The 72089-nt window shown below is 46.6% G+C and overlaps 1 protein-coding gene across 2 annotated transcripts; it reads right to left on the bottom strand.

The window, feature by feature from the left end:
- Nucleotides 1-28249: 28249 nt before the first annotated feature.
- LOC135527658 (monocarboxylate transporter 1-like) lies at nt 28250-71408 on the bottom strand. 2 transcript variants are annotated; one of them, XM_064956140.1, is made up of 5 exons: nt 71309-71408; nt 34400-34770; nt 29881-30024; nt 29003-29800; nt 28250-28789 (listed from the first exon to the last, which is right to left on the bottom strand). In XM_064956140.1, the coding sequence occupies exons 2-5, from the start codon at nt 34614-34616 to the stop codon at nt 28458-28460; spliced, it is 1491 nt and encodes a 496-aa protein (XP_064812212.1). In that variant the 5' UTR covers nt 34617-34770; nt 71309-71408; the 3' UTR covers nt 28250-28457. The 2 variants fall into 2 exon arrangements, with proteins under 2 accessions (XP_064812212.1, XP_064812213.1); XM_064956141.1 differs by lacking the exon at nt 71309-71408 and adding an exon at nt 65181-65319.
- Between the last annotated feature and the right edge of the window lie 681 nt (nt 71409-72089).

Raw genomic sequence — 72089 nt, 5'->3', positions numbered from 1 at the left:
ACCTCCGAGGCCTAGATACACTCCCTGCCTCGAGCACCCCAAATACAACCCTGCTATAGTACACCCACTGTACAGGAGGTTGGTGGCACCTTAATTGGGGAGAACAGGGTTGTTGTAAGACTGGAGCAGAATAGGTGGAATTGTATCAAACACATGGTTTCCAGGTGTTTGATGCCGTTACAGTTATGAGCCGTTCTCCCCTCAGCAGCCTCATGTGACGCACTGATACGGAAATACCAGCCCACCATCATCATCATCATCGCACACACTCACACATTTTGTATAATTTGACCACAATCTAAGTGAGTTGGTGAAATATGTTGCTCTCTCTCCCCCTACTCCACTCTCTTCTCCCTCCTCCCCTCCACTCAATTCAATTCAAGGGGCTTTATTGGCATGGGAAAAACATGTTAACATTGCCAAAGCAAGTTAAGTAGATAATATACAAAAGTGAAATAAACAATAAAAATGAACAGTAAACATTACACTCACAGAAGTTACAAAATACATTACAAATGTCATATTTTTTATTTATTTAACCTTTAACTTGGCAAGTCAGTTAAGAAAAAAATATTATTTACAATGACGGCCAAGGAACAGTGAGTGGGCTAACTGCCTTGCTCAGGGACTGATTTTTACCTTGTCAGCGCAGGGCTTCGATCAAGCAACCTTTCGGTTACTGGCCCAATGGTCTAACCACTAGGCTACCGGCGGCAGGTATATATATATATATTAATAGTAGTAGTAGTTCAAGTAAAAAAGTGAAAATAAATAAACATGGGTTGTATTTACAATGAAGTTTGTTCTTCACTGGTTGCCCTTTTCTTGTGGCAACAGGTCACAAATCTTGCTTGGAGGAAAAAGGGGGAGGCTTGCAAGCCGAAGAACCCCATCCCAACTGTGAAGCACAGGGGTGGCAGCATCATGTTGTGGGGGTGCTTTGCTGCACGAGGGACTGGTGCACTTCACAAAATAGATGGCATCATGAGGTAGGAAAATTATGTGGATATATTAAAGCAACATCTCAAGACATCAGTCAGGAAGTTAAAGCTTGGTTGCAAATGAGTCTTCCAAATGGACAATGACCCCAAGCATACTTCCAAAGTTGTGGCAAAATGGCTTAAGGGCAACAAAGTCAAGGTATTGGAATGGCCATCACAAAGCCCTGACCTCAATCCTATAGAACATTTGTGGGCAGAACTGAAAAAGCATCTGCGAGAAAGGAGGCCTACAAACCTGACTCAGTTACACCAGCTCTGTCAGGAGGACTGGGCCAAAATTCACCCAACTTGTTGTGGGAAGCTTGTGGATGGCTACCTGAAACGTTTGACCCAAGTTAAACAATTTAAAAAGCAATGCTTCCAAATACTAATTGAGTGCGTGTAAAATTCTGACCCACTGGGAATGTGATGAAAGAAATAAAAGCTGAAATAACTATTATTATTCTGACATTTCACAGTCTTAAAATTAAACTATTTAAAAAATGGTCTAATACATTCAATCAATCTAGAGGAACATTTAGGGGCTTTAACCCAGAACTGTGGTTCTAACCTTAACCCAGAACTGTAGTTAAAGCCGCTAATCGTTCCTCTATAACCAATAAAGACGCACTTTACAAAGCTAAACTCTTTCTATTACTGACATTTTTATCAACAGTGATGCATTTACACTAACCGCTCCCTCCTGATGAAAAGGTGTAACATCAGAAACATTCATCAGCATTTCAGCATGGTGCTCCCCTCACCCAGGGAAGAGCAAGACGCCACTGCAACTCAGTATTGTTAGAGCCCCCAGGGTAGACCACATCCCCCTCCAGCTCTAGTGACGACGCATTAGATAGATATGCCCCATCTCTACCAACATTCAATCCAGAATTACTCATAGCCAACTGTTCATTGTGGTACAGACATCTACCCATGTTTTGGAATTTGCTGTAATCATAGTCAGTGAATCTGAAGTAGTAGACTCTTTAAAAGTTAGACCTGTTCCAAAATGGATCCATGGTTTTCCACCCGGTCAGATATGCATAAATTGCAGAAACCAGTTCTGAATGGACCCGAGGACGATCCGACCCTTTCTGAAAAGACCCGTGGAAAAACAGACCCGTGCAAGTTTGGGATAAGAGAGACCCATTCAGATCTGAAAGTAGAAAGAGCAAAGAAACCTCTGACCAGGCGCTGCCACCACTATCAACATACAAGCGATATTGGTCAAATGACCCAAAGTTACATGTCCTTAAAAACTGCCGATAACAAAATAACCCAAAAATATATTTAGGTTACTAATGTCAGCTCATCTGATGTTGTAATGTTAGCTAGCTAATGTTAGCTGTCTGACTTTAATAGCAGCTAAATTTCACATCATAAACTCAATTATTTGATCATTTAAAGTTGGCTAATGAAGCTCTACATTTCTCTGCCCAGCTAACCGAGAATACGATCCAGCTAACCAGATACTTAAAGTTCTTGGCCCACCACTTTCTCACGTCACCTCTCCGTTACCACTCAGGGGACGCACTGCTGTAACCTCCTCACCAAACGTTACCGTTCAGGGGACGCGCTGCTGTAACCTCTCCGTTACCGTTCAGGGGACGTGCTGCTGTAACCTCCTCAACTAACGTTACCGTTCAGGGGACGTGCTGCTGTAACCTCCTCACCTAACGTTACCTCTCCGTTACCGTTCAGGGGACGCGCTGCTGTAACCTCCTCACCTCTCCGTTACCGTTCAGGGGACGCGCTGCTGTAACCTCACCTAACGTTACCGTTCAGGGGACGCGCTGCTGTAACCTCCTCACCTCTCCGTTACCGTTCAGGGGACGCGCTGCTGTAACCTCCTCACCTAACGTTACCGTTCAGGGGACGTGCTGCTGTAACCTCCTCACCTCTCCGTTACCGTTCAGGGGACGCGCTGCTGTAACCTCCTCACCTAACGTTACCGTTCAGGGGACGTGCTGCTGTAACCTCCTCACCTAACGTTACCGTTCAGGGGACGCGCTGCTGTAACCTCCTCACCTAACGTTACCGTTCAGGGGACACGCTGCTGTAACCTCCTCATCTCTCCGTTACCGTTCAGGGGACGTGCTGCTGTAACCTCCTCACCTAACGTTACCGTTCAGGGGACGCGCTGCTGTAACCTCCTCACCTAACGTTACCGTTCAGGGGACGCGCTGCTGTAACCTCCTCACCTCTCCGTTACCGTTCAGGGGACGTGCTGCTGTAACCTCCTCACCTAACGTTACCTCTCCGTTACCGTTCAGGGGACGCGCTGCTGTAACCTCCTCACCTAACGTTACCGTTCAGGGGACGCGCTGCTGTAACCTCCTCACCTAACGTTACCTCTCCGTTACCGTTCAGGGGACGCGCTGCTGTAACCTCCTCACCTAACGTTACCGTTCAGGGACGTGCTGCTGTAACCTCCTCACCTAACGTTACCTCTCCGTTACCGTTCAGGGGACGCGCTGCTGTAACCTCCTCACCTAACGTTACCGTTCAGGGGACGCGCTGCTGTAACCTCCTCACCTAACGTTACCTCTCCGTTACCGTTCAGGGGACGCGCTGCTGTAACCTCCTCACCTAACGTTACCTCTCCGTTACCGTTCAGGGGACGTGCTGCTGTAACCTCCTCACCTAACGTTACCTCTCCGTTACCGTTCAGGGGACGCGCTGCTGTAACCTCCTCACCTAACGTTACCGTTCAGGGGACGCGCTGCTGTAACCTCACCTAACGTTACCGTTCAGGGGACGCGCTGCTGTAACCTCCTCACCTAACGTTACCGTTCAGGGGACGTGCTGCTGTAACCTCCTCACCTCTCCGTTACCGTTTCTGGGGACGCGCTGCTGTAACCTCCTCACCTAACGTTACCGTTCAGGGGACGCGCTGCTGTAACCTCCTCACCTAACGTTACCGTTCAGGGGACGTGCTGCTGTAACCTCCTCACCTCTCCGTTACCGTTCAGGGGACGCGCTGCTGTAACCTCCTCACCTAACGTTACCGTTCAGGGGACGCGCTGCTGTAACCTCCTCACCTAACGTTACCGTTCAGGGGACGCGCTGCTGTAACCTCCTCACCTAACGTTACCGTTCAGGGGACGCGCTGTTGTAACCTCCTCACCTAACGTTACCGTTTAGGGGACGTGCTGCTGTAACCTCCTCACCTAACGTTACCGTTCAGGGGACGCGCTGCTGTAACCTCCTCACCTAACGTTACCGTTCAGGGGACGCGCTGCTGTAACCTCCTCACCTCTCCGTTACCGTTCAGGGGACGCGCTGCTGTAACCTCCTCACCTAACGTTACCGTTCAGGGGACGCGCTACTGTAACCTCCTCACCTAACGTTACCGTTTAGGGGACGTGCTGCTGTAACCTCCTCACCTAACGTTACCGTTCAGGGGACTCGCTGCTGTAACCTCCTCACCTAACGTTACCGTTTAGGGGACGCGCTGCTGTAACCTCCTCACCTAACGTTACAGTTCAGGGGACGCGCTGCTGTAACCTCCTCACCTCTCCGTTACCGTTCAGGGGACGCGCTGCTGTAACCTCCTCACCTAACGTTACCATTCAGGGGACGCGCTGCTGTAACCTCCTCACCTAACGTTACCGTTCAGGGGACGCGCTGCTGTAACCTCCTCACCTAACGTTACCGTTCAGGGGACGCGCTGTTGTAACCTCCTCACCTAACGTTACCGTTTAGGGGACGTGCTGCTGTAACCTCCTCACCTAACGTTACCGTTCAGGGGACGCGCTGCTGTAACCTCCTCACCTAACGTTACCGTTCAGGGGACGCGCTGCTGTAACCTCCTCACCTCTCCGTTACCGTTCAGGGGACGCGCTGCTGTAACCTCCTCACCTAACGTTACCGTTCAGGGGACGCGCTACTGTAACCTCCTCACCTAACGTTACCGTTTAGGGGACGTGCTGCTGTAACCTCCTCACCTAACGTTACCGTTCAGGGGACGCGCTGCTGTAACCTCCTCACCTAACGTTACCGTTCAGGGGACGCGGTGCTGTAACCTCCTCACCTCTCCGTTACCGTTCAGGGGACGTGCTGCTGTAACCTCCTCACCTAACGTTACCGTTCAGGGGACGCGCTGCTGTAACCTCCTCACCTCTCCGTTACCGTTCAGGGGACGCGCTGCTGTAACCTCCTCACCTAACGTTACCGTTCAGGGGACGTGCTGCTGTAACCTCCTCACCTAACGTTACCGTTCAGGGGACGCGCTGCTGTAACCTCCTCACCTAACGTTACTGTTCAGGGGACGCGCTGCTGTAACCTCCTCACCTAACGTTACCGTTCAGGGGACGTGCTGCTGTAACCTCCTCACCTAACGTTACCGTTCAGGGGACGCGCTGCTGTAACCTCCTCACCTAACGTTACCTCTCCTTTACCGTTCAGGGTACGTGCTGCTGTAACCTCCTCACCTAACGTTACCTCTCCGTTACCGTTCAGGGGACGCGCTGCTGTAACCTCCTCACCTAACGTTACCGTTCAGGGGACGTGCTGCTGTAACCTCCTCACCTAACGTTACCTCTCCGTTACCGTTCAGGGGACGCGCTGCTGTAACCTCCTCACCTAACGTTACCTCTCCGTTACCGTTCAGGGGACGCGCTGCTGTAACCTCCTCACCTAACGTTACCTCTCCGTTACCGTTCAGGGGACGCGCTGCTGTAACCTCCTCACCTAACGTTACCGTTCAGGGGACGTGCTGCTGTAACCTCCTCACCTAACGGCACCTCTCCGTTACCGTTCAGGGGACGCGCTGCTGTAACCTCACCTAACGGCACCGTTCAGGGGACGTGCTGCTGTAACCTCCTCACCTAACGTTACCTCTCCGTTACCGTTCAGGGGACGTGCTGCTGTAACCTCCTCACCTAACGTTACCGTTCAGGGGACGCGCTGCTGTAACCTCCTCACCTAACGTTACCTCTCCGTTACCGTTCAGGGGACGCGCTGCTGTAACCTCCTCACCTAACGTTACCGTTCAGGGGACGTGCTGCTGTAACCTCCTCACCTAACGTTACCTCTCCGTTACCGTTCAGGGGACGCGCTGCTGTAACCTCCTCACCTAACGTTACCTCTCCGTTACCGTTCAGGGGACGCGCTGCTGTAACCTCCTCACCTAACGGCACCTCTCCGTTACCGTTCAGGGACGTGCTGATGTAACCTCCTCACCTAACGTTACCGTTCAGGGGACGTGCTGCTGTAACCTCACCTAACGGCACCTCTCCGTTACCGTTCAGGGGACGCGCTGCTGTAACCTCACCTAACGGCACCGTTCAGGGGACGTGCTGCTGTAACCTCCTCACCTAACGTTACCTCTCCGTTACCGTTCAGGGGACGTGCTGCTGTAACCTCCTCACCTAACGTTACCGTTCAGGGGACGCGCTGCTGTAACCTCCTCACCTAACGTTACCTCTCCGTTACCGTTCAGGGGACGCGCTGCTGTAACCTCCTCACCTAACGTTACCTCTCAGTTACCGTTCAGGGGACGCGCTGCTGTAACCTCCTCACCTAACGTTACCTCTCCGTTACCGTTCAGGGGACGCGCTGCTGTAACCTCCTCACCTAACGTTACCGTTCAGGGGACGTGCTGCTGTAACCTCCTCACCTAACGTTACCTCTCCGTTACCATTCAGGGGACGCGCTGCTGCAACCTCCTCGCCTAACGGCACCTCTCCGTTACCGTTCAGGGGACGTGCTGCTGTAACCTCCTCACCTAACGTTACCGTTCAGGGGACGCGCTGCTGTAACCTCCTCACCTAACGTTACCGTTCAGGGGACGCGCTGCTGTATCTCCTCACCAAACGTTACCGTTCAGGGGACGCGCTGCTGTAACCTCCTCATCTCTCCGTTACCGTTCAGGGGACGTGCTGCTGTAACCTCCTCACCTAACGTTACCGTTCAGGGGACGCGCTGCTGTAACCTCCTCACCTAACGTTACCGTTCAGGGGACGTGCTGCTGTAACCTCCTCACCTAACGTTACCGTTCAGGGGACGCGCTGCTGTAACCTCCTCACCTAACGTTACCTCTCCGTTACCGTTCAGGGGACGCGCTGCTGTAACCTCCTCACCTAACGTTACCGTTCAGAGGACGTGCTGCTGTAACCTCCTCACCTAACGTTACCGTTCAGGGGACGCGCTGCTGTAACCTCCTCACCTAACGTTACCGTTTAGGGGACGTGCTGCTGTAACCTCCTCACCTAACGTTACCGTTCAGGGGACGCGCTGCTGTAACCTCCTCACCTAACGTTACCTCTCCGTTACCGTTCAGGGGACGCGCTGCTGTAACCTCCTCACCTAACGTTACCGTTCAGGGGACGCGCTGCTGTAACCTCCTCACCTAACGTTACCGTTCAGGGGACGCGCTGCTGTAACCTCCTCACCTAACGTTACCGTTCAGGGGACGCGCTGCTGTAACCTCCTCACCTAACGTTACCGTTCAGGGGACGTGCTGCTGTAGCCTCCTCACCTAACGTTACCGTTCAGGGGACGCGCTGCTGTAACCTCCTCACCTAACGTTACCACTCCGTTACCGTTCAGGGGACGTGCTGCTGTAACCTCCTCACCTAACGTTACCGTTCAGGGGACGCGCTGCTGTAACCTCCTCACCTAACGTTACCGTTCATGGGACGCGCTGCTGTAACCTCACCTAACGTTACCGTTCAGGGACGTGCTGCTGTAACCTCCTCACCTAACGTTACCACTCCGTTACCGTTCAGGGGACGCGCTGCTGTAACCTCCTCACCTAACGTTACCGTTCAGGGGACGTGCTGCTGTAACCTCCTCACCTAACGTTACCTCTCCGTTACCGTTCAGGGGACGCGCTGCTGTAACCTCCTCACCTAACGTTACCGTTCAGGGGACGCGCTGCTGTAACCTCCTCACCTAACGTTACCTCTCCGTTACCGTTCAAGGGACGTGCTGCTGTAACCTCCTCACCTAACGTTACCTCTCCGTTACCATTCAGGGGACGTGCTGCTGTAACCTCCTCACCTCTCCGTTACCGTTCAGGGGACGCGCTGCTGTAACCTCACCTAACGTTACCGTTCAGGGGACGCGCTGCTGTAACCTCCTCACCTAACGTTACCGTTCAGGGGACGTGCTGCTGTAACCTCCTCACCTCTCCGTTACCGTTCAGGGGACGCGCTGCTGTAACCTCCTCACCTAACGTTACCGTTCAGGGTACGTGCTGCTGTAACCTCCTCACCTAACGTTATCGTTCAGGGACGTGCTGCTGTAACCTCCTCACCTCTCCGTTACCGTTCAGGGACGCGCTGCTGTAACCTCCTCACCTAACGTTACCGTTCAGGGGACGCGCTGCTGTAACCTCCTCACCTAACGTTACCGTTCAGGGGACGCGCTGCTGTAACCTCCTCACCTAACGTTACCGTTCAGGGGACGCGCTGCTGTAACCTCCTCACCTAACGTTACCGTTCAGGGACGTGCTGCTGTAGCCTCCTCACCTAACGTTACCGTTCAGGGGACACGCTGCTGTAACCTCCTCACCTAACGTTACCACTCCGTTACCGTTCAGGGACGTGCTGCTGTAACCTCCTCACCTAACGTTACCGTTCAGGGGACGCGCTGCTGTAACCTCCTCACCTAACGTTACCGTTCATGGGACGCGCTGCTGTAACCTCACCTAACGTTACCGTTCAGGGGACGCGCTGCTGTAACCTCCTCACCTAACGTTACCACTCCGTTACCGTTCAGGGGACGCGCTGCTGTAACCTCCTCACCTAACGTTACCGTTCAGGGGACGTGCTGCTGTAACCTCCTCACCTAACGTTACCTCTCCGTTACCGTTCAGGGGACGCGCTGCTGTAACCTCCTCACCTAACGTTACCGTTCAGGGGACGCGCTGCTGTAACCTCCTCACCTAACGTTACCTCTCCGTTACCGTTCAAGGGACGTGCTGCTGTAACCTCCTCACCTAACGTTACCTCTCCGTTACCATTCAGGGGACGTGCTGCTGTAACCTCCTCACCTCTCCGTTACCGTTCAGGGGACGCGCTGCTGTAACCTCACCTAACGTTATCGTTCAGGGGACGCGCTGCTGTAACCTCCTCACCTCTCCGTTACCGTTCAGGGGACGCGCTGCTGTAACCTCCTCACCTAACGTTACCGTTCAGGGGACGCGCTGCTGTAACCTCCTCACCTAACGTTACCGTTTAGGGGACGTGCTGCTGTAACCTCCTCACCTAACGTTACCGTTCAGGGGACGCGCTGCTGTAACCTCCTCACCTAACGTTACCTCTCCGTTACCGTTCAGGGTACGCGCTGCTGTAACCTCCTCACCTAACGTTACCGTTCAGGGGACGCGCTGCTGTAACCTCCTCACCTAACGTTACCGTTCAGGGGACGCGCTGCTGTAACCTCCTCACCTAACGTTACCGTTCAGGGGACGCGCTGCTGTAACCTCCTCACCTAACGTTACCGTTCAGGTGACGTGCTGCTGTAGCCTCCTCACCTAACGTTACCGTTCAGGGGACGCGCTGCTGTAACCTCCTCACCTAACGTTACCACTCCGTTACCGTTCAGGGACGTGCTGCTGTAACCTCCTCACCTAACGTTACCGTTCAGGGGACGCGCTGCTGTAACCTCCTCACCTAACGTTACCGTTCATGGGACGCGCTGCTGTAACCTCACCTAACGTTACCGTTCAGGGACGCGCTGCTGTAACCTCCTCACCTAACGTTACCACTCCGTTACCGTTCAGGGGACATGCTGCTGTAACCTCCTCACCTAACGTTACCGTTCAGGGGACGCGCTGCTGTAACCTCCTCACCTAACGTTACCGTTCAGGGGACGCGCTGCTGTAACCTCCTCACCTAACGTTACCTCTCCGTTACCGTTCAGGGGACGCGCTGCTGTAACCTCCTCACCTAACGTTACCGTTCAGGGGACGCGCTGCTGTAACCTCCTCACCTAACGTTACCGTTCAGGGGACGCGCTGCTGTAACCTCCTCACCTAACGTTACCGTTCAGGGGACGCGCTGCTGTAACCTCCTCACCTAACGTTACTTTCATGGGACGCGCTGCTGTAACCTCACCTAACGTTACCGTTCAGGGGACGCGCTGCTGTAACCTCCTCACCTAACGTTACCTCTCCGTTACCGTTCAGGGGACGTGCTGCTGTAACCTCCTCACCTAACGTTACCTCTCCGTTACCGTTCAGGGGACGCGCTGCTGTAACCTCCTTACCTAACGTTACCGTTCAGGGACGCGCTGCTGTAACCTCCTCACCTAACGTTACCTCTCCGTTACCGTTCAAGGGACGTGCTGCTGTAACCTCCTCACCTAACGTTACCTCTCCGTTACCATTCAGGGACGTGCTGCTGTAACCTCCTCACCTCTCCGTTACCGTTCAGGGGACGCGCTGCTGTAACCTCACCTAACGTTACCGTTCAGGGGACGCGCTGCTGTAACCTCCTCACCTAACGTTACCGTTCAGGGGACGTGCTGCTGTAACCTCCTCACCTCTCCGTTACCGTTCAGGGGACGCGCTGCTGTAACCTCCTCACCTAACGTTACCGTTCATGGGACGCGCTGCTGTAACCTCACCTAACGTTACCGTTCATGGGACGCGCTGCTGTAACCTCCTCACCTAACGTTACCACTCCGTTACCGTTCAGGGGACGCGCTGCTGTAACCTCCTCACCTAACGTTACCGTTCAGGGGACGTGCTGCTGTAACCTCCTCACCTAACGTTACCGTTCAGGGGACGTGCTGCTGTAACCTCCTCACCTCTCCGTTACCGTTCAGGGGACGCGCTGCTGTAACCTCCTCACCTAACGTTACCGTTCAGGGGACGCGCTGCTGTAACCTCCTCACCTAACGTTACCGTTCAGGGGACGTGCTGCTGTAACCTCCTCACCTAACGTTATCGTTCAGGGGACGCGCTGCTGTAACCTCCTCACCTCTCCGTTACCGTTCAGGGGACGCGCTGCTGTAACCTCCTCACCTAACGTTACCGTTCAGGGGACGCGCTGCTGTAACCTCCTCACCTAACGTTACCGTTTAGGGGACGTGCTGCTGTAACCTCCTCACCTAACGTTACCGTTCAGGGGACGCGCTGCTGTAACCTCCTCACCTAACGTTACCTCTCCGTTACCGTTCAGGGTACGCGCTGCTGCTGTAACCTCCTCACCTAACGTTACCGTTCAGGGGACGCGCTGCTGTAACCTCCTCACCTAACGTTACCGTTCAGGGGACGCGCTGCTGTAACCTCCTCACCTAACGTTACCGTTCAGGGGACGCGCTGCTGTAACCTCCTCACCTAACGTTACCGTTCAGGTGACGTGCTGCTGTAGCCTCCTCACCTAACGTTACCGTTCAGGGGACGCGCTGCTGTAACCTCCTCACCTAACGTTACCACTCCGTTACCGTTCAGGGGATGTGCTGCTGTAACCTCCTCACCTAACGTTACCGTTCAGGGGACGCGCTGCTGTAACCTCCTCACCTAACGTTACCGTTCATGGGACGCGCTGCTGTAACCTCACCTAACGTTACCGTTCAGGGGACGCGCTGCTGTAACCTCCTCACCTAACGTTACCACTCCGTTACCGTTCAGGGGACGTGCTGCTGTAACCTCCTCACCTAACGTTACCGTTCAGGGGACGCGCTGCTGTAACCTCCTCACCTAACGTTACCGTTCAGGGGACGCGCTGCTGTAACCTCCTCACCTAACGTTACCTCTCCGTTACCGTTCAGGGGACGCGCTGCTGTAACCTCCTCACCTAACGTTACCGTTCAGGGGACGCGCTGCTGTAACCTCCTCACCTAACGTTACCGTTCAGGGGACGCGCTGCTGTAACCTCCTCACCTAACGTTACCGTTCAGGGGACGCGCTGCTGTAACCTCCTCACCTAACGTTACTTTCATGGGACGCGCTGCTGTAACCTCACCTAACGTTACCGTTCAGGGGACGCGCTGCTGTAACCTCCTCACCTAACGTTACCTCTCCGTTACCGTTCAGGGGACGTGCTGCTGTAACCTCCTCACCTAACGTTACCTCTCCGTTACCGTTCAGGGGACGCGCTGCTGTAACCTCCTTACCTAACGTTACCGTTCAGGGGACGCGCTGCTGTAACCTCCTCACCTAACGTTACCTCTCCGTTACCGTTCAAGGGACGTGCTGCTGTAACCTCCTCACCTAACGTTACCTCTCCGTTACCATTCAGGGACGTGCTGCTGTAACCTCCTCACCTCTCCGTTACCGTTCAGGGGACGCGCTGCTGTAACCTCACCTAACGTTACCGTTCAGGGGACGCGCTGCTGTAACCTCCTCACCTAACGTTACCGTTCAGGGGACGTGCTGCTGTAACCTCCTCACCTCTCCGTTACCGTTCAGGGGACGCGCTGCTGTAACCTCCTCACCTAACGTTACCGTTCAGGGGACGCGCTGCTGTAACCTCCTCACCTAACGTTACCGTTCAGGGGACGTGCTGCTGTAACCTCCTCACCTAACGTTATCGTTCAGGGGACGCGCTGCTGTAACCTCCTCACCTAACGTTACCGTTCAGGGACGCGCTGCTGTAACCTCCTCACCTAACGTTACCGTTCAGGGGACGCGCTGCTGTAACCTCCTCACCTAACGTTACCGTTCAGGGGACGTGCTGCTGTAGCCTCCTCACCTAACGTTACCGTTCAGGGGACGCGCTGCTGTAACCTCCTCACCTAACGTTACCACTCCGTTACCGTTCAGGGGACGTGCTGCTGTAACCTCCTCACCTAACGTTACCGTTCAGGGGACGCGCTGCTGTAACCTCCTCACCTAACGTTACCGTTCATGGGACGCGCTGCTGTAACCTCACCTAACGTTACCGTTCAGGGGACGCGCTGCTGTAACCTCCTCACCTAACGTTACCACTCCGTTACCGTTCAGGGACGTGCTGCTGTAACCTCCTCACCTAACGTTACCGTTCAGGGGACGCGCTGCTGTAACCTCCTCACCTAACGTTACCGTTCAGGGGACGCGCTGCTGTAACCTCCTCACCTAACGTTACCTCTCCGTTACCGTTCAGGGGACGCGCTGCTGTAACCTCCTCACCTAACGTTACCGTTCAGGGGACGCGCTGCTGTAACCTCCTCACCTAACGTTACCGTTCAGGGGACGCGCTGCTGTAACCTCCTCACCTAACGTTACCGTTCAGGGGACGCGCTGCTGTAACCTCCTCACCTAACGTTACTTTCATGGGACGCGCTGCTGTAACCTCACCTAACGTTACCGTTCAGGGGACGCGCTGCTGTAACCTCCTCACCTAACGTTACCTCTCCGTTACCGTTCAGGGGACGTGCTGCTGTAACCTCCTCACCTAACGTTACCTCTCCGTTACCGTTCAGGGGACGCGCTGCTGTAAACTCCTTACCTAACGTTACCGTTCAGGGGACGCGCTGCTGTAACCTCCTCACCTAACGTTACCTCTCCGTTACCGTTCAGGGGACGTGCTGCTGTAACCTCCTCACCTAACGTTACCTCTCCGTTACCGTTCAGGGGACGCGCTGCTGTAACCTCCTCACCTAACGTTACCTCTCCGTTACCGTTCAGGGGACGCGCTGCTGTAACCTCCTCACCTAACGTTACCGTTCAGGGGACGTGCTGCTGTAACCTCCTCACCTAACGGCACCTCTCCATTACCATTCAGGGGACGCGCTGCTGTAACCTCACCTAACGGCACCGTTCAGGGGACGTGCTGCTGTAACCTCCTCACCTAACGTTACCTCTCCGTTACCGTTCAGGGGACGCGCTGCTGTAACCTCCTCACCTAACGTTACCGTTCAGGGGACGTGCTGCTGTAACCTCACCTAACGGCACTACTCCGTTACCGTTCAGGGGACGCGCTGCTGTAACCTCACCTAACGGCACCGTTCAGGGGACGTGCTGCTGTAACCTCCTCACCTAACGTTACCTCTCCGTTACCGTTCAGGGGACGTGCTGCTGTAACCTCCTCACCTAACGTTACCTCTCCGTTACCGTTCAGGGGACGTGCTGCTGTAACCTCCTCACCTAACGTTACCTCTCCGTTACCGTTCAGGGACGTGCTGCTGTAACCTCCTCACCTAACGTTACCGTTCAGGGGACGTGCTGCTGTAACCTCCTCACCTCTCCGTTACCGTTCAGGGGACGCGCTGCTGTAACCTCCTCACCTAACGTTACCGTTCAGGGGACGCGCTGCTGTAACCTCCTCACCTAACGTTACCGTTCAGGGGACGTGCTGATGTAACCTCCTCACCTAACGTTACCGTTCAGGGGACGTGCTGCTGTAACCTCCTCACCTCTCCGTTACCGTTCAGGGGACGCGCTGCTGTAACCTCCTCACCTAACGTTACCGTTCAGGGGACGCGCTGCTGTAACCTCCTCACCTAACGTTACCGTTCAGGGGACGCGCTGCTGTAACCTCCTCACCTAACGTTACCTCTCCGTTACCGTTCAGGGGACTCGCTGCTGTAACCTCCTCACCTAACGTTACCGTTCAGGGACGCGCTGCTGTAACCTCCTCACCTAACGTTACCGTTCAGGGACGCGCTGCTGTAACCTCCTCACCTAACGTTACCGTTCAGGGGACGCGCTGCTGTAACCTCCTCACCTAACGTTACCACTCCGTTACCGTTCAGGGGACGTGCTGCTGTAACCTCCTCACCTAACGTTACCGTTCAGGGGACGCGCTGCTGTAACCTCCTCACCTAACGTTACCGTTCATGGGACGCGCTGCTGTAACCTCACCTAACGTTACCGTTCAGGGGACGCGCTGCTGTAACCTCCTCACCTAACGTTACCGTTCAGCGGACGCGCTGCTGTAACCTCCTCACCTAACGTTACCGTTCAGGGGACGCGCTGCTGTAACCTCCTCACCTAACGTTACCTCTCCGTTACCGTTCAGGGGACGCGCTGCTGTAACCTCCTCACCTAACGTTACCGTTCAGGGGACGCGCTGCTGTAACCTCCTCACCTAACGTTACCGTTCAGGGGACGCGCTGCTGTAACCTCCTCACCTAACGTTACCGTTCAGGGGACGCGCTGCTGTAACCTCCTCACCTAACTTTACTTTCATGGGACGCGCTGCTGTAACCTCACCTAACGTTACCGTTCAGGGGACGCGCTGCTGTAACCTCCTCACCTAACGTTACCTCTCCGTTACCGTTCAGGGGACGTGCTGCTGTAACCTCCTCACCTAACGTTACCGTTCAGGGGACGCGCTGCTGTAACCTCCTCACCTAACGTTACCTCTCCGTTACCGTTCAGGGGACGTGCTGCTGTAACCTCCTCACCTAACGTTACCTCTCCGTTACCGTTCAGGGGACGCGCTGCTGTAACCTCCTCACCTAACGTTACCTCTCCGTTACCGTTCAGGGGACGCGCTGCTGTAACCTCCTCACCTAACGGCACCTCTCCGTTACCGTTCAGGGGACGCGCTGCTGTAACCTCACCTAACGGCACCGTTCAGGGGACGTGCTGCTGTAACCTCCTCACCTAACGTTACCTCTCCGTTACCGTTCAGGGTACGTGCTGCTGTAACCTCCTCACCTAACGTTACCGTTCAGGGGACGTGCTGCTGTAACCTCACCTAACGGCACTACTCCGTTACCGTTCAGGGGACGCGCTGCTGTAACCTCACCTAACGGCACCGTTCAGGGGACGTGCTGCTGTAACCTCCTCACCTAACGTTACCTCTCCGTTACCGTTCAGGGACGTGCTGCTGTAACCTCCTCACCTCACGTTCCCGTTCAGGGGACGTGCTGCTGTAACCTCCTCACCTAACGTTACCTCTCCGTTACCGTTCAGGGACGTGCTGCTGTAACCTCCTCACCTAACGTTACCGTTCAGGGGACGCGCTGCTGTAACCTCCTCACCTAACGTTACCGTTCAGGGGACGTGCTGCTGTAACCTCCTCACCTAACGTTACCTCTCCGTTACCGTTCAGGGGACGTGCTGCTGTAACCTCCTCACCTAACGTTACCTCTCCGTTACCGTTCAGGGGACGCGCTGCTGTAACCTCCTCACCTAACGTTACCTCTCCGTTACCGTTCAGGGGACGCGCTGCTGTAACCTCCTCACCTAACGGCACCTCTCCGTTACCGTTCAGGGGACGTGCTGCTGTAACCTCCTCACCTAACGTTACCGTTCAGGGGACGTGCTGCTGTAACCTCACCTAACGGCACCTCTCCGTTACCGTTCAGGGGACGCGCTGCTGTAACCTCACCTAACGGCACCGTTCAGGGGACGTGCTGCTGTAACCTCCTCACCTAACGTTACCTCTCCGTTACCGTTCAGGGGACGTGCTGCTGTAACCTCCTCACCTAACGTTACCTCTCCGTTACCGTTCAGGGGACGTGCTGCTGTAACCTCCTCACCTAACGTTACCTCTCCGTTACCGTTCAGGGGACGTGCTGCTGTAACCTCCTCACCTAACGTTACCGTTCAGGGGACGTGCTGCTGTAACCTCCTCACCTCTCCGTTACCGTTCAGGGGACGCGCTGCTGTAACCTCCTCACCTAACGTTACCGTTCAGGGGACGCGCTGCTGTAACCTCCTCACCTAACGTTACCGTTCAGGGGACGTGCTGATGTAACCTCCTCACCTAACGTTACCGTTCAGGGGACGTGCTGCTGTAACCTCCTCACCTCTCCGTTACCGTTCAGGGGACGCGCTGCTGTAACCTCCTCACCTAACGTTACCGTTCAGGGGACGCGCTGCTGTAACCTCCTCACCTAACGTTACCGTTTAGGGGACGTGCTGCTGTAACCTCCTCACCTAACGTTACCGTTCAGGGGACGCGCTGCTGTAACCTCCTCACCTAACGTTACCTCTCCGTTACCGTTCAGGGGACGCGCTGCTGTAACCTCCTCACCTAACGTTACCGTTCAGGGGACGCGCTGCTGTAACCTCCTCACCTAACGTTACCGTTCAGGGGACGCGCTGCTGTAACCTCCTCACCTAACGTTACCGTTCAGGGGACGCGCTGCTGTAACCTCCTCACCTAACGTTACCACTCCGTTACCGTTCAGGGGACGTGCTGCTGTAACCTCCTCACCTAACGTTACCGTTCAGGGGACGCGCTGCTGTAACCTCCTCACCTAACGTTACCGTTCATGGGACGCGCTGCTGTAACCTCACCTAACGTTACCGTTCAGGGACGCGCTGCTGTAACCTCCTCACCTAACGTTACCGTTCAGCGGACGCGCTGCTGTAACCTCCTCACCTAACGTTACCGTTCAGGGGACGCGCTGCTGTAACCTCCTCACCTAACGTTACCTCTCCGTTACCGTTCAGGGGACGCGCTGCTGTAACCTCCTCACCTAACGTTACCGTTCAGGGACGCGCTGCTGTAACCTCCTCACCTAACGTTACCGTTCAGGGGACGCGCTGCTGTAACCTCCTCACCTAACGTTACCGTTCAGGGGACGCGCTGCTGTAACCTCCTCACCTAACTTTACTTTCATGGGACGCACTGCTGTAACCTCACCTAACGTTACCGTTCAGGGGACGCGCTGCTGTAACCTCCTCACCTAACGTTACCTCTCCGTTACCGTTCAGGGGACGTGCTGCTGTAACCTCCTCACCTAACGTTACCGTTCAGGGGACGCGCTGCTGTAACCCCCCTCCCTAAACGTTACCCCCCGTTACCGGTCAAGGGGACGTGCTGCTGTAACCTCCTCACCTAACGTTACCTCTCCGTTACCGTTCAGGGGACGCGCTGCTGTAACCTCCTCACCTAACGTTACCTCTCCGTTACCGTTCAGGGGACGCGCTGCTGTAACCTCCTCACCTAACGGCACCTCTCCGTTACCGTTCAGGGACGCGCTGCTGTAACCTCACCTAACGGCACCGTTCAGGGACGTGCTGCTGTAACCTCCTCACCTAACGTTACCTCTCCGTTACCGTTCAGGGGACGTGCTGCTGTAACCTCCTCACCTAACGTTACCGTTCAGGGGACGTGCTGCTGTAACCTCACCTAACGGCACTACTCCGTTACCGTTCAGGGGACGCGCTGCTGTAACCTCACCTAACGGCACCGTTCAGGGGACGTGCTGCTGTAACCTCCTCACCTAACGTTACCTCTCCGTTACCGTTCAGGGGACGTGCTGCTGTAACCTCCTCACCTAACGTTACCGTTCAGGGGACGTGCTGCTGTAACCTCCTCACCTAACGTTACCTCTCCGTTACCGTTCAGGGGACGTGCTGCTGTAACCTCCTCACCTAACGTTACCGTTCAGGGGACGCGCTGCTGTAACCTCCTCACCTAACGTTACCGTTCAGGGGACGTGCTGCTGTAACCTCCTCACCTAACGTTACCTCTCCGTTACCGTTCAGGGGACGCGCTGCTGTAACCTCCTCACCTAACGGCACCTCTCCGTTACCGTTCAGGGGACGTGCTGCTGTAACCTCCTCACCTAACGTTACCTCTCCGTTACCGTTCAGGGGACGTGCTGCTGTAACCTCCTCACCTAACGTTACCGTTCAGGGGACGTGCTGCTGTAACCTCACCTAACGGCACTACTCCGTTACCGTTCAGGGGACGCGCTGCTGTAACCTCACCTAACGGCACCGTTCAGGGGACGTGCTGCTGTAACCTCCTCACCTAACGTTACCTCTCCGTTACCGTTCAGGGGACGTGCTGCTGTAACCTCCTCACCTAACGTTACCGTTCAGGGGACGTGCTGCTGTAACCTCCTCACCTAACGTTACCTCTCCGTTACCGTTCAGGGGACGTGCTGCTGTAACCTCCTCACCTAACGTTACCGTTCAGGGGACGCGCTGCTGTAACCTCCTCACCTAACGTTACCGTTCAGGGGACGTGCTGCTGTAACCTCCTCACCTAACGTTACCTCTCCGTTACCGTTCAGGGGACGCGCTGCTGTAACCTCCTCACCTAACGTTACCGTTCAGGGGACGTGCTGCTGTAACCTCCTCACCTAACGTTACCTCTCCGTTACCGTTCAGGGGACGCGCTGCTGTAACCTCCTCACCTAACGGCACCTCTCCGTTACCGTTCAGGGGACGTGCTGCTGTAACCTCCTCACCTAACGTTACCGTTCAGGGGACGTGCTGCTGTAACCTCACCTAACGGCACCTCTCCGTTACCGTTCAGGGGACGCGCTGCTGTAACCTCACCTAACGGCACCGTTCAGGGGACGTGCTGCTGTAACCTCCTCACCTAACGTTACCTCTCCGTTACCGTTCAGGGGACGTGCTGCTGTAACCTCCTCACCTAACGTTACCTCTCCGTTACCGTTCAGGGGACGTGCTGCTGTAACCTCCTCACCTAACGTTACCGTTCAGGGGACGCGCTGCTGTAACCTCCTCACCTAACGTTACCGTTTAGGGGACGCGCTGCTGTAACCTCCTCACCTAACGTTACCGTTCAGGGGACGCGCTGCTGTAACCTCCTCACCTAACGTTACCTCTCCGTTACCGTTCAGGGGACGCGCTGCTGTAACCTCCTCACCTAACGCTACCTCTCCGTTACCGTTCAGGGGACGCGCTGCTGTAACCTCACCTAACGTTACCCTTCAGGGGACGTGCTGCTGTAACCTCCTCACCTAACGTTACCTCTCCGTTACCATTCAGGGGACGCGCTGCTGTAACCTCCTCACCTAACGGCACCTCTCCGTTACCGTTCAGGGGACGTGCTGCTGTAACCTCCTCACCTAACGTTACCGTTCAGGGGACGCGCTGCTGTAACCTCCTCACCTAACGTTACCGTTCAGGGGACGCGCTGCTGTATCTCCTCACCAAACGTTACCGTTCAGGGGACGCGCTGCTGTAACCTCCTCACCTAACGTTACCGTTCAGGGGACGTGCTGCTGTAACCTCCTCACCTAACGGCACCTCTCCGTTACCGTTCAGGGGACGCGCTGCTGTAACCTCACCTAACGTTACCGTTCAGGGGACGTGCTGCTGTAACCTCCTCACCTAACGGCACCTCTCCGTTACCGTTCAGGGGACGCGCTGCTCTGCCTTTCCAGAGCGGCCTGATGCTGTAACTAGTCAGTTGGTCGTCTCTTCTCTCTGCAGTCGGGTGCTGCATTCTGGCTGAGCCTTGGATACAGCAGCCGGTATATTGGCTGAGCCTTGGATTCAGCAGCCGGTATATTGGCTGAGCCTTGGATACAGCAGCCGGTATATTGGCTGAGCCTTGGACACAGCAGCCGGTATATTGGCTGAGCCTTGGACACAGCAGCCGGTATATTGGCTGAGCCTTGGATACAGCAGCCGGTATATTGGCTGAGCCTTGGATACAGCAGCCGGTATATTGGCTGAGCCTTGGATACAGCAGCCGGTATATTGGCTGAGCCTTGGATACAGCAGCCGGTATATTGGCTGAGCCTTGGACACAGCAGCCGGTATATTGGCTGAGCCTTGGACACAGCAGCCGGTATATTTGCTGAGCCTTGGATACAGCAGCCGGTATATTGGCTGAGCCTTGGATACAGCAGCCGGTATATTGGCTGAGCCTTGGATACAGCAGCCAGTATATTGGCTGAGCCTTGGATACAGCAGCCGGTATATTGGCTGAGCCTTGGATACAGCAGAGTATTGCCCCAAACGCGGATCACTCGTTCGCTTACAGCCATTAGTGATCCAACCCTCCCAAACTTTACTCATTGGATCTACACGAATCATGCAGGTCACCTATTTTGTATTAAAAACGGCAAATTTCACCATAAGGTGACTCGTTTGCATCCCTGTAAATGAATGTTACAATGTGAATTAAATTGTAATGTTTCCAGAGTTCATAAAGAACTAAGAATGTTGATGTTTCATTGTACTGTAAATCCTATGGATATATTGTTACAGAGAAACTGTTATTCTGTTCAGCTGTTATTGTAATGGGGAGAGGTTAGCATGTCTTGGAGGTATGATATAAAATGCTAACCTCCCCTGTTATTGTAATGGGGTGAGGTTAGCATGTCTTGGGGATATGATATAAAATGCTAACCTCCCCTGTTATTGTAATGGGGAGAGGTTAGCATGTCTTGGGGGTATGATATAAAATGCTAACCTCCCCTGTTATTGTAATGGGGTGAGGTTAGCATGTCTTGGAGGTATGATATAAAATGCTAACCTCCCCTGTTATTGTAATGGGGTGAGGTTAGCATGTCTTGGGGATATGATATAAAATGCTAACCTCCCCTGTTATTGTAATGGGGAGAGGTTAGCATGTCTTGGGGGTTTGATATAAAATGCTAATCTCCCCTGTTATTGTAATGGTGAGAGGTTAGCATGTCTTGGAGGTATGATATAAAATGCTAACCTCCCCTGTTATTGTAATGGGGAGAGGTTAGCATGTCTTGGAGGTATGATATAAAATGCTAACCTCCCCTGTTATTGTAATGGTGAGAGGTTAGCCTGTCTTGGGGGTATGATATAAAATGCTAACCTCCCCTGTTATTGTAATGGGGAGAGGTTAGCATGTCTTGGGGGTTTGATATAAAATGCTAACCTCCCCTGTTATTGTAATGGTGAGAGGTTAGCATGTCTTGGGGATATGATATAAAATGCTAACCTCCCCTGTTATTGTAATGGGGAGAGGTTAGCATGTCTTGGGGATATGATATAAAATGCTAATCTCCCCTGTTATTGTAATGGTGAGAGGTTAGCATGTCTTGGGGGTTTGATATAAAATGCTAACCTCCCCTGTTATTGTAATGGGGAGAGGTTAGCATGTCTTGGGGGTTTGATATAAAATGCTAACCTCCCCTGTTATTGTAATGGGGAGAGGTTAGCATGTCTTGGGGGTTTGATATAAAATGCTAACCTCCCCTGTTATTGTAATGGGGAGAGGTTAGCATGTCTTGGGGGTATGATATTTGTGCGTCGAACTTTCTCACTCGTCATTATTCACGATCTATCAGGATGATCCGTAATCATAATGGCATGTAGAAGTGTTTAAACATTATATTCTTATTTATTTACAATAAACATTTCCTAAAATTACAATACATTGTTTACCATTCATTTCCATTGAAAATAAAATTCTGAAACACAACCAAAACAAACAGCAAATACATCAAACAAATGTGTATAGTCACAAGCTTGATGTACTCATTGCATGTTATATGTTACCAAATACTTAACTTTTTACTACTTCACATACAAGTACATTCATCCCGATACTTTTGCTCCCCTAAAATGGGGGGGACTATGTGCTGTAATTTCTAAATGGTTCACCAGATATGGATGAAAATACCCTCAAATTAAAGCTGACGATCTGCACATTAACCTCGTAGAAATTGTTTGATTTCAAATCCAAATATTTAGAACCAAAAGAAGAAAAATGGTTCACTGCCCCAATTATTACGGAGGGCACTGTACAGTCCCGAAGGAAAGCATTCCTACACCTCAACTTCATCCACATTGTCACATTGCAGACTTTCTAAAATGTATTCAATTCATTTCTTTCCTCATCAATCTACACACAATAGCCCGAAATAACAAAGAGAACAGGTTTTTAGACGTTTTCGCTAACAGAAAAACCTTATTTACAGATGTATTCAGACCCTTTGCTATGAGACTAGACATGGAGCTCAGGTGCATCCTGCTTCCATTGATCAGCCTTGAGATGCTTCTACAACTTGGAGTCCACAGAATAACACAAAGCTGGTTTTAGTATCAGTGATGAACATGAAGCTGGTTTTAGTATCAGTGATGAACACAAAGCTAGTTTTAGTATCAGTGATGAACACAAAGCTAGTTTTAGTATCGGTGATACCACTTTATATTATAATACATTTTGAGTTCTATATCACGTCTGCTGAATTTTTATATCGATAGACTTTATTAATTCAGAAACACACCATGAGACAGCGTTGTGTTTTAAATGGTTTATTCATTTTCTCCCCATAAAAAGTAACACTGCATTGTTTGTTATTTTTACACAGTCATGTTCTCTTTCCAGTGAAATGTCATGTGTTTTCTACTGTTCTCCGAACTCAAGAGGTCAACCTGCTGGCTTGTGCTGCGGAGATATTCAACTATAAATCACAAGCAATGTTCCATCTAAAATGAAGCACGAGATTTAACTTCACTCAACTTTCTAGTTTTCTCCCTGTAATTCACTCTCTCAATGTTTCCCTTTACTGTGGGAATTGTCAGAGAATCAATGAAATATTAACCGCTTTCTATATAACATACCGAAACAAAATGAACTATGCAAGATAGTGTTTTAGGCAGAACCCACCAGAATAGGAACTATGACTCGTCCTCTACACAAACCACACATTGGCTGCTACTGTGGGCTGAATGATACAACAGCTATTTCCATGTTGAAATGTTATGGGATGCATTTTCTCCATTGTTGTGATGGCAGGCCACTCTGGTAGGCCTACATTATGATCACATCGCCACGGTAACTTGACCACTGTCTGAAAATGTAACTGTAAAGCCGGTACAGCCTCAGTAAACGCGCCGGAAGTTGCACAGAACCGTCACAACATTCAGTTTGTGCTAAGCAGACCTGAAATTTGCTCAGCACCCAAATTATTTTAAGGGAACATTGATCACAAGAACCAAAACTCCTCCACACTGCTGGAAGAGTATGACTTATTAAATGTTAAATCCTGTCAACCTTCCAGGTGTCTTTTTACAATCAGGGTTCACCTCAAGACATCACAAGCCACAGTAGCTTTATATTCCTTCAGTTCAAATATGTACCTCATCCTTTTCACAAAATGACAGAAAGGAGGGGAGGTGGAAAGGCACTGTTTGAGTGGATCTAAACAGGGCCCAAATCCTTCATTAAGCACCAGATAATAGATAGCTATTGCATACTACAACTGAAGCAGCAACACTGTTCATTACCATCCATCAAATAGGAAAAACATGATGAAACACTTCCTTTAAACATGACATCACACACAGTAAAGAAAGGCTGTGTCACAATATCATGGAAGACTGAGAACAAGAAATGCTAAAGTAATCAAGTGTTACAAACATGATTGAAATGTTTTTAGAAACAGAATTAAATGTGGGGTGCTGATCAATGGAGTTAAATGACAAAAATCTGAAAGGTTGAAAAATTGAGGATAAATCTTTGTCCCCTGGGCAACCTAACACAGAGAGAAGGTTCTAATGTCTTAAAGGCTCTACTGCCCTCCCCTGGTTACAGCAGGAACTACCCCAGCCTTCTGAATGTTCTAAAGCACAGTCGCTGACTGGTCGATCTTCAAGGTATTCTTAGTCAATCATCAAACATGTCTGTAGAAAAGCCAACGATAAAGGCTCGCTCTCCTTTTTTATTCATGTTACACGGTTGTTAGTAGGTGCATTGATTCAGAAGCCCTGCACACCGGCTAGGCAAAGTGTTCCCATTTTGAAACATTTTATTTGTCTGAAAAGATCAACTCCGCCTACTCTAGAGACTGGGAGATCTGTAGCAAAATGGAGCGTGCCTGCAGATCTTCCAGGACCCTTGGCCACAGCAGTTTGATAGGCTACTAGCCTACATAACATTTAAAACATTTTAGAATTATGACCACAGAGAGACCGTCATAGAATAGAGCAAAGAGCTGCTGAGTTTGTGTATTCAGCACTGTCAACTGTGTTTATTCAACACTAATACAAAACATAAAACGCGCTTCTCCATACTTCCGCTCACGCTGTAGCTCCAATGAATGAGTAGCCAAGTGCAGCTATAGCCCTGCGTTTTATCATTATTAGCAGCTTGTCGTGTCTATTTTAATATCAAGGAATATTTCACTTTCTCTGGTCACAGGAACAACATGAATTTGTGCATGAGGCAGATGCGGTGCGACTCAAGTTTGGCCACCGGGTGGAAGACTGTGTCCCCTCGCTCTCTGGTCAGTCTCACGGGAGGAAAAGGAGAGAACAAGGACAGTGAGAGGTGAACCCTCTGCTGCTCTCGCTCTCCCTCCATTGAGACTAATGTAGTGTTCAAAACAACTGGGAACTTGGAAATCTCTGCCTTCAGACTTCAGTATGTTGAAGAAAACTGGGAACTCTGAATGTTCTTTTTTTTTAGATCCGACTGGGAACATTTGTTTTGAAGGACATCCAACTCGGAATTCCCAGTCGGAAACTCTGGCATCTTTCTAGAGGAACCCAACTTTCCAACCTGAAGATCACTGACTTCATATTTTTGAGCTAGTTTTATTTTTCTCAAATTCCCAGTTGTATTGAAAGCACCATGACCATAAGATGCAGGTACCATCAGTGCAGTAAAATTAAAAAAGCTAATTATTTTAATTAATGCTCCACAGTGCCTTGCAAGTGCTACACCAACTGCTCTATTTTGTTATCAAGGCTCAATATTTGAAATATAATATGGTCGAACAACAACAATATTGGCAGGCCAGGCACATAGCCCATATACTGTGATAATGTATTAGGCCTACTGCACAATCCTACAGAACTGTTTTTATTAGGTTAATGTTACATTATTAAAGTCATTTAAGGAAAAACAATCTGAGCTGTAGATCTTGGCTGACTTGTTGACTGTGAAAGTGATTTTGAATCAGAAAACGTGAACACTGTTCTAAAGGCTCTACTGCCCTCTCCTGGTGACAGCCGGTACTACCCCAGACTGCTGAATGTTCTAAAGATTCTACTGCCCTCTCCTGGTGACATCTGGTATTACCCAACTGCTGAATGGAAGGACTTACTGAATTAACCCTCATACTGTATCTGCAGACATAGGACCTCAAAATAGTACCCTTTACCTTAGTGCACTATACAGGGAATAGGGCTCTGGTCTAAAGTAGTGCACCATATAGGGAACAGGATTCAGTTTGGGACATATTGATACAGTATCTGCTGATATGATACAGCACTAAAAGAAACGCCTGTGTCCGTATCTGCCTGCCTGCGTGTCCGTATCTGCCTGCCTGCGTGCGTGTCCGTATCTGCCTGCCTGCGTGCGTGTCCGTATCTGCCTGCCTGCGTGCGTGTCCGTATCTGCCTGCCTGCGTGCGTGTCCGTATCTGCCTGCCTGCGTGCGTGTCCGTATCTGCCTGCCTGCGTGCGTGTCCGTATCTGCCTGCCTGCGTGCGTGTCCGTATCTGCCTGCCTGCGTGCGTGTCCGTATCTGCCTGCCTGCGTGCGTGTCCGTATCTGCCTGCCTGCGTGCGTGTCCGTATCTGCCTGCCTGCGTGCGTGCGTGTCCGTATCTGCCTGCCTGCCTGCGTGCGTGTCCGTATCTGCCTGCCTGCGTGCGTGTCCGTATCTGCCTGCCTGCCTGCGTGTCCGTATCTGCCTGCCTGCCTGCGTGTCCGTATCTGCCTGCCTGCCTGCGTGCGTGCGTGTCCGTATCTGCCTGCCTGCCTGCGTGCGTGTCCGTATCTGCCTGCCTGCGTGCGTGCGTGTCCGTATCTGCCTGCCTGCGTGCGTGTCCGTATCTGCCTGCGTGCGTGCGTGTCCGTATCTGCCTGCGTGCGTGCGTGTCCGTATCTGCCCGCCTGCGTGCGTGTCCGTATCTGCCCGCGTGCGTGCGTGTCCGTATCTGCCCGCGTGCGTGCGTGTCCGTATCTGCCCGCCTGCGTGCGTGTCCGTATCTGCCCGCCTGCGTGCGTGTCCGTATCTGCCTGCCTGCGTGCGTGTCCGTATCTGCCTGCGTGCGTGTCCGTATCTGCCTGCCTGCGTGCGTGTCCGTATCTGCCTGCCTGCGTGCGTGTCCGTATCTGCCTGCGTGCGTGTCCGTATCTGCCTGCCTGCCTGCGTGCGTGTCCGTATCTGCCTGCCTGCGTGCGTGTCCGTATCTGCCCGCGTGCGTGCGTGTCCGTATCTGCCCGCCTGCGTGCGTGTCCGTATCTGCCCGCCTGCGTGCGTGTCCGTATCTGCCTGCCTGCGTGCGTGTCCGTATCTGCCTGCGTGCGTGTCCGTATCTGCCTGCCTGCGTGCGTGTCCGTATCTGCCTGCCTGCGTGCGTGTCCGTATCTGCCTGCGTGCGTGTCCGTATCTGCCTGCCTGCCTGCGTGCGTGTCCGTATCTGCCTGCCTGCGTGCGTGTCCGTATCTGCCTGCCTGCGTGCGTGTCCGTATCTGCCTGCCTGCGTGCGTGTCCGTATCTGCCTGCCTGCGTGCGTGTCCGTATCTGCCTGCCTGCCTGCCCGTATCTGCCTGCCTGCGTGTCCATCTGCCACACACACAGAGCTAACTGTGAGGATACACAATTCAGTCCCATTCAAAATCTCATTTTCCCTAACCTGTACTCTTACCTTAACCCCAACCCTAGCTCCCAACCCTTAACATCATTCTAACACTAATTCGAACCCTAAACCGTCTAGAAATAGGATTTGACCTTGTGGGGACTAACAAAATGTCCCCGGTTGGTCACATTTTTTGTTCCTTTACTATTCTTGTTGGGGACAAAAAAATAGTTAAACACGTCCCCACACACACGCCCCCACACACACACACACGCGTCCCCCCACACACACACGTCCCCCCACACACACACGTCCCCACACACACGTCCCCCCACACACACACACACGTCCCCCCACACACACACACACACGTCCCCCCACACACACACACACGTCCCCCCACACACACACACACGTCCCCCCCCACACACACACACACGTCCCCACACACGTCCCCCCCCACACACACACCCCCCACACACACACGTCCCCCACACACACACGTCCCCCCACACACACACGTCCCCCCCCCACACACACACACGTCCCCCCCCACACACACACGTCCCCCCCACACACACACACGTCCCCCCACACACACACGTCCCCCCACACACACACAAAAGGTTGTGTGTCTTCAGAAAGATGTTCAAAGTGCTTACAAAAAGCTCCTCTGCTAAACTGAAAAGCTTAGCGGTTGAAATCACATCGTTGTGCTCCTCAACTAGGAAATCTACATCATTACAGAATCACAAGTCTCTACATTCTACTACTAGTCTCTACATTCTATCATTAACATTATAAAAACACTATCAATCATTCTGATCACCTATAATACTGATTGATCGTACCGCACACAGGATCTGGGAAGCACAAAGACTGATGTGATGACATGGCCATTCAGGTATGTATGAAGACAGTGTGTACAGCTGGGATAGATACTGGATGTTGTATATGTGAGCTCAGAGACAGTAGTCCTCTGTGTTATAGCTCGTCGACTGTAGAGGACTCGGCTCAGTTTACCAAAGGTACCTAAACCAGAGGGTGTGTGTCCAGATCAGGTCAGTCTCTATACAGCAGGGGTTGGCAACAGGCGGCCCACGGACCAAAACCATCCCGAAAGTGATTTTTTGGGCCCCCCGAAGTAGTAGTAGTAGTAATAAGGGGATACAGGAATTCAACTAAAAATTATTTAAATTTAGGAAATGTGCTCCCAACTATTCTCAATGTAATCAAGGTATGAAATGGTCATGTTCTCTCTTTTTGGGCTTAGTTGTGGTGAATTTACAGTGTTCAAATTATTCTAATTATGTTGTTTCGGCCCCTCGACCGCAGCTACATTTAGTTGACAACCCTGCTAAACAATATCTTCATCCATCTTAGAAACATCCGTCATGGGTGTGGCCTCACTACTCTCCTCCCCCCTTTCCTTCTCTCCCTCCAGCATGGCTGTGCACTCCCCCTTGGGCCGCTCCCTCTCTCTCCTCTCCTCCTTCTCTCCCTCCAGCATGGCTGTGCACTCCTCCTTGGGCCGCTCCCTCTCTCTCCTCTCCTCCTCCTCCTTCTCTCTCTCCAACAGCTTGTAGTTGATGCCCATCCCTACGAAGAGGAAAACTGAGGAGATGATGAGGATGATACCACAACACAGGTAGGTCCACTGGTAGTCACCATAGAAGTCATAGAAACGACCTGGAGGGGGGAAAGACAGAGGAGAGATAATTCAGTTTTGCATATTATCTACCTCACTTGCTTTGGCAATGTTCATGTTTCCCATGCCAATAAAGCCCCTTGAATTGAATTGAAAGAGAGAGGGACGAGAGAGACTTGTTGATGATGACAATAAGGGAAATTTGTTCATTGTGATATAGGTAGAGTATGGCTCTCTCGCTCACACACACTTACTGAGTAGTGGCGGTCCCAGCAGTACCGGTCCACACTCCACGATGGTGACGAGTCCGACGGCTGAGGAGAACCTCTGGGCCCCAACCAGGTCCATCAGAGTCTCAAACAGAACTGCTGACAGCCAGCCGAATGCAAACCCAAAGAACACAGCATACACCACGAAGCCTACATAGTCCACGGACAGCGGTGCCAAGACGTGACACACCCCGTTATAGAGCACGGATGCAGCGAAGTAGTACTGTATCCTGGGTCGGACCCAGCGGGTGTTGGCTAACAGCCCCATAGAAGGACGGGCGAACATGTCAACAAAGGCGAGGATGGAGAGAAGCAGTGCAGCCTTCTCTTTACTGATGTCCTTACTCTTAGCGTAGTTGGAGAGGAAGACTAGGGGAGAGAACAGGCCAAAGAACATGATGACGTTGCCAAGGAGATACAGCAGGAAGCCGCGGTGTTTAAACAGCGTCAGGTCGATCACGGCATTGACACGCTGCATCACCGTCAGATTAGACTCCGCCTTCTTCACCGCTCCGTTCTCCGACAGTTGGGGGGCGGCAGGTTTGGGTCCAATGGGTCTCATCAAGGACCCGGCTACACAGCAGTTGAGCAGTAGACCACCTAGGATGAGGAAGGAGCCCCTCCAGCCAAACTGGTCAAAGAACCAGGAGTTTAGAGGAGCCAGTGTGGACAGGAAGACTGGGCTGCCGGCCATGGCAATGCCATTAGCTATAGGACGACGCTTATAGAAGTATTTACCAATCATAGTCAACGCCGGGTTCAGGTTGAACGCTAGACCCAGACCTAGAGAGGGGAGGGAGGCAATGATCAGTAAACTACTGTATTAGAAAAATGTCCACATACAAATACAGGGTTGTTGGTACCTCCAATAACTCCGACACAGAAGTAGAGTTGTTGCACAGTGTTGCAGAAGGAAGCTGCTATCAAACCACTTCCTGACAGACAGCCCCCTAGCATCATGATTGGTCGACTGCCATAGCGGTTCACCAGAATACTGCTAATTGGTCCTGGAGAGACAGGGGAAGGGGGCGTGAAAAAAAAATGAGGACAGGGAAGGGAGAGAGACGGGGAAGGAGAGGGACAGAAGAGAATAATATTAGGAACAAGTTAGTTAGTGAATTAAAGTATTTATGTAAGGCCTCCTGAGTGGCCCAGTGGTCTAAGGCTCTGCATCACAGTGGTAGCTGTGCCACTAGAGATCCTGGTTTGAGTCCAGGCTCTGTCGCAGCCGGCCACGACCCATGGGGCGGCGCACAATTGGCCCAGCGTCCTCCGTGTTAGGCCGGCAGGGATGTCATTGTCCCGTCGCGCACTAGCAACTCCCGCGGGGGGCCGGGCGCAGTGCACGGTGTTTCCTCCGACACATTGGTGTGGATGGCTTTCGGGTTAAGTGGGCATTGTATCAAGAAGCAGCATGGCTTAGTTGCGTTGCGGAGGACGCGCGGCTCTCGACCTTCACCTCTCCCGAGTCCGTACGGGAGTTGCAGCAAAGAGACAAGACTAACCATTGGAGGTTTACTTAGTAGCAATGCAAATATCATGGTACAGGTAAATAGACACACTATTTTTTTATTTGACCTTTAACAAGGCAAGTCAGTTAAGAATAAATTCTTATTTTCAATGACAGCCTCCCGGGAAACAGTTGGTAAACTGCATGACAAAGAAATGATCAGTCTATAATTTTAATGGTAGGTTTATTTGAACAGTGAGAGACAGAATAAAAACAAAAAACTCCAGAAAAATGCATGTCAAATTTTATAAATTGATTTGCATTTTAAATGAAGGAAATAAGTATTTGACCCCCTCTCAAATCATTAAGATTTGTCTCCCAGGTGTCTTTTATACAAGTAACGAGCTGAGATTAGGAGCACACTCTTAAAGGGATTGCTCCTAATTTCAGCTTGTTACCTGTATAAAAAAACACCTGTCCACAGAAGCAATCAATCAAATCAGATTCCAAACTCTCCACCATGGCCAAGACCAAAGAGCTCTCCAAGGATGTCAGGGACAAGATTGTAGACCTACACAAGGCTGGAATGGGCTACAAGACCATCGCCAAGAAGCTTGGTGAGAAGTTGACAACAGTTGGTGCGATTAATCTCAAATGGAAGAAACACAAAATAACGGTCAATCTCCCTCTGCCTGGGGCTCCATGCAAGATCTCACCTCGTGGAGTTGCAATGACCATGAGAACGGTGAGGAATCAGCCCAGAACTACACAGGAGGATCTAGTCAATGATCAAGGCAGCTGGGACCATAGTCACCAAGAAAACTATTGGTAACACACTACGCTGTGAAGGACTGAAATCCTGAGGTGCCCGCAAGGTCCCCCTGCTCAAGAAAGCACATATACATGCCTGCCTGAAGTTTGCCAATGAACATCTGAATGATTCAGAGGACAACTGGGTGAAAGTGTTGTGGTCAGATGAGACCAAAATGGAGCTCTTTGGCATCAACTCAACTCACCGTGTTTGGAGGAGGAGGAATGCTGCCTATGACCCCAAGAACACCATCCCCACTGTCAAACATGGAGGTGGAAACATTATGCTTTGGGGGTGTTTTCTGCTAAGGGGACAGGATAACTTCACCACATTAAAGGGACGATGGACAGGGCCTTGTACCGTCAAATCTTGGGTGAGAACCTCCTTCCCTCAGCCAGGGCATTGAAAATGGGTCGTAGATGGGTATTCCAGCATGACAATGACCCAAAACACACGGCCAAGTCAACTCCTTGAGTGGCTCAAGGAGAAGCACATTAAGGTCCTGGAGTGGCCTAGCCAGTCTCCAGACCTTAATCCCATGGAAAATCTGTGGAGGGAGCTGAAGGTTCGAGTTGCCAAACGTCAGCCTCGAAACCTTAATGACTTGGAGAAGATCTGCAAAGAGGAGTGGGACAAAATCCCTCCTGAGATGTGTGCAAACCTGGTGGCCAACTACAAGAAACGTCTGACCTCTAATTGCCAACAAGGGTTTTGCCACCAAGTACTAAGTCATGTTTTGCAGAGGGGTCAAATACTTATTTCCCTCATTAAAATGTAAATCAATTTATAACATTTTTTGACATGCGTTTTTCTGGATATTTTTGTTGTTATTCGGTCTCTCACTGTTCAAATAAACCTACCATTAAAATTAGACTGAATTACTTTGTCAGTGTGCAAATATACAAAATCAGCAGGGGATCAAATACATTTTTTCCCCTCACTGTAGCTGTAAAATAGTAAATAATGGCTACTTCTCAGAAAGTTTTAAACTGCCAAGAGTAGTAAAACAAGGTTGTCCACTATCGGCATATTTATTTATTATTGCCATCAAAATGTTACCTGTTAAATTGGATCCAACAATATAATTAAGGGATTAGAAATCCTGGGTTTAAAAACTAAAATGTGTCATTGTACGCTGATGATTCATGTTCTCTTTTCACAATTAGAATCCCTCCACAGCCTCAGAGGATCTAGATAACTTTTTCTAACTTCTCTGGATTAAAACCAAATTATGATAAGTATATATATTACGTATAATATATATACACACACACACACACACACACACACATATATATACAGTGCCTTGCGAAAGTATTCGGCCCCCTTGAACTTTGCGACCTTTTGCCACATTTCAGGCTTCAAACAAAGATGTAAAACTATTTTTTTGTGAAGAATCAACAACAAGTGGGACACAATCATGAAGTGGAACGACATTTATTGGATATTTCAAACTTTTTTAGCAAATCAAAAACTGAAAAATTGGGCGTGCAAAATTATTATTATTATCCTCTGAAGTGCCTTGCAGTCGGAGGCCGAGCAGTTGCCACACACCAGGCAGTGATGCAACCAGGATGCAACCAGGATGCTCTCAATGGTGCAGCTGTAGAACCTTTTGAGGATCTGAGGACCCATGCCAAATCTTTTTTTACTCTCCTGAGGAGGAATAGGCTTTGTCATACCCTCTTCACGACCGTCTTGGTGTGTTTGGACCGGTTCTAGTTTGTTGTTGATGTAGACACCAAGGAACTTGAAGCTCTCAACCTGCTCCACTACAGCCCCGTCGATGAGAATGGGGGCGTGCTCGGTCCTCCTTTTCTTGTGTTCCAGAATCATCTCCTTTGTCTTGATCACGTTGAGGGAGAGGTTGTTGTCCTGGCACCACATGGCCAGGTCTCTGACCTCCCTATAGACTGTCTGGTCGTTGTTCAGGCCTACCACTGTTGCCATTGGCAAACTTAATGATGGTAATGATGGTGTTGGAGTCATGCCTGGCCATGCAGTCAATGAGTGAACAGGGAGTACAGGAGGGGACTGAGCAATCACCTCTGTGGGGCCCCTGTGTTGAGGATCAGCATGGTGGATTTGTTGTTACCTACCCTTACCACCTGTGGGCGGCCCATCAGGAAGTCCAGGATCCAGTTGCAGAGAGAGGTGTTTAGTGACAGGGTCCTTAGCTTAGTGATGAGCTTTGAGGGCACTATGGAGTTGAACACTGAGCTGTAGTCAATGAACAGCATTCTCACATAGGTGTTCCTTTTGTCCAGGTCTGAAAGGGCAGTGTGGAGTGCAATAGAGATTGTATCACCTGTGGATCTGTATGCAAATTGGAGTGGGTCTACGGATTCTGGGATAATGGTGTTGATGTGAGCCATGACGATCCTTTCAAAGCACTTCATTGCTACCGACGTAGCTATTTGACTTCCTCTGTTCTCCATATAGATCTCAGAACAGATCTATTTGACTTCCTCTGTTCTCCATATAGATCTCAGAACAGATCTATTTGACTTCCTCTGTTCTCCATATAGATCTCAGAGCAGATCTATTTGACTTCCTCTGTTCTCCATATAGATCTCAGAACAGATCTATTTGACTTCCTCTGTTCTCCATATAGATCTCAGAACAGATCTATTTGACTAACTCTGTTCTCCATATAGATCTCAGAACAGATCTATTTGACTAACTCTGTTCTCCATATAGATCTCAGAACAGATCTATTTGACTTCCTCTGTCCACAACACTAATGACATGATAATGCCTGTCCATCCACCTGTAACACATGATCACTAGCTGTTGAGTGAGTCTACAATGTGATATGTACATATCTTTTTGTAAAGAGAACAGAAAGGGGTCAGAACGTCTAGGGTAAAGCACATTATGAGGAGCCCCCTGAACCAATCACACAATTTAGCATTAAGAGGACTTTCACCCCATCCTCTCACCTTCTCTCTCACCCATCTTGCCCTCTCTCACCCCCCCACCCCATCATCTTCCCCTCTCTCCCTATTTTGATGTATTTTTTATGTTTTTAATGAAGACAGTATTTGTCTCTGTGTTTCAGTGACGACAGAAACCCCGTCGGGGAGATCAGATTCCTCCCCTACCAGCCCCCACTACTCACCTCCACCGTACATGCAGGCCAGCATGATAGAGGAGATCCATGAGACCTGTGAGGGAGTAGCATCAAAGGTGGCCTCCAGCTCCTTGAAGAAGACAGTGATGGACTTGGGGAAGGCATAGGAGAAGCCGATAGAGATGAAGGCTCCCACCACCACCGCCCAGCCCCAGCCCCCCTCTGGAGGAGTGTAGCCCACCGGACCGCCCACCGCTGGGGCCATGCTGTCAGAGGGATAGTCCTAACACCCCCACACTGAAGGGTAGGTCACACAAACCCGTTTGAAGTGGCTGGTTAAGACACTGGGAGAGGTTGTAGTTATAGTCAGTCAGTCCTTCCTTCTCAGTCTGTAGCTACCATCAAGAATCACTCTGGACCTGCAGACAGAGAGACATTTGAATGTTAGTCATTTAGCAGATGGAGGATTATTTAAGATACTGTTTGAAGAGGTTTCAGATACTGAAGATACTGTTTGAAGAGGTAGGGGTTTCAGATGTTTTCGGAAGATGGACAGGGACTCGGCTCTCTTAGCTTCAGAGGGAAGCTGGTTCCACCATTTGGGTGCCAGGACAGAGAAGAGCTTGGGGTCGGAGGGCCAAGAGATCCGAGGTGGCAGAACAGTGTGCTCAGGTTGGGGTGTAGGATTTAAGCATAGCCTGAAGGTATGGAGGGACAGTTCCTCTTGCTGCTCCGTAGGTAAACACCATGGTCTTGTAGTGGGTGTGAGCTTCGACTGGAAGCCAGTGGAGTGTGGAGAGGAGTGGGATGACATGAATTTGGGAAAGTTGAAAATGAGGCGGGCTGCTGCGTTCTGGATAAGTTGTGGGGTTGTGGTGGAAAAATTACATTCAGACATACTATGCTGTTTTACTGAGACAATTGTCCATTGTTATACGCTAGTGTTTCTTTTGCTGATGCAGGCTCATCTTGTGTGACTCAGTCATAAGTCCGGGTGTACAGTTAAGAGTCGAGTGCGACCACAGTATGTGACATCCCATTTGTACTATCTGCAGGAACTCATCTGTGTGGAAACTTGCAGGAAGGGACAGAGAATTGTGGCAACGTCAGCTATCTTAATCTGCACAGACAAGCTAATCACCTTTTATATATTATTATGTCCCCCCCTTTTGCATCTGCCAACTGCCACAGACAAAGAGGTTGGACTTTCCTATAAAAGCTGAGCCAACTGTTCGTTGGGCTCTTAACTCTGCACCATTGAGTGGATTGTTAACCCCTTCATTTTTGCAAATCTTATAATAAAGTTGTTGTTTGAAGAATCTACAGTCTCTCTTCTTCGGGTTAGAATTTCCAAAAAAGGATTTAATGGCACAAGCCGGGAGCCAGTGAGTTGCAGTGGATGGAGGACAAGTGTCTGGATTAGGACCTGCGCCACTTCCTGTGTGAGGTAGGGTCGTACTCTACGGATGTTATAGAGCATGAACCTGCAGTAGCAGGTCACTGCTTTAATGTTTGCACAGAACGACAGGGTGTTGTCCAGGGTCACGCCAAGGTTCTTTGCACTTTGGGAGGGCGACACTGAAGTTGTCAATCGTGATGGAGAGGTCACATCTACACTGCTCAAAAAAATAAAGAGAACACTAAAATAACACATCCTACATCTGAATGAATGACATTCTTATTAGATACTTTTTTCTTTACATAGCTGAATGTGCTGACAACAAAATCACACAAAAATTATCAATGGAAATCAAATTTATCAACCCATGGAGGTCTGGATTTGGAGTCACACTCAATTTAAGTAGAAAACCACACTACAGGCGGATCCAACTTTGACGTAAGGGAATACCCCCCTGAAATGGACAAAAATGAATGGGAAAACATTGGCATAGTACAAACCATGTACACGATGGACAATAACACCCAAATCGGCGTAGATTCATGCAAAATGTTTTGCAAATGCCATATGGCAATTGCCAGTTGTAACACTTCAGAAATCCAACAGGTGGCGTGTGCGCTCCACCGTGGTTTTTCATATAGGAAATGGACCCCAAGTCAACATCCAAAAGCCAAATTTTGAAAAAATGAATTTGTCAAAAACTTATCACCACTTAAAAAAGTGCTTTCTGGACAGTTTTTCGAAATTCTTTAGAATTTTGTGTCAATTACACACGTATAAGAACTGAATCAACATACTTTAGTCATATTTTCTTATCATAATTTTTATTTATTTTTTACTTGTGCATTAGGCATATGTTTTCTACATTTGGAATATGATTTCATAGGAAGTCAAAAGTCAAAAATAGCTAAATTGTATAAAAAACTTCACACACCCTTAAAAAGTGGCATATGTTTTGTGGGGGCCAAATGTCATAAGAAATTTGTTATGCTCAAAAATCCTGCTGAAATGCAAAATTGACTGGCCTGATGAACTCGGGATGGCCGGGCAGTGATTGTTGTTCCTTTCAATCACTCATGGTGTTGATTTCATCATGTCCATTTGTTTATGTTCTCACTTTTGCAAAGTCACTGTGCATTTGCAATATGGTTAACTGGGCATTCACCATCACCAATTTGTCATGCTATAAAAATCGTGCAGGAATGTCAAATTGACTGGCCCGATGAACTCGGGATGGCTCGGCAGTGATTCTGGTACCTCTCCGTCGCTCATTAGGGTTGATTCCAGAATGTCCATTTGGTGATGTTTCTCACTCTTGCAAAGTCACTGTGCATTTGCAATATGGTTAACTGGGCATTCACCATCACCAATTTGTTATGCTATAAAAATCGTGCAGGAATGCCACATTGACTGGCCCGATGACCTCGGGATGGCTGGGCAGTGATTCTGGTACCTCTCCATCGCTCGTTAGGGTTGATTTCAGAATGTCACTTTTGGTGATGGTACCTCACCGCTTAAACATATTGCAAATGGACAAGAGTCACCTGCAAGTCACCGTCCATCAGTCAATTTGATATCATTCTGACACCAAACTGATACAAACTGACACCAAACCCACTTTTCCCAACTCGTTTAGGAGCCAAGTATCACATACTTTAGAGCTGGCCCAAAATTCACAACGCCTTCGGTTCAAACCATAAAAAAAAAAAAAAAAAAACAGTTACTTTCTAGCTGCGGGGCCAGTTCGGACATTATGTGTAGTCCTATGTGAGGCGACCCCGAATCCCGAGTTTCGGCTCGATAGGTCATTTGGTGTCCGAGTAAAACCCTAATTGGTGCTGAAAATCCACTTTTTTCCATGCCTTGCTATGGGGTCCTTGAATGAGCTACCGGACAGAAACGTTGGGGTCCGTGTCTATGGGCCGAGCCGGTTTCAATGCACCTAGTCTTGTGTCTGAGACTTTTCTAAATGTCGCCATTTTAGTAATGGTCAAAATGAATTGAAGTCATTGCAAATGTACGAGGCTGTTTCTCGGTCCGAGAACCTTCTAGAGCCACCTAACTCACCACGCACTATCGACCTGAGGTCTAGAACAGGTTTCTAAAGTTTCGGAACTCTAGGTCTGACGGTTCTTTTTTAGCTCGAACAAAGCTAACTATTGAAGGCACTGTCAGTCTCTACACACCCCAATACGTCCCTCCATCCAAGTTGTGTATCTGTGTGATTTAGTTTTCCTTTGAATTTTTATGGGAAAAATGACTGATTTACAGTTCATGGGGGTTGCCTAATCACACATATGAAGTTTTGGACAGATCTGATTTTTTTAACCCTTCCAAACAGCCCCTGAGACACCAATTATGGCACTTCCGGTTGACACAGGAAGCTATAAGTCAACACATATCCTCATTGGGCTATGCTTTTACAGAATCCTGAGTTTTAAGTCTTTACGTTAAGAATTGACTATGTCCATCCAATTGCAGGCAGGGTATGGATATACACTTTTAGGGTGATTTTAAGCACTTCCGGTTGGCCCAGGAAGCCTAGAATCGACACAGGTAGACCTTATAGTGGCCTGATGGACTGGTACCGAAGACAGGTTCATACAGCATTCATAACCTATATAGACTCCAGGTTGTATTTAGGGGAGCAGGCAATGTATTCCTATGGGGAGGGAAGTCAATGCAAACTGTTTTTATGTAAACACCTTCTTTTACCTGTGAAGGGTTAATGTTACACGGTCAAGGTTAGGCTTGCACAGATCGGGAGGACGTTAGGAACAGTCCTGTGTTTGAATTGTCCTTCTAAACCTAACGGTTCCGCCGCTGTCACCCAAAATCAAATGACGTTCTGGTGCAGGCTTCATATTGGGCCTACTTTTCTCATGGTCGCTGCGCTTAGACCGAGCGAGCTACGGTCAAGCGGGATATCTCGTTGAACTCGGCACGGCCTTGGGATTATGTTTATGCCATTGCCTGCTCTCTGTATCTTTAAACACCACGCTTTGCCACTCCATCCTTGCTGTGTGTGTGTGTGTGTGTGTGTGTGTGTGTGTGTGTGTGTGAGAGCTTTTCAGTGACATCTGTTGGGAGAAATGAGTGATTTTACAGTTCAGGAGGGTTGCCTAATCACATATGAAGTTTTGAAAAGATCTGACCTTTTTAACCCTTGGATACAGCCACTATGACACCATTTAAGGCACTTCCTGTTGGCACAGGAAGCTATAAATAAACTCATATCCTCATTGGGGTATGCCTTTACAGAATCCTGAGTTTTAAGTCTTTACGTTAAGAACTGAGTTATTTACGGAGGGTTTAGTGAGTGTGTGTTATTTCAGAAAATCATAGAAAATCACAGAAATGTCGCAGAGCTCCGCAGCACACTTTAAAAATATTCGTATGAACACCCTGCAACTGGATCTGTAACTGTTGAAAAAAAAAAAAACTATATTTGAACATCACAAATCTGTCATCGTACGATTTCTCTTAAATGACGATAGATAAATGGCTGATTTTTTTTTTATTGACACCGGAGGCTCCTTGACTTTGACGTGAAGTGAAAAAAATCATTTCTCCATTTTCATTTTGGACCTTTAATCCCAGAAAAATGGCCATAACTCAAAAACCGTTGAGGCCTAGACGCCATCTTGTTCGGGGCCAACTGCCCATTATGCCAAACCTATGCTCACCAAGTTTCGGTTTCGAGATATGGCCCGTCGTGATTCGTGATGTTTTGTCAAATTGCAATATGATTGCTTATGCCCTCTTGTGGGATTTTCCGGCATAGCGGAAAAATGACCAAAATTTGATTATTTTATAAAAACGAAAACCGAATGTCCGACAAAGTTCATTTGATGACTTCCCGGTAGGTCTGGCCCTGCCGCTCGGCCCGACGCCGTCCCCGAATTTTAAAAATGTTTTCGGACGTCTAGTAAGGGACGGTACATTTGCAATATGGACTTTCTCACTAACCATACGGTAAATGTCGAAATGTTCCCTTAGGGTATGTAATGTCCTTAAAGCAAGTCAAAATGAGGCTCAGTGTGTGTGGCCTCCACGTGCCTGTATGACCTCCCTACAACGCCTGGGCATGCTCCTGATGAGGTGGCGGATGGTCTCCTGAGGGATCTCCTCCCAGACCTGGACTAAAGCATCCGCCAACTCCTGGACAGTCTGTGGTGCAACGTGGCGTTGGTGGATGGAGCGAGACATGATGTCCCAGATGTGCTCAATTGGATTCAGGTCTTGGGAACGGGCGGGCCAGTCCATAGCATCAATGCCTTCCTCTTGCAGGAACTGCTGACACACTCCAGCCACATGAGGTCTAGCATTGTCTTGCATTAGGAGGAACCCAGGGCCAACCGCACCAGCATATGGTCTCACAAGGGGTCTGAGGATCTCATCTCGGTACCTAATGGCAGTCAGGCTACCTCTGGCGAGCACATGGAGGGCTGTGCGGCCCCCCCCAAAGAAATGCCACCCCACACTATGACTGACTCACCGCCAAACCGGTCATGCTGGAGGATGTTGCAGGCAGCAGAACGTTCTCCACAGCGTCTCCAGACTCGGTCACGTCTGTCACGTGCTCAGTGTGAACCTGCTTTCATCTGTGAAGAGCACAGGGCGCCAGTGGCGAATTTGCCAATCTTGGTGTTCTCTGTCAAATGCCAAACGTCCTGCACGGTGTTGGGCTGTAAGCACAACCCCCACCTGTGGACGTCGGGCCCTCATACCACCCTCATGGAGTCTGGTTCTGACCATTTGAGCAGACATGCACATTTGTGGCCTGCTGGAGGTCATTTTGCAGGGCTCTGGCAGTGCTCCTCCTTGCACAAAGGCGGAGGTAGCGGTCCTGCTGCTGGGTTGTTGCCCTTCTACAGCCTCCTCCACGTCTCCTGGTAACGCCTCCATGCTCTGGACACTACGCTGACAGACACAGCAAACCTTCTTGCCACAGCTCGCATTGATGTTCCATCCTGGATGAGCTGCACTACCTGAGCCACTTGTGTGGGTTGTAGGCTCCGTCTCATGCTACCACTAGAGTGAAAGCACCGCCAGTATTCAAAAGTGACCAAAACATCAGCCAAGAAGCATAGGGACTGAGAAGTGGTTTGTGGTCCCCAACTGCAGAACCACTCCTTTTTTGGGGGTGTCTTGCTAAATGCCTATAATTTCCACCTGTTGTCTATTCCATTTGCACAACAGCATGTGAAATTTATTGTCAATTGTGTTGCTTCCTAAGTGGACAGTTTGATTTCACAGAAGTGTGATTGACTTGGAGTTACATTGTGTTGTTTAAGTGTTCCCTTTATTTTTTTGAGCAGTGTATATATTATTGCCATCGAAATGTTAAAATTAGATACAACAATATAATTAAGGGATTAGAAATCCAGGGCTGAAAAACAAAAAGGTGTCATTGTACGCTGATGATTCATGTTTTATTTTATAACCACAATTACAATCCCTCCACAGCCTCAGAGGATCTAGATAATTTGTTTTTAATCCAAAATAGAAAAAGTATGATCAGTGTACTATATTACGTATTGGATCACTAAAAAAAATGCAACGTGTACTTGTAGTCTACCAATGGAATGGCAAGCCAGACAAAATTAAAGGGGCATTGCTCTAACTCTCCCTTGGTCTTTAGGGCAAATCTGGTCTGTGATAGGAGGGGGGGTTTTCACACCGAGCTCGGTATTAGACTATTCTTTAGTAAAGGTCTATTGTTCAGCTATTAGCCCCACTCCCCACCTTGCAACAAATGTATATCTTTTTGTCAAGAGCAAAACTTTATTTTCAATCAAAGATAATTGTTTTGAAAGCAAAAACGAGGCTTCAAAGTAAAAAAAAATTTTTTTTTAATAAAATGGAATATTTTGTAATAGAGCGCAAAACGTTATGCATTTTATTCCCAAAAAACGTGTGTTTGAAAACAAAACTCCAATTTAATTTTACTATCAACCACCCTCAATTTTGTCAATTTTTTGAGTGTCAGTTTGGCTACAACCAATACTGTTCAGCCTTTCTTTCCGACACAAAGGAAGTCATAGCGGACACCTACGAAGGACTGTGTGATGATGGCATCTCAGGTAAGCAGTGTAGTAAAACGCCAAATGGATCTACCTCCTGGTCCTCTTCCCCTGTCTTACCCACCAAGGGTAGAGACAGAGATGACCTCGCCTACTGAAATACCGGATTGGGCAAAGCCACCAGAAGACGACTCAAGCCAACCAACTACTGAACCTAACTGGTGTCAGGAAGAATCACCCTCTGCCTCAAGTGACACCTCTGAATGGGAACAGCTGTTAGACTCATTGCTGATAGAGTAAGGGCACTGTCATAAACAGAGGCCCATATGCACACTGTAATAAAAGTGTTTCCTCATTGTTGCTAGAGTAATAGGCTCTGTCATAACCAGAGGCCCATATATGCACTGTAAGAAAAGTATTTCCTGTTGTAAGATATGTCATCACCCTCTCTGCTCTGAGGGAATGGGAGGAGCAGCGGATCGGGTGCAGAGAATCAAAAGGTATATAAAGAGACATTTGCCATTACTTTGGCGCTGACTTCTTGAATTCTGAATTCATTTAGACAACCATTTGACTTCGGGTAATTGCCACCTGACTCAAATTACTTAAAGATTCTAACTTGCTGGATACCAGGGTAAGAGTCCGTTTACCTATCGACCAGTTGACCCTGTGTGCAGCATACCGTTGGACCGAGTGTACCGTTGTGCCAACGTCTTAATTGACCAGGAACACAGTAGCACCAGCCGGGTTGCTTGCCCCAGACACGGCGGTAGATCAATGGCAGAATTACCACCTGCTGAGAACGGTTGGAAAGTTGTTCGAATTGACTCTGTCTCCGACTGACCCAGTGACACGTGTACTGTTGTAGCACAGTGCCTTGCCCTGGAATCGCGGTTGCAGGTTATTTGACAATACTATCCAGCCTGAGGGCAGGTTAGAGTACTCAGGCTAATTTGAATCTCGAAATTTAGTTGAACCAACGATTCCTCATGGGAGAGATCGATACATAAACTAAATTCTCAGAACTCTGACCGATTGAAACTCCGCTCCTGATCTCATGGGTCTCCTCGTCATCTCTCAAAGGTACTTAAATAACTATTATAAGCATTTAATATAGGAGATAAGTGTTATCATTGTACCAGGCATTTTATAGAGCATTAAGGCAATTGCATGTTTTTGATTAACGCTGTGTGTGACCGAGTAACAATTGTGTATTTTGGAGTGTGTTTGATTGTAAAAGACAAAAAACAGAGTGTTTTCAAAAATAAACGGTAGTCTTATTTTGTCTCGAGTAAACGGTTCTCTCAAAGACAGTTAACGGCACGGGAGATAACAACTCTGACACTCCCCGCTACCGGGACACTGGAAACGGAGATCAGTGTTCGATGACAGAATGAGTTACCATTAAAAGACAAGGAGGAAGGTGTGTCCAGTAGTGATTCATTTAATTGTCTTATCGATCTAAGTTTTATTTTCCAAGCGATACATAGCCGACGGGCAGAGTAGTGAGACTAAGTTGACTAAAGGTCTTCCCACTTTAAACTAGATTCATCACAGAGGGGAAACACTCAACCACAGGGAAATGATAGAGACTGGTAGGACTAGTGCTTAATAATAACTCAAGGACCAATTAGTGGTGAAACAAAGAGTCTAGAGGATAAAGGTGCGGTTCACACATCCCAGCTAGAGCTAGACCGTTGAGAGTGACAAGGCAAAAGACCTCTCTACGCGGCAACGCTTCGATATAGAAAGAGAGGCAGGGCTACGCGAGCGGTCCTGGTTATACCGAGATAACCTGAAGTACCTATAGTGCCCTGTCCAATCCAGGGAACGGGACGCTAACCACCTCTAGCACCCCGCTGCCGGCCAAGGGGCGGGGCTGAAGGTTTCGTATCGCGACAGCAGCACTGGGCGTTCTTCCGTCCAACTTTTAGCTGGTAGTTAAGCTCCTACGATTCAGTGTCAGCTCATAACATAACTATATTACATACATACCGTAGAATGATAAATGCAATTATTATTCTCAAGCTAACCAAAAGCATTTTACTACAAACACCTGTACTCGCCATATTCAGTTGATTTAATCTAACTTTCTTTTATGGCAACTCATAAGCAGGCCATGTCCTATTTGCTTCATAGTCGATATATAATCATATTTCATGACAGCGTAACGGTTAGCTTTGTTTACAGAGTGATGAAAGAACACAATATGTCTGTCAGGGAATGCTATTCTGATATGTCAGATGAAGAGTTCGACCAGAAAGTCAGAGGCATTAAGGCGAGGATGCCCCATGTGGGCTTTAAGATGGTCTAAGGTAGTCTCAGAACAATGGGTCATCGTGTACAATGGCGAAGAGTTAGGGAGTCTTCGTAGCATTTAGATGGTGCCCCATGCGGGCTTTAAGATGGTCAAAGGAAGTCTCAGAACAATGGGCCATCGTGTACAATGGAGAAGAGTTAGGGAGTCTTCGTAGCATTTAGATGGTGCCCCATGCGGGCTTTAAGATGGTCAAAGGAAGTCTCAGAACAATGGGCCATCGTGTACAATGGAGAAGAGTTATGGAGTCTTTGCAGCATTTAGATGGTGCAGGTATCATTGCCAGAATGATCCATCTTCGTAGCGTTGCTCGGCAAAGATACTATATTTCTGCTCCCATGTCCCTCGTCCACATTGATACAAAATCAGAAATGAATAAAAAAGGTACTAAGATGTACAATGTTCCGTCAAACAGAAGTTATTTTAACGGTTTTATTCCGAGACAGATGTTCAATGATGTATGAAATGGGAGTTGTTCTTCAACTGGTGATACATAAATTATTAACCTGCTTCATTGTTTATCTTTTAATTCCAATGCTTTTTTTCAAGATACAACAGGTAAGTATATTATTTTGTATACATATTGCACCTTTTTCCTCCCCTTTTTCCTAAAAATATAATGATGATCATTATGGCCAAACAGTTCCATTTGTGTTTCATCAGACCAGAGGACATTTCTCCAAAAAGTACAATCTTTGTCCCCACGTGCAGTTGCAAATCGTATTCTGGCTTTTTATGGCGGTTTTGGAGCAGTGGCTTCTTCCTTGCTGAGCGGCCTTTCAGGTTATGTCGTTATTATCTTGTTTTATGGTGGATATATATACTTGTGTACCTGTTTCCTCCAGCAACTTCACAAGGTCCTTTGCTGTTGTTCTGGGATTGATTTGCACTTTTCGCACCAAAGTACGTTCATCTCCAGGAGACAGAACGCGTCTGACGGCTGCGTGGTCCCATTGTGTTTATACTTGCGTACTATTGTTTGTACAGATGAACATGGTACCTTCAGGCATTTGGAAATTGCTCCCAAGGATGAACCAGACTTGTGAAGGTCTACAATTTTTTCAGGGGTCTTGGCTGATTTTTTTATTTTCCCATGATGTCCAGCAAAGAGGCACAGAGTTTGAAGGTAGGCCTTGAAATACATCCACAGGTACACCTGTCTCCCCAAATGTCTTTTACCCTCATTGGAATGTATAGGCCACCTTCCACCAAAAGTGTGTTTTTCGATCAGTTTAATACCATGCTTAGGGAATGTGATTTTGGGAAAGAGGTCATCTTAATGGGAGATGTTAACATTAATTATGAAGACAAGTGTTGTAGGAAAACCCTCAAACGGATCACTAATACCTTTGACCTTACACAGCTAGTTAAAGGGCCAACCAGGGTGACTTGTTGCTCTAAAACACATATTGATTTGGTGTTCAGTAATAAACCAGAGAGAATGTAATGTAAATGAGTGACTAAATCATTCAATATGGTTACTGGGCTGTCTGATCATAATCTGACACTTATAGCCAGAAAGCTGTCTAAGAGCAGGTTTAACCTCTCTACTGTTAGAAAGCCGGATTAACTCAGAATACCTAAGAGTGAATTAAACTATTTTGAAAAAGCAATTAAGGGAATAAACTGGAATGATCTCTTGTCCTATACAGACGTGGAAGCTGATAGTCAGGTTTTTCTATCCACAATCCAGACTACAATAAATGGCTTCCTAAAGAAAATCAAATCCAAACCTGGCCAAAAGAGCACTCTTCCTTGGCTAAATGGAGAAATCTGGAAATTGATGAAAGAACGAGATTATGCTCTAAAAAGAGCCCTAAAATCTAAATTAGAGCATGACAGACGTAGGTTTACCATGTTGAGAAATAAGGTGATGAAAGAAATCAGACAGGCCAAGGCAAACTTTTTTATTAACATAATTGGTGAAGCAAAGGGAAATTCTAAATTGATATGAGAGAATCTAAAAAAGTTAACAGGGAAAGACCATAGTAACACTGCAAAAAGACTAGAAATCATGGTGAATAACAATCTAACACAGGATGCAGTCGAAATAGCAATAGCCTTCAATTCCTACTTTATTGACTCTGTCAGGGTACTGACACAGAACCCCTCCACTGGTTTCTTGGGCTCAGTGCTAGTGAATGACACTCAACCTGTCTTCATCATAAGGGAGGTTTCTGAGTCAAAGGTGAACAAGGTGATTAGCTCACTAAAGAACTCTAAAGCCAAAGATGTGTTTGGGTTGGACTCTACCTTTCTTAAAAACTACAAAGAGTCACTCATTGGCCCCATTACTAAGGTCACCAACACATCTATTGGTCTCAGTGTGTTTCCAAGTGTATGGAAGTCGGCCATAATAACGGCCATCTTTAAATCAGGCGACCCTGCTGACGTGAGTAACTACAGGCCCATTAGTATACTACCTGTGGTGTCAAAGGTTGTTGAAAAGTGTGTAGCAGAACAACTGATTGCCCACCTCAACATCAGCCCCTTCACATTACACTCCATGCAGTTTGGCTTCAGAGCGAAACACTCCACAGAAACGGCCAACTGCTTTCTTCTGGAAAATGTGAAGTCCAAGATGGACAAAGGGGGTGCTGTTGGGGCTGTGTTTCTGGACCTAAGGAAGGCTTTTGATACTGTTAACCATGAGATTCTCATCACAAAATTGTCCAAGTTCAACTTTTCCCCTGATGCCTTGAGATGGATGAAATCATACCTTGAAGGCAGAACTCAGTGTGTCAGAGTGACCAATGAGCTGTCGCCCACTCGTAGCTATGATGTGGGCGTGCCCCAAGGGTCAATACTGGGGTCCCTCTTGTTCAGCCTGTACATTAATGATCTGCCTTCTGTCTGTACTGGGTCTGAAGTTCAAATGTATGCAGATGATACAGTGATATATGTGCATGCAAAGAGCAAACAACAAGCTGCACAAGAACTCACTACTGTAATGGTCCAGGTTACAAAGTGGCTCAGTGACTCGTGTTTGCATCTCAATGTGAAAAAAACTGTTTGCATGTTCTTCACAAAGAGGGCAACAGATGCTACTGAGCCAGATGTCTATGTGTCAGGGGAGAAGCTCCAGGTGGTATCTGATTTTAAGTACCTTGGCATCATACTTGATTCCAACCTCTCTTTTAAAAAGCATGTGAAAAGGTTAATTCAAATAACTAAATTCAACCTAGCTAATTTCCGATTTATACGAAATTGTTTGACTACAGAGGTAGCAAAACTGTACTTCAACTCTATGATACTCCCCCACTTAACATACTGCTTGACTAGTTGGGCCCAAGCTTGCTGTACAACATTAAAACCTATTCAGTCAGTCTACAAACAGGCTCTCAAAGTGCTTGATAGGAAGCCCAATAGCCATCATCATTGCCACATCCTTAGAAAGCGTGAGCTCTTGAGTTGGGAAAATCTTGTGCAATACACCGACGCATGTCTTGTATTCAAGATCCTTAATGGCCTGGCTCCCCCTCCACTCAATATTTTTGTTAAACAGAAAACCCAGACATATGGCAGCAGATCCACAAGGTCTGCCATGAGAGGTGACTGTATAGTTCCCTTAAGGAAAAGCACCTTTAGTAAATCTGCATTCTCGGTGAGAGCTTCCCATGTCTGGAATACACTGCCATCAGATACACATAACTGCACCACATATCACACTTTCACAAAATGCTTGAAGACATGGCTAAAAGTCAATCAGATTTGTGAACATGGTCCCTAGCTGTGTGTTGCCGCTTTCCATGTTGTCTGTTGTCTGTAGCTTGTGAGGTGTGGAAACACTTTGTTGCTTTTATGAATTTTGTCTTGCTGCTTTTTGCTCTGTCTGTTAGCTACGTCTTGCTTGTCCTATGTTGCTATGTCTTGCTTGTTCTATGTTGCTATTGTCTATATTGTAATTGTTTTTAATAACCTGCCCAGGGACTGCGGTTGAAAATTAGCCGGCTGGCAAAAACCGGCACTTTTACTGAAACGTTGATTAATGTGCACTGTCCCTCCAAAAATAAAAATAAACTCAACTCAACCTCCAATTGACTCAAATGATGTCAATTAGCCTATTAGAAGCTCCTAAAGCCATGACATCATTTTCTGGAATTTTACAAGCTGTTTAAAAGGCACAGTCAACTTAGTGTATTTAAACTTCTGACCCACCGGAATTGTGATAAATTGAATATTAAGTGAAATAATGTCTGTAAACAATTGTTGGAAAAAATTGCTTGTGTCACGCACAAAGTACATGTCCTAACCGACTTGCCAAAGCGATAGTTCATCAAGAAATTTGTGGAGTGGTTGAAAAACGAGTTCTAAGTGTATGTAAACTTCCAACTTCAACTGTATGTCTAATAATGACATGATCTACTATTATTATTTGTCCGTATGGGTCTGTTTTTCAGCATGAAGTACTCTGTAGCCGATTAGTGTGGACACCAGGTGAGACCACACACACAGTCTCTCTCCTTCACGTCATCCCTCTCCCCTTTCTCCTTAAATCCTCTAGGTTATATCAACTGTGTTGGTGAACCCCTCCCCCATGTGAACTGGCTGACAGAGGGCACAGCATGAGGTGAGAGGTCAGGTCAACAGGAAGTATTATTAAAGAGATGCTTTACATTGAAATACAGACAGATGTAGTAGTCCCAGAGTTAATGATCCAAGGTCCTTACCTTGAGGTTTTAAGAGGTTAAAGAGTAGAGGTCGACCAATTAAAATCGGAATGGCCAATTAATTAGGGCCGATTTGAAGTTTTCATAACAATCGGAAATCTGTATTTTTGGGCGCCGATTTGCATTTTTTATTTTACATCTTTATTTCATCTTTATTTAACTAGGCAAGTCAGTTAAGAACACATTCTTAATTTCAATGATGGCCTAGGAACGGTGGATGAGTGAACTGCCTCGTTCAGGGGCAGAAAGACAGATTTTCGCCCTGTCAGCTCGGGGGATCCAATCTTGCAACCTTACAGTTAACTAGTCCAACGCAATAATGACCTGCCTCTCTCTCGTTGCACTCCACAAGGAGACTGCCTGTTACGCAAATGCAGTAAGCCAAGGTAAGTTGCTAGCTAACTTCTTACAAGGGAATATTGAAGACTCATGTTAAAAGGAACGACCAGCTTTCATATGTTCTCATGTTCTGAGCAAGGAACTGAAACGTTAGCTTTCTTACATAGCACATATTGCACTTTTACTTTCTTCTCCAACACTTTGTTTTTGCATTATTTCAACCAAATTGAACATGTTTCATTATCTACTTGAGGCTAAATTGATTTCATTGATGTATTAAGTTAAAAAAAGTTAATTCAGTATTGTTGTAATTGTCATTATTATAAAAACATTTTTATTTTATAAAATCGGCCAATTTAATCGGTATCGGCTTTGAAAAATCATAACCGGTCTAGTTAATTAAGAGGTCATTAAGAGGTTCTTACCTCTTTCCTTTCTCTTCTATACCTCACTCCCCACCTAATCTTCCTTCCTCATTTTATAATGCACACCATATGTGCATTGACGTACAGACTGAACATGTACTCATAATATTACATACATACCATACCATACACCATACCATACACCATACCATTTTAAACACCTGGATAATGAACTTCTTTGAATAAAGCGATTCACACATTCTCCACTGGTTGAAATGAAGTATCTAATTGAAATACTATCCTCAGATTAATGCAGATGAAGGGAGGTAGATAAGCATTGGTGTATTTCTGTATATATGAATTACAAAATCAGCCTTTACTTAAATGATGTTTCTAGTCTATTGCATAGTTACAATGTGTAATCATTTATGTGGGGCGGCAGGGTAGCCTAGTGGTTAGAGCGTTGGGCTAGTAACCGGAAGGTTGCAAGGTACAAATCTGTCGTTCTGCCCCTGAACAGGAAGTTAACCCACTGTTCCTATGCCGTCATTGAAAATAAGAATTTGTACTGAACTGACTTGCCTGGTTAAATAAAGTTAAAAATAATTTTAAAAAATTAAAAAATGTCCCAGGAGCAGGAGTGGTAAACACTGTTGAAGTGTATAATTGTAATACATACATGCAGACACAGCATCATTCAAATACTGGAGTTTGATACACCTGGTATTGGATATGACTGAAAAATAATGTCGTACTGAACCGCACCTTAATTTGCCAAGGAAGAGTACATGAGCAGTGAATATATTCAATGTACAAGCTACAATGTGGGGATCTCATGAGTGGTAAAAACTACAGTACATGTATATAGGACTTGCATCCTTAAGATGAACATTAAGAACAGTTCAGCGAGACAACTCAAAAGGTGAAATCCATTAAAAAAACGTCAAGATAATGGAATTCATTGCCCTTGACAATCAACCGTTCCCTGTCGCGGGTGATGTTGGCTTGCGCGACTGGTCGAGCTTTTAATTTCACACGTCAAATAACAGTTCTATTATAGAATGGTGTGTGTTCTGAATTTGCACGTTCAAATCAAGCGCCACCACTACTATCAGAAGCACTGTCAAAGCTGTACAAATAAAGTCTGCAAACAATCAAACACCGGCCACGAACGATGTGTTAACAAAACCACGTTGGTAATAAAACATCATTTGTTCAACCAACTTCTGGGGTAGCTAGCTTCAGCTTGGTACCGAGTTAGCTTCAGCTTGGTACCTAGATAGCACCAATACAACCAGCCTGAAATAATGACCTGTAGAAACTGCAGTCATTTTCACTATTCTTAGCAATGATTTAGGAATCCTTGTGATTAAGTATTAGCTAGGTTGCCACTTGTTGTTTGCCTATTGAAATTGAACTTTAAGCTACTTAACTTCTTTGGGGTAGGGGGCAGTATTGGGTGGCTTGGATGAAAAACGTGCCCAAATTAAGCTGCCTGCTACTCAGCCGTAAAAGCTAGAATATGCATATAATTAGGAAATTTGGATAGAAACTTCAGTGTTTTCTATAACTGTTTGAATGATGTCTGAGTATAACAGAACTCATATGGCAGGAAAAAACCCAACCAGGAAGTGGGAAATCTGAGGTTTGTAGTTTTTCCAAATCAGCCCCCATTGAAGATACAGGGTAATATTAGTTATGTTTCACTTCCCAAGGCTTCCACTAGATGTCAACAGTATTTAGAACCTGTTTTGAGGAATCTCCTCTAAAGCCTAGTGTAGCCTAGTGGTTAGAGCGTTGGACTAGTAACCAGAAGGTTGCGAGTTCAAACTCCCGAGCTGACAAGGTACAAATCTGTCGTTCTGCCTCTGAACAGGCAGTTAACCCACTGTTCCCAGGCCGTCATTGAAAATAAGAATTTGTTCTTAACTGACTTGCCTGGTAAAAAAAAAAAAAGGAGGGGCTCGTAAGGGCTCTTTGAGTGAGTGGTCTGGCACGCTCACGTGAAAAGGTAGCTACGTTCCACTTCATTTGTACAGACAAAAGGAATTGTCCGGTTGGAACATTAAATGAAGTTATGTTAAAAAAAATCCTAAAGATTGATTCCATACTTAGGTTGGCATGTTTCTACGGGCTGCAACGGAACTTTTTGAACTTTCCGTCCAACGCGACCTGAACACGCTTTTGGATTTGTTTACCAAACACCCTAACAAAAGAAGATATTTGGACATAACTGATGGACATTATCGAACAAATCAAACATTTATGGTGGAACTGGGATTCCTGGGAGTGCATTCTGATGAAGATTATCAAAGTTAAGTGAATATTTAAAATGCTATTTCTGAGTAATGTCGACTACCCAATATGGCGGGTATCTTTTTGGCTGCTTTGTTGTCTAAAGGCTGTACTCAGATTATTGCATGGTTTACTTTCTCCGTAAAGTTTTTTTAAATCTGACATAGCGGTTGCATTAAGGAGAAGTTTATCTAAAGTTCCATGTGTAATAGTCGTATGTTTATTATGAGTATTTCTGTAAATTGATGTGGCTCTCTGCAATATCACCGCATGTTTTAGAAGTACTGAATGTCACACGCCAATGTAAACTCCAATTTTTTTGAAATATGAACTTTATCAAACAAAACATACATGTATTGTGCAACATGAAGTCCTATTAGTGTCATCTGATGAAGATCAAAGGTTAGTGATTAATTTGATCTCTTTCTCATTTTTGTGACTCCTCTTTGGCTGGAAAAAATGGCTGTTTCTGTGGCTTGGTGGTGACCTAACATAATCGTTTGCGGTGCTTTCGCTGCAAATCCTTTTTGAAATCAGACACTGTGGCTGGATTAATGAGAATTTTATCTTTAAAATGGTGTAAAACTACTTGTATGCTTGAGGAATTTTAATTATGATATTTTTCGTTGTTTTGAATTTGGCGCCCTGCACCGGGGGGGGGGGGGTTCCGCTAGCTTTGTTGCCCAAAGCTAACATGATAAGCAGCCAGCTAGCTTCATCTGGCCAGGTGAGGTTAGACCTGTCTGGGTTATGTGTTGTGAAGCTAGCCACAATAAGGGTTAGGCACAATAGTGAAATTTGTGGTTTGCCTTCAAAATAAAAGTACCTCTGAAAGTGATGCAGGAGGTTACAATTGGTGGAATCATGGCATATTAAGACTAGATCATATTAAAACAAGGTTAGAATATGAAGCAATGAAATGGGGCATCAGTCTAAATCGGTGACACCCACAGAACACAACCGTGAAGAGTTCACACAAATATTAGCATTTGTAGCTCTTATCGCGGGACTGTGACTGTGTGAAATCCCCTCCCCAGTCAGTCTATTGTCTGTATTGACATTCATATTGCACTGTACAGCTTTACCTAAGGATTGGGGATCAATGAACTGGGTATCAGTCTACCCAATTTTTTTCATCCTCCTCAGAGTTATCAGACTGAGGTTGACAATAAATGTGTCTCAATTCACAGTTGTTTCAGAGTCCCGCAATAAGAGCTACAACGCTAATGTTCCCTGGGGGTCACGGAGTAGACTGATACTGATGGATTGTGGACCAATGACATGGGGTAAGGCTGTACAGTGAAATAATATGCCCCCAATGCAATTCTAAAGTACAATACATCCAGTGTGATTTCAACAGATTAACAAATGGTAGTATTTTGTTGATTTTATATAACATTCCAACCTCATTTAGCATGATTATTAAATTATGGCATAATGCTACTATTTGTATTCATTTGCATCACTGTCAATGGCATACTTTTATTCTGAAGGACAACCGCAAAGTCCACTATTGTGGCTGATCCTTATTATGGCTAGCTTCACATAGATGGGTCCGACAACCATTAATCAAATAAGAACGGTCTTATAAATTAGGATTATTTTAGATGATGACACCTAGCTATATGGTTAGATAGTAGCTATAGCGAACTAGACATCTACTGAAATAGATGTCGTTTTGCTATGTTTCTGGGGAAGAACATTGTTTGCATCCATCAGCAAGCTAGCTTTTTAATGACCAGCACTGGAGGTACGCAAGACAACTTTACCAGCATCATAGCATACGTATTGATGAATCGTTGTGACACACACACACAATTATGTGACGTGCAGTCATATTCAGGCCCTAATTGGTCAACAAGTTTATTTGACAGGTCAAAGTGTTCCCAAACGGCGTTCCATAGAAACCCTGGTTGAGAAACGACTAAACAACGAAACAGCACAGCAAGTAAGTGAAAGAAATAGGTTTTGTATGTTTGACTGGTAATGGGGACATATGTAAATGCCAACAAAATAACTTTTTTGGTCAGTGTGTGTGTGTGTGTGTAACCTTTAACTAGGAAAGTCAGTTAATAACCTCTTGAAACTCTGGGGGCGCAATTTCATTTTTGGATGAAAAACGTTCCCGTTTTAAACAAGATATTCTGTCACAAAAAGATGCTCGACCATGCATATAATTGATAGCTTTGGAAAGAAAACTCTGAATTTTCCAGAACTGCAAAGATATTGTCTGTGGGTACCCTAGAACGGGAGCTACAGGCAAAACCAAGATGAAACGGCAACCAGGAAATCAGCAGGATTTTTGAGGCTCCGTTTTCCATTGTTTCCTTATATGGCTGTGAATGCGAGAGGAATGAGCCTGCCCTTTCTGTCGTTTCCCCAAGGTGTCTGCAGCATTGTGACGTATTTGTAGGCATATCATTGGATGATTGACCATAAGAGACTACATTTTCCAGGTGTCCGCCCGGTGTCCTCCGTCGAAATTGGTGCGTCATTTTCAGCTGCTGGTATTTTTCCATGCGATTCTGAGGGGAAAGCAGGCTTCCATGAACGGCATATCAATGAAGAGATGTGAAAAAACACCTTGAGGATTGATTCTAAACAACGTTTGCCATGTTTCGGTCGATATTATGGAGTTAATTTGGAAAAAGTTTGACGTTTTGGTGACTGAATTTTCGGTTCGTTTCGGTAGCCAAATGTGATGTACAAAACGGAGCGATTTCTCCTACACAAAGATTCTTTCAGGAAAAACTGAACATTTGCTATGTAACTGAGTCTCCTCATTGAAAACATCCGAAGCTCTTCAAAGGTAAATGATTTTATTTATTTGGTTATCTGGTTTTTGTGAAAATGTTGCGTGCTAAATGCTACGCAAAATGCTAAGCTAGCTTGCAATACTCTTACACAAATGATAGATTTGCTATGGTTCAAAAGCATATTTTGAAAATCTGAGATGACAGTGTTGTTAAGAAAAGGCTAAGCTTGAGAGCTTACGCATTATTTTCATTTTATTTGCGATTTTCAGAAATCGTTAACGTTGCGTTATGCTAATGAGCCTGAGGCTTTATTCACGATCCCGGATCTGGGATGGGGAGTATCAAGAGGTTAGAACAAATTCTTATTTACAATGACGGCCTACCGCGGCCACACCCGGACGATGCTGGGCCAAGTGTGCTCTTCCCAAGAAAGGCTAATAGTTTATTACCATCTGTTCTAAACAGTCATTCAACAAGATGGAAATGCATAAGATATTCCCATGAAACTGAGACCAAATGATTGGCATGCAGTTTCACCAGTAACATTTCAAGAATTGGCATTCACCATTGACAGTGATGGACTATTTTGAAATGAGGTTTGCGTAACTTGGTGTTTGAGGGTATTAAAAATATAACATTTTCTTGAGACAAAATGTGTGGGCATAGGCAGACATTGCAATTGGAGAATCCATTTTATGCATATTTTATAACAGGGCTCTCCAACCCTGTTCCTGGAGAGCTACCATCCTGTAGGGTTTGCATTCCAACACTAATCTAGCACACCTGATTCTAATAATTAGCTGGATTATAAAATGGATGGGGTTGGTTACAAATGGGGTTGGAGTGAAACCCTTACAGGAGGGTATCTCTCCAGGAACAGGGTTGGAGAGCCCTGTAATTCAATAGGCTATATCCGTCGGTACAAACTTTGAGGAAATGACGACATCACTGACATATTTGGTTGCGCACCCTGACCTAAACAAATAGCAGTACACCACCACCAGTCAGATCTGTGGTAGGTCTACTAAACCACCACCAGTCAGATCTGTGGAAGGTCTACTAAACCACCACCAGTCAGATCTGTGGTAGGTCTAGTAAACCACCACCAGTCAGATCTGTGGTAGGTCTAGTAAACCACCACCAGTCAGATCTGTGGTAGGTCTACTAAACCACCATGTTTTAGCCTTATCTCCATTTACATAGTCATAAACTACGTTTGGATTAGCCTACACTAATTCAAATCAACTGGACTGGATTATTTTACCGCACCAGTTCTACAATCCAATGCATGTACGATCTATGCAATGAAACAGATAGTGGCGTGTATATTATTATTTTTTATTAGGATTTTTTTCAGGGGGTGCTACAGCACCCTCAGCACCTCTACTTCCCACACTTGGATTACTTCATGGAGAAAAAAAGTATATATTTTAATAACTGAGCTTTTTCTAAATTCAAACTGACGCACTGCAACTGGACAGATATTTTATGAGAGTTGGATTCACGAATCGAGGACGAAGACCGCGTCGCCAAGCTAAGGTTGGTCAAATTCTGTGCTAGACCCAACAGTACCTATCCTGGAACTCCCAGTAGAATACTAAAAATCTTTGGTTAAATCACATTAACAGATAATGTGACTTAACCAAAGATTTTTGTAACAGTCTGTAGCTAAGAGAATTGGTGATCAGCAGATGAGGTGGTCATGATGAAATCCCAAAGAAACATAGTGAGTTCAGAGAACAACTGTAGGCGGAGTATTGTCAAGATCAAACTGCCATTCAGGTCCTCGAGTCATCTTCTGCTTGAAATCCAGCATAATGTCTAATCCATCGAGAGGGATACGGTCCATGAGTTACAGTTCTACTACAATGACACATGCCGGTAAAGGAATGTTTCTCTCCAATCATTTACTCCAGGAAGAAGCCCAGGCACCACACGGCATTGTCTTTAACACATTGTACAGTTTGAACATGCACATAGGCAGAGATTACGTGTATAGAACAATATTTACCCTAATTGACAGAAATATGGCATAAATCTCAAACTTTGCACAGCGACCAGACCGTACAAATGTACCAGTATCTAGCAACAGCCATGTTTCACATGCTCGCTTAGGCAAATATATTTATAGCAAAACCAGATATTACGTTTTAGAGATTTTCAAACATTTAAATTGTTGTATTATAGTTTCTACTCAATGTTAGTTAGTAAACTTAGCTAGCTAGCTTGTTGGATAGCCAATAATTGTTAGTTGCATCTGTTAAGAATCCTATTTTTCGTCATGCCTATAATTGAGTGATTTTAAAATAAATCTATCATAATCATAACCAATGTCAACCCTTGTCAATTATGTTATATTTAGCTAGTAAAACTATTTAGCTAATGTTACATGATCCCTAACAAGTTACAAACAGGAGGCCTGACGCATATTAACCTGTTTACAGGCGCCAGGCTAACTAGCTAGCCAACGCCGGTCATGTGCTAACATTTGCTGGTAAACCTAGATTTAGGCGGCTGGTTGTAATGTTATAACTTGTGTCTGCCTGCCTTGGGGGAAGGACGGGGCCAGAGCACGAAGCACCGCCCCACATGGGTTGTAGAGACAGGGGGGGAAATGTGTCAGCTTATATAATTAGCAATGAATCTGCTGATCGGAACGTTGCTGAACGACATCCAAAGGCTCTATCGGACAAGGATAACCACATCTACACGCACAAAAACGTATAGTGTGGTCAGTATCACAAAAATCACATTTTATTGGTCACATACAAATATTCAGCAGATGTAGCGAAATGCTTGTGACTGATTATCTGGTGTAACAGAGCCATCGCAAAACGCCACAAAGCAGGACTACATTTATTCACAGACCCCATCAATACACCGGAAGTCGTCGTTCAGACCCCATCAATACACCGAAAGTCGTCATTCAGCGCGCGACGCCCAGACCTTTCTTCCTCCCTCCTGGGCATTGTGTGAAACACATCTCACTGTCCTAGAAATGCCTCGGACATGATGAAAACAAGCCCAGATTCGCCCAGGGTGAAATTCCCCTTTAACAATAGGTAGTCCAGGTATGTCAATGGGGTGGGCCTTATCTCTTTTGTTTTATATTGTTCCTCAAGCAAGGGGGGGATGACATCATGAATTGCCATCCGACCAAGCCCTACTCCTTGGCAGTTTGGCACTATTTTGCTATTAGACTGTTTTGACCCATTAGTGTGTGCGTTACTGTATTTATACTTGGGATATGGCTTTGCAACAAGAAACGTTAGAAAATCACTGGAGGATGTGGTGGAAGTACCTTTGGCAGTCATTACAACTGTAAATCATCTGGAATACAATTATACCAACTATGAAACTCTTAGGGCAACATACACAGTGTACAAAATATTAAGAACAGGGACCGGGAAGGAACAGGGGCCGGGAAGGAACAGGGGCCGGGAAGGAACAGGGGCCGGGAAGGAACAGGGGCCGGGAAGGAACAGGGGCCGGGAAGGAACAGGGGCCGGGAAGGACAGGAAAGGGAAGGGCAGGGACCAGAAGGACAGGGACCAGAAGGACAGGGAGGGAGGAATGAATGCGGTCCGATTCTCGACCCTTCTTCCTAAGTGTGCACTCATACACTCCCCCTAATGGATTACCTCCCTCAGTTACATGATCTGACTGAGCTGCTGTCTCTTGTCAATGTTTTGTAATAACTAACCCCAACTAGAAACTATAAAATGATCACTCTCTCCTACCTCATGTAGGATATTTTTGCTTTGATTTCATGAGAAGCTCCATTTAGCCACTGGCGCTGCTATTCTGTGTTACGGTCTCTAGCGGTCAATACATGTGAGTTGCAGTGCTTTTCTCCAATATGAAAAATGAATGCTAATTGTTGAATATATTAGTGGTATAGTAATACTCCCCTTTTCAAGGTAACCACTTATTTACCCTCTTGACGGTTATGATGGGGAGAAAAATCAGATCAGTAAATTGTTTAACCTCAAGCCAAGGCTTTATGGTATATGGTTAATTATGGCTGGCACTGGTTATAATCTGCCACAATATCAATGTTGCCAGCTAAGGTATGCAAGGGGACAGTCGGCCTGGTTGGACAAGGCTGCACCAAATGGAAGTTAGAGAGAAATGGACAGACTATGTGACTCAAATGGCTGACTAAAACTAGGACAAACTTTGTCCTAAACTAAAGGACAAAATGACTCAAATGTAAAAATGTATTTTAAGACCAAAACTAAATCTAAAATAGCTGCCAAAATGAACACTGCCCTGTAACCTGAACCACTAGTACCAGGTGTAAACAGCCATGTCTCTCTGTAATCATTACCCTGTCAGTCTGGTAACTGGTTAACCACACCAGAGTCTGACATGACATTACACTAATACCTCATGATCTAAAACACACAAAGGCCCAGACGAAATACCAGGACACGTACTCAGAGCATCTGACCATCTGTAGCCATGAATTGCTCTGACCATCTGTAGCCATGAAATGCTCTGAAAGGCTGGTCATGGCTGACAACACCGTCATCCCAGACATCCTGGACCCGCTTCAATCCCCATACCGCCCCAACAGATGATGCAATCTCTATTGCACTCCACACTGCCCTTTTCTAACTATACAAAAGACACAGCTATGTGAGAGTATGCTCAGTCCCCTGCTGTACACCCTCTTCACCCAAGACTGCGTGGCCGCCATGACTCCAACACCATCATTAAGTTTGCTGACGACAAGACGGTTGTAGGCCTGATCACCGATGACGAGACAGCCTACAAGTAGGTCATTGACCTGGCAGTTTGGTGCCAGGACAACTACCTTTCCCTCAACGTGGGCAAGACAAAGGATCTTATCGTGGACTACAAGAAATCGAAGACCGAAAACACCCCCATTCACATCAACGGGGCTGTAGTGGAGCAGGTCGAGAGCTTCCTGCCATCCAGGACCTCTATACCAGGCGGTGTAAGAGGAAAGTTCTAAAAAGGGTCAAAGACTCCAGCCACCCAAGTCACACCTTTCTCTCTGCTACCACATGGTAAGTGGTATCGATGCACCAAGTCTGAAACCAACAGGACAGCTTCTACCCCCAAGCCATAAGACTGATAAATAGTTGACCAACAGCTTGCCTCCACTATCTGCATTGACCCTTTCTGCACCAACTCTTGACTCATCACATACACTGCAGTTACTGTTTATCATCTATCCTGTTGCCTAGTCACTTTATCCCTACCTATATGTACATATCTACTCAACTACCTCGCACTCCTGCACATTGACCCCGTACGCAGCCTGGCTACCACTGACCCCAGTACGCAGCCTGGCTACCACTGACCCCAGTACGCAGCCTGGCTACCACTGACCCCAGTACGCAGCCTGGCTACCACTGACCCCAGTACGCAGCCTGGCTACCACTGACCCCAGTACGCAGCCTGGCTACCACTGACCCCAGTACGCAGCCTGGCTACCACTGACCCCAGTACGCAGCCTGGCTACCACTGACCCCAGTACGCAGCCTGGCTACCACTGACCCCAGTACGCAGCCTGGCTACCACTGACCCCAGTACGCAGCCTGGCTACCACTGACCCCAGTACGCAGCCTGGCTACCACTGACCCCAGTACGCAGCCTAGCTACCACTGACCCCAGTACGCAGCCTAGCTACCACTGACCCCAGTACGCAGCCTAGCTACCACTGACCCCAGTACGCAGCCTAGCTACCACTGACCCCAGTACGCAGCCTAGCTACCACTGACCCCAGTACGCAGCCTAGCTACCACTGACCCCAGTACGCAGCCTAGCTACCACTGACCCCAGTACGCAGCCTAGCTACCACTGACCCCAGTACGCAGCCTAGCTACCACTGACCCCAGTACGCAGCCTAGCTACCACTGACCCCAGTACGCAGCCTAGCTACCACTGACCCAGTACACAGCCTGGTTACCACTGACCCAGTACTGGTACCCTGTGTATATAGCCTAGTTACCACTGACCCAGTACTGGTACCCTGTGTATATAGCCTAGTTATCGTTACTCATTGTGTTATTATTTATCTCTGTAAGTAAGCATTTCGCCGTTAGTATACACCTGGTTGTTTACGAAGCACATGACAAAAACAATTTTATTTTAATTGATTTGACACACACTAATGACACTGCTGTCTCACTTTCTACAACACGCAAACACACTGCTTTGCCTTCCTCTCTTTAAGAACTCCGTTGGCACTCGACTGGTGAACCGCAGGGCACTCGACTGGTGAACCGCAGGGCACTCGACTGGTGAACCGCAGGGCACTCGACTGGTGAACCGCAGGGCACTCGACTGGTGAACCGCAGGGCACTCGACTGGTGAACCGCAGGGCACTCGACTGGTGAACCGCAGGGCACTCGACTGGTGAACCGCAGGGCACTCGACTGGTGAACCGCAGGGCACTCGACTGGTGAACCGCAGGGCACTCGACTGGTGAACCGCAGGGCACTCGACTGGTGAACCGCAGGGCTCTCGACTGGTGAACCGCAGGGCACTCGACTGGTGAACCGCAGGGCACTAGACTGGGTCTCTCTTTCTTTGTGGTCAAACAATAATGCTAGCAGCCTTTAAAAAGACCTGAGGGTTGATAGGTTGATTCTAAAGACTAAGCAACTAAAAACAAGGTTTCCTCTCTTTTCCGTGTGATCCACTATTAGACTAAACAAGGTTTCATCTCTTCTCTGTCTCGTCTAACAGTCCTAATACTGTGCTGAGTGCTAGAACATTATGCCACAGTCTTAGAGGTCTGGAGTCTCCGGTCTGTGTCCTGACCAGGAAGAATCAACACCACAAATGGAGCCTTCTGAGCTTTATGCAGTCTGGGGACCAGATTAAACAAATTATACAGGAATCACTATTCATCAAACTGACATGACAACACACACCATACCTGCTGACTGAACCAACCACTCTACAATGGCTACCTGTACCTGGTCAAAAGGACACAATATAGAATAAAGAGTCCTTTAGACAGATGTGGAGTGTCCTGACTACAGTGTAATCTAGATCAGTGTTTCCCAACCCCAGTCCTCCAGTATAATCTAGATCAGTGTTTCCCAACCCCAGTATAATCTAGATCAGTGTTTCCAAACCCCGGTCCTCCAGTTTAATCTAGATCAGTGCTTCAACTCCTCCTGTCTCAGCCTCCATTATTTATACTGCAGTAGTTTGTGTGTCGGGGGGCTAGGGTCAGCCTGTTATATCGTATAGTATTTCTCCTGTCTTATCCGGTGTCCTGTGTGAATTTAAGTATGCTTGCTCTAATTCTCTCTCTCTCTCTGAAGACCTGAGCCCTACAACCATGCCTCAGGACTACCTGACATGACTCCTTGCTGTCCCCAGTCCACCTGGCCGTGCTGCTGCTCCAGTTTCAACTGTTCTGCATGCGGCTATGGAACCTTGACCTAATCACCAGACGTGCTACCTGTCCCAGACCTGCTGTTTTCAACTCTCTAGAGACAGCAGGACCGGTAGAGATACTTGTCAGTTGGCTTTTCATAGCCAATCATTATATTTACTCCTGAGGTGCTGACCTGTTGCACCCTCGACAACCACAGTGATTATTATTATTAGACCCTGCTGGTCATCTATGAATATTTGATTATCTTGGCCATGTTCTGTTATCTCCACCCGGCACAGCCAGAAGAGGACTGGCCACCCCTCGTAGCCTGGTTCCTCTTGGTTTCTTCCTAGGTTCTGGCCTTTCTAGGGAGTTTTTCCTAGCCACCATGCTTCTACACCTGCATTGCTTGCTGTTTGGGGTTTCAGGCTGGGTTTCTGTACAACACTTTGTGACATCAGCTGATGTAAGAAGGGCTATATAAATACATTTGATTGATTGGTTTTTCAACCCTGGTCCTCCAGTATAATCTACATCAGTGTTTCCCAACCCTGGTTACAACAAAACTGTGTACTGTCGGGGGTACTGGAGGACCAGGGTTGGGAAACACTGAACTAGAGGAGGACCAGGGTTGGGCTGAGATGTTGACTGGGAGAGAATGTATCACTTCCTCATGTAATAACTGTTGATGAGTCTCTGACTTAGAAGAGGAACAGAACTGCTGTTAGCAACCCTACACTGTTACTATAGGGCAACTTAGAATAGGAACAGACCTGCTGAAGAGAAACTGAATGCCTTCAGAGAGACAGAGAGAGAGGGGAGAGACCGAGAGAGAGGGGAGAGACATAAAACTATATCCCCCCCAATTGAATCAAACTTTAACAATGACAGATTCTTCATCCTAGAGGGGGAGATCAACCATTTCCAGGCCCAGGGACATGTACTAGTCTGTGACCTAAATGCCAGAACCGGACAAGAACCTGACACCCTCAGCACACAGGGGGACAAACACCAACCTGGAGGTGACAACATTCCCTCCCCCATATGCCCCCCGAGGCACAACTATGACAAAACAACCAACAAAAACAGGTCACAACTCCTGCAGGTCTGTCGCACGCTGGGTCTGTACATAATCAATGTTAGGCTTCAAGGAGACTATGGTAGGTACACCTATAGCTCTATGGTAGGTACACCTATAGCTTGGCAGTAGTACTGTAGATTACTTTATCACTGAGCTCAACCCAAAGTCTCTCAGAGCGTTCAGTCAGCCCAACCCTATCAGACCACAGCAAAATCACAGTCTACTTGAACAGAGCAATACTCAACCATGAGGCAAAGCCAAATGAACTGCACAATATTAAGAAATGCTTTAGACTGAAGGAAAGTAGTGTAGAAATCTACCAAAACACAATTAGGCAACAACACACTCTTAGACAATTTCCTGGGTAAAACGTTCCACTGTAACAGTGAAGGTGTAAACTTGGCAGTAGAAAATCTTAACAGTATATTTGACCTCTCAGCTTCCCTATCAAATCTAAACATTTCAAGCAGACAACTTAAGAAAATTACCAACAGTGACAATTGGTTTGATGAAAAATGCAAAAACCTAAGAAAGAAATTGAGAATCCTGTCCAACCAAAAAGAGACCCAGAAAACCTGAGCCTACTCCTTCACTATGGTGAATATAAAGTGGGGCAAAAAGGAAAGTTCTCCCACTTAAAAAGATGAGGCCTGTAATTCCCATCATAGGTACACTTCAACTATGACAGACAAAATGAAGAAAAAAAATCCAGAAAATAACAGTGTAGGATTTTTAATGAATTTATTTGCAAATTATCGCCAAAATACCAGCAAGTGTGTGAAAACCTTGTGAAGACTTACAGAAAACGTTTGACCTCTGTCATTGCCAACAAAGGGTATACAACAAAGTATTGGGAAACTTTTGTTATTGACCAAATACTTAATTGAAACCAATGCATTGAAACCAATGCGCATTAAATCAACATGCAAATGTTTTCGCAATCTGGGTAGAAAATAGAATGTCTACGCTTCACAGTAATAACGCTAAGGGCAGGCAGGTTTAGTAAGGTCAATTGAATATGGCAGTTTCTATGTCTAAATTAGGCTAAGACTACTCAAATGGCAAGTGTGGTGGTATATGCATTGTAGGTCGACCGATTATGATTTTGTAAGACCGAAACCGATTATTGGAGGACCAAAAAAGACAATGCCGATTATATTTGTAATAATGACAATTTTTAAAAAAAAGTGTTCATTCAGTATTATAACTTAAAAACAAAAATCAATTTAGTCTCAAATCAATAATGTTCAATTTGGTTTAAATAATGCAAAAACAGTGTTGGAGAAGAAAGTAAGTGTGCAATATGTGCAATGTAAAAAAAAGCTGACAAGTCAGTTTAAATTCCTGCTCAGAACATGAGAACATATGAAAGCTGGTGGTTCCTTTTAACATGAGTCTAAAACTTCTTAACTGGGAATATTGGTTGTAGTTATTATAGGAGTCTGTCTCTCTATACCATTTGTATTTCATATACCTTTTGACGATTAATGTTCTTATAGGCACTATAGTATTGGCAGCCTAATCTCGGGAGTTGATAGGCTTGAAGTCATGAACAGTGCTGTGCTTCAAGCATTGCGAAGTGCTGCTGGCAAACGCAAGAAAGTGCTGTATGAATGAATGCTTACGAGCCTGCTCCTGCCTACCACCGCTCAGTCAGACTGCGCTATCAAATCATATACTTAATTATAATAAACACACAGTAATACGAGCCTTAGGTCATCAATATGGTCAAATCTGGGAACTATCATTTAGAAAACAAAATGTTTATTCTTTCAGTGAAATACGGAACCGTTTCGTATTTTATCTAACGGGTGGCAATCCTAAAGCTAAATATTGCTTTTACATTGCACAACCTTCAATTTTATGTCATAATTACATAAAATTCTAGCAAATGAATTACGGTCTTTGTTCATTCTTGAAGATCAGTGGGACGCTAGCATCCCTTTTCGAAAAATTCAGGTGAAATTGCAGAGCGCCAAATTCAAATTAAATTACTATAAATATTAAACTTTCATGACATGACAAGTGCAATATATCAAAATAAAGCTTAACTTGTTGTTAATCCAGCCGCCGTGTCAGATTTCAAAAAGGCTTTACGGCGAAAGCAAACTATGCGATTATCTGAGGACAGCGCCCACCACACAAATGCATAACAAATCATTTTCAACAAGGGAGTTGCGACAAGTCAGAAATAGCGATATAATATATGCCTCACCTTTAAAGATCTTCTTCTGTTGGCACTCCAAAGGGTCCGAGTTACATTACAAATGGTCCTTTAGTTCGATAATGTCCTTCTTTATATCCATAAAAACTCAGTTTAGCTGGCGAGCTTCAGTCAATGACCCACTCGGCTTCCCTCCTTCAAAATGCATACAAAATTAATCCCAAAAGTTACCAATAAACTTATCCAAACAAGTCAATCAATGTTTATAATCAAACCTTAGGTACCCTAATACGCAAATAAACAATCAAATTTAAGACGGAGAATCGTTATTGTCTTTACCGGAGAAAAATACCAAAGAACGCACACTCATTCACGCGCTTGGAAAACACTACAGCCAAAATGGGAGCCACCTAGACAAACTACAATTTCTGGCTCATTTAAAAAAAAAAACAGCCTGAAACTCTTCCTAAAGACTTGACATCTAGTGGAAGCCCTAGGAAATGCAATCGGGCATGATGTCGCCCTATTATAAAAGTGCCAGCAATTGAAAGTGGTAGGGGTTTCATCTACCATTTTAGTTCTGTTATACTAACAGACATTATTTTAACAGTTTTAGAAAATTTAGAGTTTATCCAAATCTAATCTAATTATATGCATATCCTAGCTTCTGGGCCTTAGTAGCAGGCAGTTTACTTTGGGCGTGCTTAACATCCGGATGTCAAAATACCGCCCCCTATCCCAAAGCAGTTGAGAAATGGTTTTCACACAGTTTGCAACGAGCCAGGAGGCCCAAAATGCTGCATATACCTGGACTCTGCTTATACAGAACGCAAAGTGAAAATTTCCCTAGTTAAAATGTATTTATTTTACCTTTATTTAACTAGGCAAGTCAGTTAAGAATTTGTTCTTATTTTCAATGACGGCCTAGGAACAATCGGTTAACTGCCTGTTCAGGGGAAGAACAACATTTTTTACCTTGTCAGCTCGGGGACTCAAGCTTGCAACCGGCTGGTTACTAGTCCAACGCTCTAACCACTAGGCTACTTGTTTTTACTTATTTTAACTAAATATAAAGTTGTTTTTTTAAATACACTTGTGTATCGATTTTCAGAAATGCATTGATGTTTATGGTTAGGTACATTGATGCAACGACAGTGCTTTTGTCCCGCAAATGCGTGTGTAGGGGGCAGGATTTTGATGTTTGGATGAAAAACAAACCCAAATGAAACTGCCTATTTCTCAGGCCCAGAAGCTAGAACATGCATACAATTGTCAGATTAGGATAGAAAACTCTAAAGTCTCAAATTGTCAAAATATTGTCTGTGAGTGAGAACTGATATTGCAGGCGAAAACCTGAGGAAAATCCAACCAGGAAGTGCCTCTTATTTTGAAAGCTCCTTGTTCCATTGCATGCCTTCCCTCCATTTAAAAGGTATATCAACCAGATTCCTTTCCCTATGGCTTTGACATGGTGTGAACAGTCTTTAGACAGTTTCAGGATTTTATTCTGAAAAATGAGCGAGAGCGATCACATCGCGTCAGTGGATGGCTGGGTGCCAGCAGAGTTTTGCATGCGTAACAGCTTGGTGCAGACATTTTCTCTCTCCTATTGAAAAAGCTACGGTCCGGTTGAAATATTATAGATTATTTTTTGTAAAAACAACCTGAGGATTGATTATTAAAAAAAAAACACTTGACATGTTTCTACAAACTTTACGGATACTATTTGGAAGTTGACTGCCCGTCATGACCTGCACGAGCCTGTGGATTTCTGAACAAAACGCGCCAACCAAATGGAGGTTTTTGGATATAAAAATAATCTATCGAACAGAAGGAACATTTATTGTGGAACTGGGAGTCTCGTGAGTGCAAACATCCGAATATCAAAGGTAAGCGATTAATTGTATTTATTTTCTGACTGTCATGACCAATCTACTTTGTTGCTAGCTGTTTGTAATGTTTTGTCTGATGAGACAGAGATCCTCACATAAACGCTTGGTTTGCTTTCGCTGTAAAGCTTTTTTGAAATCTGACACGCCAGGTGGATTAACAAGCTAAACTGTGTTTTGCTATATTGCACTTGTGATATAATGAAAATTAAATATTTTTAGTAATTTAAATTGAATTTGGTGCTCTGCAATTCGGCGGATGTTGACGAAAATGATCCCGCTAACGGGATGGGTGCGCCAAGAAGTTAAATCATCCCCCATCTGGCGAAGGAGGCTGTGATTTGATGATAAATTAACAGGCACCGCATTGATTATTTACAACACAGGACAAGTTGGTAATATTGTCAACTATGTGTAGTTAACTAGTGATAATGTTAAGATGGTATTTTACAAGTTAAGTTTAATGCTAGCTAGCAACTAACCTTGGCCCCTTGCTGCACTCACGTAACAGGTTGTCAGCCTGCCATGCAGTCTCCCCGTGAAGTGCAATGTAATCGGCCATAATCAGTGTCCAAAAATGCAGATTACTGATTGTTATGAAACCTTGAAATCGACCCTAATTAATTGTCAATGCCAATAAAAAAAATAAAATAAAAAAAAATTAAAAAAAATCGGTCGCCCACTCGTCTCTAGTGGTGTCTCCTAACCAGCCTCTAATATGCATTCTAGTCGTCCACTGGGATGCCACAACTCCCAAATCACAAATAGAAGTTAGGCTACTGCATGTTCGTAAAACTGACCCAAGTACCATTTTTCATTTGCATCCAGAACAATAAAATGTTCCAGTAATCAAGTCACTCTGCCACTCACATTTTGCTGAAAAGACACCGATTTATATTAAAAGTTCGGTCTGTTTCAATTTGAAAATAATTCAAAAATATGTTTGCTAAATTCTAGATTTAATAAGCCAACATTAAATACTTTAAACTATACAAGAATAATACAAGGTACTTCATAATATTTTTTAACCCCTACCACTACTAAAAATCCATAATGCACTAAGTCTGGAACCAACAGGACCCTGAACAGCTTCTACCCCCAAGCCATAAGACTGATAAATAGTTGACCAACAGCTTGCCTCCACTATCTGCATTGACCCTTTCTGCATCAACTCTTGACTCATCACATACGTTGCAGTTACTGTTTATCATCTATCCTGTTGCCTAGTCACTTTATCCCTACCTCGTACTCCTGCACATTGACCCAGTACTGGCACCCTGTCTATATAGTCTAGTTACCACTGACCCAGTACTGGTACCCCGTATACATAGCCTCGTTATCACTGACCCAGTACTGGTACCCTGTGTACATACAAATGAAGTCAGAAGTTTACATACACCTTAGCCAAATACATTCAAACTCAGTTTTTTTGGCTTACTGCATTCGCGTAACAGGCAGGCTCCTCGTGAGGCAGGTGGTTAGAGCGTTGGACGAGTTAACTGTACGGTTGCAAGATTGGATCCCCCGAGCTGACAAGGTGAAAATCTGTCATTCTGCCCCTGAACAAGGCAGTTAACCCACCCACTGTTCCTAGGCCGTCATTGAAAATAAGAATGTGTTCTTAACTGACTTGCCTAGTTAAATAAAAGGTGTAAAAAAATAAAAATATTCAGCAAAATCAGCGCCCAAAAATACCGATTTCCGATTGTTATGAAAACTTGAAAATACTTTTTCTCTCTCTGCATTGTTGGGAAGGGCCTGTCAGTAAGCATTTCACTGTTGGTCTACACCTGCTGTTTAAAAAGCATGTGACAAATAACATTTTATTTCATTTGATATCCATGCAACATGATTTTAACTTCTGCTTTGTTATAGCCTCAGTTAATGCATTATGGGATTGTAGGGCCAATCCATATCATTATCCATTCTTCTTATAGTGGGTACAGTGCCTTCGGAAAGTATTCAGACCCCTTCTCTTTTTCCACATTTTGTAATGTTACAGCATTATTCTAAAATTGATTAAATTGTTTGTCCCCCTCATCAGTCTACACACAATACTCCAATGGCAAAGCGAAAACAGGTTTATAAACATTTTTTGTACATAAAAAAAAAAAAATCCCAGTCAAGTTTGGATTAGCCTACTCATTCCAGGGTTTTTCTTAATTTTTTACTATTTTCTACATTGTATAATAATAGTGAAGACATCTAAACTACAAAATAACACATATGGAATCATGTAGTAACCAAAAAAAGTGTTTTATATTTGAGATTCTTTAAAGCAGTCAGCCTTCGCCTTGATGACAGCTTTGCACAATCTTGGCAATGAAATCCACTTAGCCTATTGTTCTGGCACATTCATTAATTTTCTTTTACGAGCAGGGTCCAACATTAACAACGGCCCACTAGTCCAGGGCCTGTAAAAACATGTGATCGGCGAGTAGATCTTGTCCCCGACCGGGCCAGTAAATTTTCAGCGCATTTTTGCATTCCAATTCAACATTTACCTACCTGCTCTGTGGCAGTACACCATTGAAGACTACACGCCTAAATGTCATGCTATTTGTATTTGACCACCACGTTCCGCCAGTCACAGCTTCTCCAGCAGTACATCAGTCAATGCCTACACACAGCACACACAAGCTGTCCAGAGCAAAAAACAAGTGCCCATCAACCTACTTCCTGAGCTCATTTTAGGGAAAGTGATTTACAATAGTAAACCTTCAAAAGTGAACATACAAGCAATTTACTGGCTACTGTTTATAGTGTGCCATGTCCAGCTCTCTTTGGGAATGTTTGTCTTAGAAGGTATACTCAGTGTGTGGTCCCTGAATGACCCCAATGCATTTAAGAACTACACCATGTCCGGGCCAGGATAAATTATTTTCGGGACAATACATTTTCGGGCTCGACCAGGCCAATAAGGAAAAGAAGTTAATGTTGGTCACTGGTGTGTTTCAGATGCAGCCACAGAGCAGTGGTACATAGTCTATTTTACTGTGCTTTGATGAACAACCAAAGAACTTGTCTAACAATGCCTGCCCAGGACCTCCACATCCGACTTCTTCACCTGCAGGATCGTCTGAGGAGTATTTCTGTCTGTAATAAAGCCCTTTTGTGAGGGAAAACTCATTTTGATTGCCTGGGGCGGTCTCCCCAGCTCACTGCACCCCTGCCCAATCATGTGTAATACATAGATTCGGGCCTAATTAACGTATTTCAATTGACTGGTTCCTTATACGAACTAACTTCAAAATCTTTGAAATTGGTGCATTTATATTTTTGTTCAGTAAGAGAGACATACAGGGAGAGAGCAGACAGAAAATGTATTCATCTAAATCTATTAGACATCCTATCACTGTTAGAAGCGCCAGCCAGCCACCTCTCCTTTCAAGTTGTTGTTGCGACAGTGGCGGCCCAGTGGCAGCGCACAAAGCGCTCGTCTTCCCCATCATGTGATTCAGCTCGGCTGCTTCAACACTGACGACGTGCTGCACGTGAGACTCATTGTTGTACAAAAAACTGGACAAATGGACCCTGAACAGTCAAAACGACACAACAGTCTCTAATTCAAAGAGTTACTAATGGAACCACAAATAAATCAGGACAGTGTCTTCCCTCCCAATCTTTGTATTTTGCGCAGAAACTGAGCTGTTCCATCTGAACCGAACAGAAGTCATCCACGCTATATGGATGGCCACTCTAGCTTCGCCCTCGTGTCGGTACTAGGTATGCAAAAAACCATCCAGTAGGGGCTGGAAACTAGTGACCTTTGATTGGTCAATCGCAACGCGATGTCGCGGAGTATGCAAAAGTTCAGCTTTCCACAACTTTGGTCTCTTGCATGCCCCAATGGTCACCGCTAACTGCGCTTCCCTTCATTGAATGAGGTCTCCGTTGTTTAATCGCCCCCAACGTGCTAAAGATGGATTTCTACCATAAACCCTGTCAACCAGATAACGCACTGACCGGTAAAAGCAACTCATCTACCTACAAAAGATGGATCCCTATATATCCATTCATCAGTGTAGCTAGTTAACTGTGCCGTTATGTGAAGAGAGACCCTCTTCTGCTGCTAGCTGCCCAAAAGCTAAATATCCAGCTAGCTAATTAGCATCTGGACTTGATTATCCAGCCGTGTAGCCCCCATAGCGCTAACGTTTAATGGCCTGGATAGTGACGAAACTTGGCTAAAGTACTTAACTTTGTCCAAAACAGCTAAAACCCTGACTTCGGTTTAAAACACACAACGGTTACATGAATATACATTTACCTTTTGATATAAAAACTCACCATAAAACTCAGTCAAGTCTCTCTTGTCCAGGAATTGGTCTGTGTGTCCTGGCTGCACTTGCCAACTGAACTACAGCAGAGTCGAGCCATAGACATAAATAGAGGACTCCTCTTTGTGTCTGTGCCACTATAGCGTCTGTGATCTGTCTTTTTTTCGACAATCTCCATTTTGAAGTAGTACATTTTCTTCTTCTTGATTAACAGATCCCTCCTGATGACCCTGTTGGACATGACTTCAACCGGGTCACCAGGAGCGATCAGCCAATGAAGTTGGAAGTCCCACCCAGTTGACGACATAAAAAATGGTGGAAGCCCCCAATTGCGCTGCCCAGGCTGAAAAGCCGTTTGGCCACGTGAGGCCTCTACCATTTTCTATGGCTAGAGCTTGTTCGGAACAGAAACAGCATTGAGCACCAAAGTGAAAATAGGCACAATAAGAATTAGCCACGAGTGGAATTTGCGTTTCGCCTTCTAAATAAAAGTCCCCATTTGAAAGTGATGCAAATTTATATAAATAATGGAATCATGCCATATTTTGACTAGATAATGCTTAACATGGTTGGAATGTTATATAAATTCAAGAAAATACCATTATTAATTTGGCCAAAAAAGTATAAATCAGTTGAACTCGCACTGTGGATGTGTTAGACTTCAGAACTGCTTTGGGAGCACACTAATATTTCACTGTACAGCCTTACCTGTGGATTGTGGACCAATGAAATGGTGCATCAGTCTACTCAGTGTCACCCACAGAACAACTTTGAAGAGTTTACACAAATAT

This window comes from Oncorhynchus masou, chromosome 33 (assembly GCF_036934945.1).
Source record: "Oncorhynchus masou masou isolate Uvic2021 chromosome 33, UVic_Omas_1.1, whole genome shotgun sequence".
NCBI classification, from domain to species: Eukaryota; Metazoa; Chordata; class Actinopteri; order Salmoniformes; family Salmonidae; genus Oncorhynchus; species Oncorhynchus masou.
Note: the sequence above shows the minus strand (reverse complement) of the source record. Positions and strands in the feature narration are given on the sequence as shown.

Bases quoted from the DNA above. Each gene is read 5' to 3' on its own strand.
- LOC135527658 (XM_064956140.1), bottom strand. From the start codon at position 34,616: ATGGCCCCAGCGGTGGGCGGTCCGGTGGGCTACACTCCTCCAGAGGGG. The intron at 30,025-34,399 runs GTGAGTAGTGGG...CTGTCTCTCCAG, and splicing joins GGCCTGCATGTACGGTGGAG to GACCAATTAGCAGTATTCTG. The intron at 29,801-29,880 runs GTACCAACAACC...TCCCCTCTCTAG, and splicing joins CTGTGTCGGAGTTATTGGAG to GTCTGGGTCTAGCGTTCAAC.